This window comes from Indicator indicator, chromosome Z (assembly GCF_027791375.1).
Source record: "Indicator indicator isolate 239-I01 chromosome Z, UM_Iind_1.1, whole genome shotgun sequence".
Classification (NCBI taxonomy): domain Eukaryota; kingdom Metazoa; phylum Chordata; class Aves; order Piciformes; family Indicatoridae; genus Indicator; species Indicator indicator.
In genome coordinates this window covers 55084002-55156090 of record NC_072053.1, presented here as the reverse complement: position 1 = coordinate 55156090, position 72089 = coordinate 55084002, and the positions used below count along the sequence as shown (strand labels likewise).

The window sequence follows — 72089 nt, the reverse complement described above, 5'->3', positions numbered from 1 at the left end:
AGTATCAGTGGTGTTGCCACATGATGACTGAAGGGTCGTCATCCAGGCAACATGACCAGCTTTTTAGTGTTTGCTAGTGAAAACAGAAGAGTTATTTCAGTCTTCTGTTTTGAAAAATAACATCAGATTCCGATATTCAAGCTCTACATTATATTTGTGGATAAAAACATCAGAGTAGTGCATGTTGTATTCCTGTGAATATGAACTCCCTCTGTTTCTCTCCTGAAAGTTGTTCAGAAAATACATTTAAAGGTTTTAGTTATATGTATGTTTGATGTCATTTTTCAAGGGCCTGCTATTAAATTCAGAATCTCTTGAGTGTCTCTGTTAAGTTCTGTCTTGACAGGTGTCCATATTGCTGCTTAGAGCTGGTGCTCTTTGTCGAAAAGATTGTACAATCCCCACTACCCAGCTTCAGTGTTTAAAATCTTCAAGAGTTTTAATGAATTCTGTGGTCATTGAGAAGGTAAAGGGTGAAATCCTGAACTCATTGAATGTAGTGGCAGAACTTGGAATGACTTCAGCATAGCCAGGCCGTTACCCATGTACAAAGCCCCAACAGACTAACAGCCATTCTGCGTCTTCTGGGCAGGACAAGAGGAGGATCTCCTCCTGTAGAACTGGCATCTCTTAAGCTGTAAGTGCATGGTTGCATAGTTTCTCCTGCCTTTCAGTCTTAGAGGCATTTAATGTAATAAAAGCTAGAGAAAATTAATTTTTGCTATTATTTCCAAACTTTGCACGTTGTCATCAACATTCTTGCCGGAATGTGTCCTACAGATCCTTGTTTGGAAGGATCTTCTTTCATTGTTGAAAGGTGTATTTAAACAAGACAGTGCCTAGGCTGCACCAGTCCGGTTTTCTCTCTGAGCTTTAAGTGTCATCTTGTACTTTAAGGAATCTGCTGCTTATGAACGAGCTGTGAAGGCATTTCTGTAGTTCTGGAGAGCTTGGAGATTTCATTACAGAAGTCTTGGAGTTAAATAGAACAGTGGAAAGCAATACTGTTTTGTTGTTAGTCCCCATTGCACTCCTATTGAGCAGGAATGGGGTGGAGGGTGAGTAATACAGGTAAGCAGAAGACCTAGCTTAGCTGTAGGACTGGCTGTTGTTGGAGTTGTGGTGCTATGTGGAAGGTACTGATGAATGGTTTGAGGTCTACTACTAGCTCCTGTTACCTCTGCTTTACCTGCTAAGTGACTGAGTTACTTTTTTTTTTTCCCTTTCACATTATTCCTTAGCAAACACTGGGTTCAGGCAAGAATGAACTCTAAAAGCCATGGGTACTCAAATTTTCTTTTGACAGAGGATTCATTAAGGAAAACTCTAGCTCCTCGCCCTGACTCCATTCATTTTCATGATGCATTTTTTTCTGGGGGAAGAGATGGTCCAATCCTTAGCTTGAATAGTGTTTGTGGTGGTTACTCAGAAAGAGTAATACTACACAGTGTATACCTGTAACAGTTCTTGACTGCTCAACACATTTAAAGGCTGTGGCATGCAAGTGGATGTTTCAGTCACACATAACTGTTAAGAGGCTCCAAAATATGACAGCTTCCAGATGTATGAACCGAGTGATCCCTTTGTTTAGATTATGCATCACAGCTGATGCCTAGATTAGTGCTGGCTGGACAAAGCTATGGGAGATTTGTCTGGTTTTCCACAATGCCATGTCTATATTTCATTTGGATTTCTCTTTCAAAGCTGACCTCCCTATGACCTGTTGGAGTAGTGTCCACTAGGATGCTAGTTTTAATGTGTCTGCAACTGCTTTCCTTTTGGTGTCTAATGGAACATGTTCTCATTTTGACACTCATAGACTCTTATGTGTGATTCTTTTAACAGGGAATTACATGCTTCAACCTGTGAGCACTGAGGTAAAGCTGTGCTTATAATGTTTTCTGCCTACAGCTAGCTTTTAAAGAATATTCTAATTAGTTAAAACATTGTTTTGTTTATAGACCTTATGGGGCTGTTCTGTCAGGCATTTTCTCTTGTATGTAGAATAGAGTTCAGGCTTTCAGCATTTGCACAGTGCTTTCTCTCTCTACAGATGCTGGTGTGGATAAACACAGTTCTGGCTGCACATTTTGGAGCCAGCAGGAGCTGAAGTGTAGAATGTTACCAAGAAGTTCATTCTTCTTTGTGTCTACTGTACAGTTATATGTTTTTTTTCTCAATCATCCCTATTTATCTTCAGCATGATTTTGGTTCTTTTAATTTCTCTGATCTCTCTTGCCTTGTACATGCAGGAGATCTTTCTTCATTTTTGCTTGTGGGTTACTTTACCCAGGAAAACCTGAAGAAATCAGTGAAAGTCTGTAAGAGCTAAATGACAGTTCTACAAAAGTGTAGTCTCCTGTCATAGTTCAACAAGAACTATGTTGTTACTTAGAGAACATGCATGGTTTTCTACGGATGATGCTTTACTGCGGCAGCAGATGTCAAAGATGTTTGCTCGTGACAGAAAACTCTGTGCTTTCAAGTATAATTTCTGCACTGAAAATGCATGCTACCTTATAATGGGTGCTTTTAGTTCTGTGCCCATGATTCAACAGAAACTGGAGAACAGGAACATTTTTTGCTTTTTTTTTTTTTTTTGCGTGATCTGTGCCGTTATATTAGCGCTTACATTGTGCTATATGAGACTGAGGAATACAGGATACAGTATGTTTTATTCATCCTTATGTTAACTGAGTGACTTTGGAATAATTTGTCGTTCTGCATTGTGCTAGAAATAGATGGAATGAAGTTGCAAAGAGTAACTTGAATTCAGAATTTTAAAATAAATGTTTTTCTTAATTCCCCCCCCTTTTTTTTTTCTGTGTAAACTTGATTTAACATCTGTGAATACCATTTACTTGCTTGTGTTTTTTCTATTTTCCTTGAGTATCATCTGAGTCACAAACATCCTGAGTTTGGCAGAGGTAGTAGTTTTATCGGTAAAAGCCCTATATGAAAACTGCTGACCATATAGCTGTTTCAATGTATACAGAACTTTAATTTTGGCTTTTAGAAAGAATGTGTTGGCTTTAACTTCTGCGTGGTTTTGGAAAAAACTGTTATTTCAGTGCTTGAGCAAAATGTATATGAGGCAAGAGAATAAGTAGAACCATAACCTGAATCTTTCTTCAAAAGTGCTGATCCTTTAGAGAATTCTACTGAATTGAATTCCAAATTCAAATATACAAGTAATCATTGTATATTTAAAATATCTGTATTTTGCTCATGTGCAGAAAGATGGTATTTTTAAGGTGCATGTGCAGTGTTGTACACTTTTATACTTGAAGCTGGAACCGAGCCCTTAAATTGTAAATGCAATCTTCATTTACTAACAGTGAGATAAATTAAAAGAAACAGGCTTTGCTTGTTTACCAGTGAAAAGTATTTCTGCTTTTCAGTCAATAACCAAAAGCAAAGTGCAGCAAACTAGAAATGAGCACTGTTGAGTCAAGTTGTATGATTTTTTCCCTCCTTAAATCATTGCTTAAGGGCTTCTGGCCCCTAGCTCAGGAATCCTGCCCAAAAATGCCAGATGTATTACACAGTCAAGTATTGCAATGTAAATAGTGTTCTGTGCCATGAGAGCAGGGTGGTCCATCTTCTAATTCAAAAAAAAAAGGGGGGGGGGGGAATGGGGAGGAATCCACATGCTCTGAAATAAGCACAGTAGTTGTAGTGTTATTTGGGGTTTTGGCTGCACAACCAGTAATATTTTGGAGCTGAAAGAACACAGATACACTGTGCTTTGAACTGGCAGATAAAATAACTGAAACTGAGATGCTAGAAAGCAAGACAAGTCTTGGCTGAGGCTGCTTTACTTGCTTATTACATGTCAAACAGACATGTAATAAGTAAAATATTAAAGTAAAGGCTTTTGTCGACAGGCAAAACCTTTTCCTTTACCTTGTGAACAGCAGTCTTGTGCACATGGAAGTACAGTGGACAAAGGACAGGAAGTAGAGAAGACAGAGGCATAGGATTCTTCTTGACCTCATGCTGTGTAAGGGAAGACTGGATATGCCACTGCACCTTCTGATTTGGTTTTAATTAATTACCCTTTGCTATGTATTAATGGTGATGTACCTTCCAGTGTGCTTATCTTCTTCAGATATGGTAGTGGATTCATGAGGTTTATTTGTGCATTTTTCCGTTTTGTGTATGAACATGTAAATGTATAACATTTAAAATTAGTTGAAAGGAGATTCGACAAATCTCACCTGAAATGAAATTAAATGAAATTGCCAAGGGTGATGCAGTAATCAGATTTACACTTGGTCTGTCTGACAAATCTGTAAATTACCATAGCTTCATTGGGTGTTTGCAGAGGGGAAAGGGGTTGTAGGAACTTAGTTGTTTGTGACAAACTGTATTTAAATGGCTACAGGAATGCAACCCCAATGCAGATCTCATTGTAATCTCCTCAGGAAGACATCCAGAAGAAAAATAACGTTTAGGAACTTATTTAAACCCCTCCCTTCATGCTGTCAGTATGATAACATTAAAAAAACCCTACCTTATCCATTACAACTTTAAATTTTTCTTCCTAAGATACCTTTAACGGTAAAAAAAGTATGCAGGTATTTAAAATGCTTTCTTGCACCATTTTCCTGGTATTTCCTGTGTGTTTATCTTACTTGTCTCTCAATATGAGCCTGATTCTGATTTAATTTACACCAGTCTTACCCCACTGACTTCTTGAGGGTTTCCCCACACTCAGAAGCCCTTGCCGTTTAGAAATGGATTCTGTTTCCATGGTAGATAATAGAAATTATGATATTTTAGTGCAAATTACTAAAATCAAGAAACAACTAAAATATGTTGAGTGTGACTTCCAACTGTAGATAAAAGCTTGCGACTTGAGAGAATTGTGGTCAGGCATAAACATCTATTAACAGTTTTCTAGAGATTTGGGGAAATAGGATGACCTTTTTCCTTTTTTTTTTTTCTTTTCTTTTTTTTTTTTTTAATAGGCTACAGTTTCACATGGGTTGCAAAGGAAATCTTTCTACCTTTTTGTTTCCCACACCAATTGATTTATCATTTTGCTTGCAAGCAGACTTAGAATGTTAGGGCAGGAACACACTCACTTTTTTCTCGTAACTTTTTTGTTGCAGACCGAAACCAGTTGACTTGAATAAATTTTTCTGTGGTCTGAATGAAGCCAGCAACGTGGAAAAATCTTGCCATTCAGAGCCGTCTGAATGTACATTTCAGCCACACAGTAAGCTGTATTGGTAGGCAGTGGACTGCTAAATACAACCATTTTTCGCAGCAGAGAGTTAGACAGGTGATTAGCATAATTAGCACAGAGTAGGCTATACATATGGTAATGTTAAGTGTGTAAATGCCAGCTGCGGTGTAAAATTTATGTCAGGGGTCGACAGGGCTGTGCGAAAGTATTGTGTTACAGCTGCAGGTCAAAGCCTCCATTGCTTTACCCCCTTTTCTCTTGTTGGTGAATGCGCTAAACAGAAGAGAAAGACCGACAGAAATATAACAGATAAGGCTTTGATTGAACAGCCTGGTTCTCTGCAAGAGGGACTGCTCTTAAAAAACAAAACAAAACAAAAAAAACCCAAAAAACCAAAAAAACCACCCCAAAAAAACCAGAAAAACAAACAAAAAAACACAACACCGAAAAAAAATCCCCAAAATCCCAAACCCAAACCAAAAAAAAGCCCCCAAAACTACACACATGCACACACAAGCAAAGCAAGGCAAAAGAAAAACAAACAAAACCCCCACAAAAAAACCCAACAACCCACCCTCTTTCACTATGGATTTTATTTTGCATCATTCTGACTACAAAAGTGTTGCTGGCTCTTGCGTGATGGCATTGTGATGGGGTGAGGGGAATCTTGGTGGGGGGGATGCACAAGGTTGGTAATTACGCTTTAAGGTGCAAAACCAAAAAACCTTAATTTACCTTCTCCTTTATGCATTCCAAAGCATAAAAAAGAAAAAAAAAAAGAAAAAAAAAAGCCAAAGTCTGTACTGCACTTAGGGGGCTGGGAATTAAGTACTCTTGAAGGTAACAGCATTATATGTAATAACAACTCAACAGTGCAACAATCTTCAAGCTGCATGACTGGTTTTAGACTACGTGCCAAAAGTTCCTCTGCGGTTTTGTGTGTGGGTTGCTACACTTATTCCCCAGGTTCTTCCCACCTCCTAAACCACTAAATTCTTTATAAATTAAAAATGACTAATACAAGTTTCTTGTTTTAAGGGAGCACAGCGTTGAAGAGTACACATCTTTTTAAGCAGCTGATGAGGAAATCTGTAAATCTCTTTGTTGCTGTAAATTGTTCATTCATGTATTTCACTTTTTTCCCCCTCCCTTTTGTATTTTTTGTAGTCGGCTATATGGAGTAGTGGTGTTGACAGAATATAGTTCACACCACACTGACCTTGTGATGAAACTTCCTCACAGCCGCAGGGGGTCCTTATGAATCAGCCCCTAATCCAGCTAATCCCGCTAGCAACAAAATCATGAAAGTGGCTCCCAGCGATGCGTGTTTCCCTGCACAGATGCGGCGGGAAGGAGCGGCGTTGGGAACACATCAGAGTGTCGTTCCTGGGGGCGCGGGTCTGCCGCGGGGCCCGGCCCTGCCGAGAGGCCGGTGCAGGGAGGGTCTGGGCGGCGGTGCTGCGCCGTGCCCCGAGAGGGAAACGATGAATGATGGAAGGAAAGGAAAGGAGTTACCGTTGAGCCTGAGGCGGGAGGCGCTGCAGGCGTCCCATGGCGTGTTTGCGGAGGTGTCGCCTTAAGTCACCTCCCGTGTGCTGGCCTGCCCGCGGTGGCGGCAGGAGCGCATGTCTGCCGTTCCGGGAACTTTCAGTAATGGCTCGTTCCAAACGGAGAGTAGACCACTGTTGCAGTCGTGCACTTGGCAGTGAACTGAAATTACCTGTGCGATCGGAGCAGCCAGAGGTAGAGCATAAAGGCTGTGTTGTGGGAAGCGTTTGGTTATTTGTGCAGCTTTTTTCCCCTCCCTTTCTGCTGTAGAACATACTTGGCCACATGGTCATGCTTTTGGAGTATCTGATGGGAGTTTCTGATTGTACCCTGCACAAAGTGAAGTGCGCATCGTGTGAATAGCAAGCATACGATGAAAAATGGTCTTCCTGACAGATGCAGCACTGTCTTGGGAGCTGGTGGCAAGTAAGAAATATCGAAGTGGGGGGAGCTGTGACAGGCAGCGGGTGTGGTGCTGGGGGGAATGCTGACCTGACCTGATTGTGTCCAACAGTGAGAGCAGTTCTGCTTCAGTGCAAAGCCATTCAGAAGGAAGCTTCTTAGGCAACAACAGATGGTACAGCAAGCAGCTGCTAGGGAATACTTGAAAGAAACTGTACCCTGTTTCATAACATGTTAATTCCTTTCATTTTTCTTTATGTTACTTTTGCAGTCTGCAGAAAGCACTACTTAGGAAATGGTAACCCCTTAAAGGTTAATGGTGAAAGTTTTTTAATTGCTGTTTGCTGCTGCTTAAAAAAATTTCCTTCAAATTTTGTGCTACTCAATGTACAGATGAAATGTGTGCTGTCCCAGGAGTACAGATGAATAGACTTAAAAATGCTGGTTTTAACCACACAGGAAAACAATTACATATTTGAGAAAAGGGCGCTGAGAGCTTAAATGAAAAGTCGAGCCTAGAGGAAAGCTGTCTGCTGTGAAGCAATACAGCAAAATGTTTTTAACACAGTACCCAGCACAAGCTCTTATGCAAGTTAAAGTAACTTAAAACAATTGTATTCATCTGGTTTGAAATCCTTAGGTTTAGACCTTGAAGCCCCATGCATACTCCTCTCAGCAGAACTCCTGAAAACTTAGTCACTTTCATGTACAGTTGAGGATTTAGGCCTGTTACAGAGTGAGGTCAAGTGTTTTCTTAAATTACAAAAAAAAAATTCAGCTTTGCTCCTCAGCAGGTATAAACTGCTACATGACCATAAAATGTTGGAGAGTTGCAATAGTCTGTATTAGCTGCCTATCCTCACTGCAGGCCGTCTCCTTGAGTTGCTAGGAAAAAGCAGTCTAGAGTTCTTTATTCCTTTGCTACTTCAGCCAGAAAATTCAGTAGTCGTACTTCTCTACCAGAAGAAGTGGCTTAGTTCTGACCTGAAGATACCAGACCTTTGGGAGAAAGGATAGTTAGCTCTCCATGCCCATTCATTCCTTAGTCTCTTTGTTGGGATAGGCAACAAGGATGACAATTGTGAGGGTGTTTTTTTTATAGTAGGGACACCTGCCCACTAGGAAATGGACTGAGACCACCAAGTCCTTTCACATAAGCTAGCAAACAGCTGTCAGATGGTAAACAACTTGTGATCACTATTGTTCCTGGCTGGATTAGAACCAGTGACCCAGAGGTGAACAGCTCATATCCTGTTACCAAGGACATGTGTTGCAGCTCAGTAAGTGGCTACTGCATTTTATGTTTAATTGGAAAGTTTGAATCGTGTATACCAGCTTTGTATATTATTGTACATTTTGAAGCTGCTCTCATGGAGATTTTTTTTCAGTTTGTACTGTTCAATTTGTTCCATCCTGTTTGTTTTGTTGTTGGTTTTGGTTTTGTTTATTTATTTAGTTTTGTTTTGTTTTTCCTGGACCTTTCAAGTTTCTCAGTCCAGAGCAGCACCAAGCAAGAAATGGGTTTCAAAATAGCTAAATTTTTTTTGGTTGCAATCTTGTCTATTGTACTCAATCAGAAATATGGGCAATACATGGAAAATCAGCTTTTATTTACTTCTTTAGAAAGAAAAGTTTTAGCTTCCAAAATTACAGGGAAGATTGCCTTCTACAAAGAGAGACAGCTGTTGTTGGGCTGTCTTCCTGAGTGTGCAGACAGCTTTGTGTCCTTGTCGTAGCTCTAAACTTTGTCAAACTGTGATAGAATGAAAAGCCATCTTTGATGTGTTTTTATTTTTGCTATTCATAATCATGTCAGTGTTAATGAAATTTGTAATAGCAGCACTGAAGTCATCCCCAGCATGTGTGATGAGTAACTTAACTCCTATCATATGATGACTTGGGACATAAAAAGCAGTCTTTTGAAGTGCTTTGTTATTGTTGGAGTTTTTTCTAACTTTTTTTTTTTGCATTTGTAGGCTACAGTCTTTATCTTTGCTTTTTGTTTTTCTTTTTTTTTTTCTTTTCCTATTAAGCAAAAATTATGAACCTCATGTTACAGAATTCTCAGTGTGACAAGAATGGTTGAGATGCTCACATTGCTTCTAGATTTTCCTAGGATTGAGTGGTGCTGGAGAGAGATTGAAGTTACATTGGGATGCAATGATATTCTAGACAAACTGTATTCTTTTGTGGGACATTATAATGGGAGAGAAGTGTGGAGTGTCCACCTGCATGTTGGGAAGGAAGATGGTAGGGCACAGACTGTCTTAACCTGGGCAGGTGGAACCAGATGTGAGCTTTACCAACACAGGTATGTGTATTCAACAGAGTAAGTGCTGTGAGAAAACCTACGTGCAGCATGGCATTTCTGAGTGCTTATAGTCCAGTGCTAGCATAGATCATGTCTAATTACGTGATAAAGATGATAATTTTTTGTTGAGCTGTTGCACAGCTCGTTGAATGACCGTGTAATCTCTTTAAAACAGCTTACCACTGTGTTCTAGCACTTGTAAGATCATAATTTCGCAATGGAGGGAGTCGCCCTCTATGAAGGCTTTATTTTGCACAGTAATATAAACAAGCAGCAAAAAAGTCATTGCAGGTAGCCAAAACCTTTTCATAATGTAATCCTATTTAGTCTTATGAGACTTATCCGTAGCATCCCTAGAACATCAGATGCATCAATTACATGATAGTGTCTTACAATCAGTAGTTAATAAACCCAGAGTAGACAGCATTTAAAAACTTCAAAGTGGACATGCCATCAAATTCCATTTATTACGCTGACCAAACTTAAATTTTGGTGAAAGTCTTTTGCGTTTCCTCCCAGCAAACAAGTTTTATCCTTGTACACTGCCAGTGAGGCCTAGAGAATGACAATTCTGAGGAAGGTGCTGTCTTCCTTGCTCTTCTGTCAGAGATGCTAAGTAATACTATCTATGTGGAGAAAAATTATATTCTGTCAGTGACAAAGAGCAGTGCAGACTAGCACGAAGATCGAAGAGAACACAAAGGTAGAAGTCCCTAGAGAGGAAGCTTTGTATCTAAAGGCCATTTTTTTCTGTGCTCAGTAAGTAGCAGGATAATCTTTATATCTGCGAGAGAACTTCAACTCTTTAGCTCCATTTCGTTATAGGATGTTTCAGTCCTGAGTGAGCAGTACTTGACTGCTATGGTTTGTTCTCATGAGGTCTGTGCTCTTTCTTCAGTAAAAATGGGAGTTGTCATTGGTGTCATTAGGTACTTCTTTCTGCTCTGTGGCAGGTTTGAGCACTTAAATCCCAGCATGCAATTACGACAAGGGAGACAAAGCTTTAGCTGGCTGGCATCATAATGGACTGAAACTGGTTTCATTGTGTAGTTTTTGAGTAACACCTGTACATGCATGTGATAGATAATACATATGGGAACAGTGCGAGGAGAGACTAGGTGAGGAAGCGGAGCACAAGGAAGCTCTTAGCAGCAACCAAAATTGAGAGAGATAGGCTGTCTCCCTCAGGATGGGATCCTGGTTGGTAGTAAAGGTTGAGACTTAAGTGAACACATTGGGATATTAGTCTTTGTTTTTATATGTTTACTGAGTCATGAAGTGTTTTTACTTTTTGGCTTCCAACGGTTGCCTGCTTAGGCAATTGCTCAGACCTTAATGTAAGGATTTAAGGGGTGCTGATCTACATGTCTGATATAGCAGAAAAGGTCAGTGTATTTTGGATGGATGTTTGTATGAGGTGTCAATGACTTTTAGGGTTATGATTTCTTAGCTTTGAGTTGTCACTGTCAAAAGACTGGCCATGAATTGCTCTAATGCTATGTATTCACAGTTACAGAAAAATAATGGAAACAACTTAAGGCCCAAGACTTCAGAAGGGAGATTTTCCAGAAAATTTTACTCCATTTATGTGCCTCAAGTTTATGACAGAAGAACTTAGGCTCCAAAACCAGTAGGCATTTCTGGGAATCTTGGCTTTGGTTTCTTGAAGTCTGTTCTGCACATTGATAAGCAAGCATTTCTAGCCCAAGTGTTTGACTCTCAGCAATGTTCTCTTTTAGGGAGAGCTTGCTCTCAACTAAGCTACTTGTTGGACAGTTGTACACAAGGTAACTATTGAATTGTTACTAGATGTAGTACACAGTCAAAAAAACTAATAAAACCTCAGGCTGTGTAATGCAACTCCAGTAACTTGAAATGGAACATTGTAGGATATTCTGAAAAGGAAGTATTTCATGCGTTTTGAGCCACTGGACAGTAAATTAACAGGCAGTGAGTTTTGGCTGTCACTCACTGCTTGATTTAGGATCAATCTCTTAGTGTAGCAGAGATCAAACTTAGTCTTGAGATTACTCAATGTGGAAAGGATTGCAGTTCCCACTGGTGGATTCCACGGTATGTCAGTGTAATGCTACGTAAATTTTGGATTCTAATTGGTGAGAAAGGTGTAGCTAAGGCTGTGGCATTCACAGTGGAAATGAGCTGAATGAATCAGTAACTTTGAAATTGTTAGTCAGTGGAAGGAAATCTCTCAGATAATGTGCTGATGCAAACAACTATGGTTTCACTCTTGTAACATTGGAAGGTGCACTAGTGATGTTGCTATGTATAGTAAAGGCAAGCAGTTTTGTTTCTCTCAGTGCTTCTCACTTAAGGTGCACCAAAGCATTTTAACACGTCCTGACTGAAACACTGTGACTGTGAACCCAGTGCCTTTCACCATAGGTCATGGGTTCAGGTCTGCCTCAAGTGAAGGATGACTAAAACTTGTTATCACTTGACAGCTGTTGACTGATGTCAAGGGAGGGAAACATGGTGGTTCTTACATAGTTCTGAGCAACACACCATCCATACTGACAATTATGACTCTCTTTGGCCACTTCAGAAGGGCACAGAATTTAGTACCTTAACCAGCTTCTGCTCAAGTCAATGAAGAAGTTGAGGATAAGCAGCAGTGTCTGTCATGGTATGGGATATTGACTTGCATAAGGCAGATCTCGCGTGTTCTGGCAAAGAACTGTGAGGGAAGCCTGTAGATACCAGGGAGGAAGGAAAGAAGAAAGCACTTTCTCTGGAAAAACCAGCTTTTTAGCAGGAACTAATACTCCGCAGCAAAGATGCTGTGAGTTAAACTGTCTCATGTTAAACACTGGCCTTCAAACACATTCTTGAGAATTAGAAATTGATACATTAAGTAAGAAATTATGCCAGGACACTGTGGTTTTATTACTGTGGGTGTTTGTTGTGATTTTGTTGGTGGTGGTTTTTTCACTTTGTTATCTATATTTTGCAGATGGCATAGTGTCTCATTTCTAGTAGACAGAAACACAGAATCTGATGACACTGCTGGAAGTATAGTATACAACTGCTGCGTGGTGTTACCACCATCCATGAGGCAATGTACCAATCTGTTGTTTACATCAGTGTTTTGGCCTGTGGACACTTGTTCCACCAATTAAAGCTATCTAGGCATTAAATTGTAAGGAATTGTGTAATAAAGGACTCAAATGCCATCAAATGGCTTTTCATGTATCGAAAAAGGAGAGCATTGTGTGGATTTTTTCACCAAAATATTAAAGTGAAAGGGTTCTTATATGTGGAATATGCTATGCATGTAATTTAAGATGGTACCATTTTGAGTGTAACATATTGTCACCAAATAGAAGAAAATGGAGTCCATGAAGAAAAACACAGAACCACTGGCATTTTATTCATTGGTCATGTTTTCTATTACATAATTTGTCCTATAGTGTGGAAATCCTATGATGACTGTAATGCTTTTTCTTTGTTTTTTCCTTAAAAGTATAAGGAATGACTTTCTGCAGTGTGCATAGTGTTGCATATCTTCAGCACAATGAGATCAGAGACTTCGTTTCAGTACATTTCAGTGATGTTTTTAGTTTCTCTCCTAGTTTTTCACAACAGCTGTGGATTGCTGGGGAGGGGAAAACAGCAACAGCACTGGATTTTTAAAAAGTGAATATTTAGCTGATTGTGGTGGTAGTGGAGGCATAAGATCTCTGGGTATAGCAGCCTTCAGTGATCTTTGAAAACTTCTAATTAAAATAAATGAAAACATAACTGTAGAAACTTTTTTTTTAAACTTTTTGTCCTTTATTGCTTCTGAAAGGCTGCTAAGGTATTTACTTCCTTCTGGTTTGTCTGTATGTTTTCACATAGCCTGACTTTGGCAGTCAGAATTTTCCTCTACAGTCTATATTTGCAGTTTCTTTATATTTGTATATTATGTTTTATAAAATATCTACATTTGCCTGTGGAGTTACCTTTATTTAGCTGGGGAAACATACATAATGGAGTCAACAAATAAATAATTAAATTGTGTAGTGCCTTAAGAAGAACTCAGAGCAGATCTGTGGCTGAGTTCTGGGACATGTTCCTGCCTTCTTGGGTGGTTTTGCTTTGCTATTCCTGTTTGAATGTTAAAAGGGAAAAAATCCAGCTTCTCTTTTGATGACTGACTTGTGTGATGCAGTTTTGATTAGCTAAATCTGCCTTGTTCAATGAATTTAATGTGGTTTGACAGGGCCTTGATGAGGAAGCATTCGTTTCTGTTGATAGTAAGCAGTTGGTCACTTTCAGCAGAGATAGGAATGCTGCCCTTTGTCTTGCATGGAGTATGATTTGTTGATTGAAGTTGGGTTTAAATTCAAAAAAAGAAAGTGTGGGCCACATGGGAGTGGATATAGTGCCAGGAGAAGTTTATGGTAGACTCCACAGTCCTCTTAAAGTTGGGCTTTTATCGTCTTGACTGTTGTTAAGACACAAAAAGGGGGAGAGAAAGATTTTATCTTTGGAAGCACTTGCAGTGTGAAGGACTGTAAAAGAAAGTTCTGGTTCCAAGACATACACATTAGGATAGCTGATCGCATATCCCCCCCCTCCCGCCCCCCCCGTATTCCTGTAAAATGAAGCAAAATTTATTAATGTAGCATAGCTTATTGGTTGGTGGAGAAAGACAGCAGTGAGCATGAACGCAAGCCTGATGAATTAAAGTATTTTCAGGGTTTAACTATTGATAAAAATTAACAATAGCTTTTTGTAACCATGCTTATGCAGTCTCACTGATTGTGTCTTCTCTCACTGCACTAAGAGAGATATTAAGTTATAAAGGAGCTCTAGGTCAGGAAATTGTACTTTAATTTTTATTTTTTTTTTCTTACTGCAAGCTGGCCTTACTTGATGTGAAAGGGGGTAATGCCACAAGAGATGGACTGGAAAAAAATGGAGTGTGTTGAGGAAACACTTACTTCTTCAAAGAGTTCTTGAACTAGAAAATAAGCAATGCTTTGTGCCAGAATGACTGTATGGTTTAGTTGCTGAGGGTCTCGTTCTGACATCTTTATCCCTGCAGGGGCCCAGCTTCTTGCCTGGTGGTCCTTTTAGCCTCAGGGGGTTATGGGTGGGTTGAGGACCCAAGTGATTGAAAAAGTATGTCACTGTTACAGCTTTACACTGTCATCTCCCACAGTCCCAACTGGCTATAGCTCAGTCTTACATTACGTGGCCTAGAAGAGATGGATGTACATGCCTAATTTCTGTTCACACTGTTGCAGAACTAAACTTTGGCAGGAATTCAGATCACCAGTGCCAAGCTAACTAGGACTGACAGTGTAACAAATTAGACCAGGTCTCTAGCTTGGACTGAACAGAGCAATAAAGGTAATAAATTGTAAGAGATGGTGGTATTTTTGTCCTCCTCATCTGGATGTGGTCTTGATTCAGCTAATGGTCTGACTTAATTGACCCCGCCTCCTACACGCATTTGTTAGAGACACTACAAGGGAGGTTATGCAAAGTATATGAACTCTAGCTGAATGCTTTTTTGTAATGGGGAAGGTAATTTTCCATTCTTATGTAATGTTTTCTGGCAAGGCAGATTGAATATGGCTCCCTCTAGAGCCTGCCGACTTTGCAGTCTCCCTTTGCTTTTGTTTTTATTTATATTTTTTCCCTCCCACCATGTTTTAATGTGGAGCACACTGCTCAGCTCATATGGGTCTGGAAACGTTGCACATGAGTGATCTGCTCTGTCACCACATGTTGTGCAGGTACAGGACCACTAGGGTAGATTAGCTGCTGACAGTCCTTTCTGCTATATTCAAAACTGGATCTCTTTATGTGAACTTGGTATTCTTTTCTTTTTTTTTAATGTAAGGCTAAAAGAAGTACTCATGTTCACTTTTTTTCTCATCCCTTTTTTTCAGATAAAGAGAAACATTCTGCTGCTGCCTTTGCCAAATTGTTTAGAAGAGTGTAAATTAAAGTCGTTTAGCTTTAAATATGCTATTGAAGCAGACTGTTTATACAAGTGTAAGAAATTGTAACATAGTATTTGGTCTGGTCTGCAAGGAAAAGTTTTTTTTTTTCTTCATTCTTAAAAAAAATTACATACAGGATATTTGCGATAATGTAGAAAATGCTGTTCGAGGCTCCAGTTAAAGCACCAGTACTTTAGGGCAGTAGAGGCAGTGGTATTTTAATGAGGAACGTGTGATGAGTTTGAGACAGAACAGTTCATGCACATGGTTAAGTTTTTCTTACTGAAAACTACTCAGCAAGTGAATCCAGAATAAGCAGTTACTGGCTAATACAAAGCTGTTGATATTTTTTCACCAGTTGGTGGACGAGTGAGTCGGGAGTTAAATTATACACGGCAGAAGATTGGAGAAGAGGCCATGTTTAACCCCCAGCTCATGATCCAGACTCCACAGGAAGATGGTGCTAACGTACTTACAACAGAAGCACTCCGACAGCACCTTGACTCTGCACTTCAGGCCAGCAGAGTACATGTCTATATGTACAACAGGTAAGGAGAAAAGCAAGTCTTCTTCACCTGGAACAGCTAAAAAGTGGGCAGATGCTTCCCTTCATGTATTTTTGAATGATTAGTGCTTCAGAGCCTTTCTCTTAGAACTGTGTTTTGATTTGAATGTCACTGGTTTCTGGTATTTGACACCACAGCATGACAGCAGTGACAGTTTGGCTTTTAACAAACAAGATGAGGTAAATGGTGCTAAGAGTGATTCTGAGAGTGTTGTCTCAGAATAAACATAAAAATGATGATTGTGCGCTTTCAGAAGGTACCTACTTTGGGCTAGTGAGATGTCTTTCTGAAAAGTGATTCCTCCAGGCTTACTACTTACACGATCATGTATCTAGGAGTGCTGCCTTCTAGGTATGAAGACCTCTGTCTTTCAGTACCCCTTTTCAGCACATCCAATGGATACCTCAGAGAACTAATGCAAAGGCTCACATTTTCTGTGTTCAGCTCCTGCCTTGTTCAAGGTGTTAGAAATCATGGCAGTGGAAGTTGTAATATAGCTGAAAAATAAATGCAGAATTCCTAAAGACTTCATTTCTTCGGTACTAGTGAACATTCTAGTCCCCTGAGCTGGAGCTGTCTTCTCTCTCATTTGTGTCACTGAGTGATATCTTAAACCACAAGTGATCTCATTTGTACAAAGGTGGATTACTATCCCTTTAGCATGTGTTGACTAGCCTGTGCATCAAAAATCAATTCCATTTTTTAATGAGTTTTGCAGAGGATGTGAGAATCAGTGAAACAAATTCTGTATAACTACATGAAATTAATTCTAGTCTGTAACTACAAAAGAGAAAGGCCTTTGATTTTTTTTGGTGAGATGTAGTGTATCTATGCTGAATAATATTTGCCTTTCTGTAATGGGCTATGCCAGTATATGTATATGAGTGACAACTACAAATGTCTGCTACTTTTTAAGAATAAGTTTGGTAGCTGTACAAGAAAAAAAGATTGTTCTTTATATTCCTTGCAGACAATGGAAATTGGAACATTTGTGCTATAAATCAGGAGAACTCATCACAGAAGCAGGTTACATGGACCAGGTATTTGTAGCAGGCATTTAGTTATAAAGATTTTTGTATTCCCATTATTCAGCTTGTACTGTTGTGGTTATATTCTAGTATAACTGTGTTTTTTCCCTTTCTGATTTTGACAGATCATAGAATATCTCTATCCTTGCTTAATTATTACCCCTTTGGACTGCTTTTGGGAGGGAGCAAAGCTACAGTCAGGAACTGCATATCTATTGTAAGCATATTTTTTTGTAACTTTCTGGTCTGAGTCAGTTATAAAACTGCATGATTATCAGTTACACTCCCATTGTTTATTCAGGTTATAGTTCAGCAAAAAAATAAAAGACAAAGTGTAGTGTCTTTACAGAAAATATGCATGGATTTTTTTTCATTGAACAAAATTTTTCCTGTTTCTAAGAGATGAATTGTAGGCATTGATTTAAATCCTGTGTTATTTTTCCTGTTCTGATAGCATGCAGAATGAATTGTAAATTCTGAGTTTAAGCTTCAAAAATTGGTGTTTTGGGTTTTTTTTTCACTTTTTTCTGATGTGTAGTGTGTGTTCATTTGTTTTTTTACCATTAAAAAAAAAAGCAACAAACCACCAAAAACTCCAACAAAACAACAATAACAAAAAAAACACCAAAGGAAAAAAAACCAAACAACCAAAACGCATTTCTTGGAATTATACTCCTAAGAAAATATGTTGGGTTAAATCTCAAACTTTCCTAAGGAATTAAGAACAAATCATCTGCTTATGAGATCATTAAAGAACCCATGTAATATCTTTTATGAGTGGTTTCTCACAGTGATACTACATGCCCTGAATCCTTTAAAGAGTTAATTGTTAATCTGTGCAGGCATTTTCTATTAATTATGCAAGAGTTAGCATTTGAGTTATTGTTTCTGTCCTGGTTTGCATCTCTTTGTAAAAGCAACTTGCAATGGCCATCTCCTAACCTTTAGTGTACAGTTTTAGATGGGGAAATAAGGGGGTTGTGTTTTCTGGCTGGGAGATTTGGAAGAACGACTTAAGCCTAGTTAAGCAGATACACTGTGGTTTGAACCACAGAATAAGGCAGCCAAAAGCCTTTCTATTCTGTTAAGATCACAAATTCAGAAGTGGGGAGTAGGAGACATAACAGTGATAGTGATGACAGCCATGGTATCAGGAAAGCTTGATGGTTGGTACTCAAGCTGCCAGAACATTTGAAGAAGCCCAGTATTGTTATAGGTAAGCAAAGATCAACTACATTGATTGACTACATTTGCAAGGTGATTATTAGACCAGCAAGAAGTGATCTGGTACTATGAGAAAAGCTTTCTTTCGTCAGCCCCCTCTCTTTTTTCCCCTCCCCACCCCAATGCTTTGAAGCAGCAGTTGTTTGCTTTTTTGTTGTTTGGGTGCATGATTTGTTTCGATTTTCTTATAAATAGGAAGTATTTTTAACCTGTTTTATACAGTAATTTTGTAAGAAATGAATAATTTTCTTAGAATTACAGCTGAGCTGCAAGAAAAGTACATTAAAAAACTAATTAAAACATACACTACGTTTTGTGAAGCAATCTTACCAGAGTGTGTTTTAACTTGTAGCAGAGAACAATTCTATTATTTGTACAAATATGAATTTTAAAAGTATGTTTCTTTCAGTACTTCTTTTCTCTTTTGTGTGTGTGTCATTTTCTCTTGGTTTCTCTTGCAGAGGGAAGCCTCCTTTGCAGTGGATCAACTTTGACCCTTTAGAATTCTTGGAAGAGTTAAAGAAAATAAACTACCAAGTGGAGAGCTGGGAAGAAATGCTGAATAAAGCAGAGGTTGGTCATGGTTATATGGATCGACCCTGCCTGAATCCTGCTGATGCTGATTGCCCAATCACAGCTCCTAATAAAAATTCCACCAAAGTAAGTTTGCTTGCCCCTGTGGGTGTCATTCCAAGGAGGGGAAGGGTAGGAAGGGAGGTCAGAGAGAAGAAGGTATCATTTTCTTCCAAGCAGTAGTTCATATTCTTGAGTGATGTAATTTTTCTTTTGCTGTTATATGGTGTTAGCCCACAGCGACAAACTTTCCCTCTCATTCATGCAATGCTTAGTCCAACGTATTTGGAGTAAGAATATGGCTGTCAGCTGCTGGCTGGGTGTGACGGAGTGGTTGATGTTCAGTTTCAGCAAACCTGATGCCTCAGACAGACGTAACCACTGCCGTAATACAGCTGCTGCTGTATATTCCACACAGCACAGCAGAGCATTCCCTCAGGTAGTGCCAGTTCTGCCTATGTTTGTGAAGGTTTGAAGTAATGGGCCTCAGTTTTATATGTCCTTTTATCAGCCAGAGCAGGCTTTGGACAAATCGTCTGCTCATCAAGTATCTGTCTGAATTATTCAAAGGGATTTGTTGGAACACATTCCTCTTTTTCTAGATGTCCTAGATTGTCTTTAATATCTGTTATTCTAGTATAGCCCATGTTGAACTAGGATATGAGTTTGTCTGAAGTTATGAAGCTGATTAATGGCTTTTTTATAACTTTTTCTAGCCTCTTGATGTAGCCCTTGTTTTGAGTGGTGGATGCTATGGACTGTCAAAAAAATACATGCATTGGCAGGAGGAGTTGATTATAGGTGGTACAGTCAAGAACGGCTCTGGTAAACTTGTCAGGTAAAAAAATGTGCAAAGAAAATTTTGAAGATTATTGTTGTTAGAGTTTGGGTTTTGAGGCACAGGAATCATGCAAAATTGTCCTTCGATTGTGCAAAATATGCTGCCTTCCATGTGTATTGTGAATCTCTGGAGTACATGTCTCAGGAGAACAGAATTTAAAAGAGTGATTGGACAATTGTTTAAATTAGAGGAGGTGTCATTGCTTTATGCTTCTAACTTCAGAATGGTAGTATGCATTGCTCAGCAAGAAGGCTTTTCCTGGAAACTTTGTTGTTTAGAATGTACATATAAAGCATTAAACAGTTCTTAAAGCACTGAACACCTTTGATCATGTTTTGAAATATGAGGAAAGGAAAAAGGAGACAAAATAATTTACATAATGTGCTCCCTCATTTGACTTCTCTCAGAATTCCAAAATATCAACTATTGAACTTTTTATTCAGGATCAGTATAGAGGAAAATCTTTATTTTCATGTCCCTACATCTTGAGTACAGTTGTGAGTGATGAACAAACCCCTTTGTGTTAGGCTTCTTGAAGAATTCATGAAATGTTGGAATTCAGTGGAGGAAAAAACTCACGGAATAGAGCTCCTTCTGGAAAACGGAGGCTATGCTAAGCTAAATCATGGTTCTTCCATATTTAATATAGATACCTTTCACTAGAACCTTTAATACTAATTTTGACATTTTTCACATTCACTCTAAACATTGGCAAGTCTTTCAACAACAAGCCAAATAATATCTTTTTACTGAAAATGAAAATAGCTCATTAAGTTTCTAAAACTGTTGAATACAGTTGCATGCTGTGGAAATTCAGGATGGATAGTTATTAACATTGTGTACTCCTCACAGCTTGTGAGGCATCAGCAGTTCAATCTGGCATTTCTCTACAATTGATGAAAAAGAGCAAGGTCTTCAAATGACAAATGTTCAACAGCATTTACAAAATCTTGTAGAAACAACTATTCCTGTGCCATCCTTACGGTAATGTTATCTGTCAGTCACAACCTTTATAACTGATTTGTAGGGTTACATTCTTCGCTTCTGAAACCAATCCTGTTGAAACTAATGGCAAAACTCTTAACTTCAGTGAAACCAGATTTTGCCCTAATGCTGCATAGACTAGTACAGCTGCACCAGATACACAGCAGAATAATTCTGCTCTGTTCAATTTTAATACAAACATGTGCCTTATAAAATCAAGAATTCTTGCAAGCTCCTATTAAGGTCTCATTTGGGACTTGATACCATGAAAATAATTTCCTGAAAATGCTCATTTTATGCCTCTTCCTGCTCTCTTTCTCTTCATCTTACAGTGCCCAGGCTTTGCAAACCATGTTTCAGTTAATGACTCCTAAACAAATGTATGAGCACTTCAAGGGGTATGAATATGTTTCACATATCAACTGGAACGAAGATAAGGCAGCAGCAATTCTGGAAGCCTGGCAGAGGATGTATGTTGAGGTAAAATTGAAAATAACCTAGGTATACTACAAAGTCCTGTTAAGATCCACTGCTTTCTATTATTACTTTTTACAGTATTTCTTCAAGGAAGATGCTTAAACCAGAACCTACTTGGTTTTTCACTTATGGGAAGCCATGAAGGTTTTGCTCTTTGCTGTCTGGAACGTTTCTGCTTTGCTGGGGCTGAGAAGGAACCAAAGAACTAGCTGGAATTTAAAAGCTTTTGATTAGTATGGTTATTCTACAGGTATCTGGAAAGCATTAGCAAGCCCTTGGCTGCTCTCCTAGTGGCAGCCTGGGTGGGGGGAGGCTATGTGACAATACTTGGCCTCCATGTCCCAAGCTCTGACCTCTGTGGCACTGCTTCTGATCTCTTCAAATGGCCAAACAGGGGAAATGAGGAGCACACTGCAGAGATTGCTGGCCTTAAATGCAAAACTAGTACTACAGTAAATCCAAAGTGGAGTTACGGGAAGAGGCTTCAAGTTAAATGTTTAGAATAGGCTGAGAATGCATCAGCCTTTTCTGAAGGATGCAAGTTCTTGTCTGGTAATAAGTGACTTGCAAGAAATCATTAACCAAAGGCATATGTGTAGCATCAGCATAATCTTTGTGTAGGATGTAGGCTTACATAGGCACACCAAAGCAAAAATAGTTGATTTCAGATGTGTGTTGTAGAAGATGGTAGTAAGTTTTTTCGTTAGTCACTCCAAGTTTTATTTTTCTTTTTGTAGGTTGTTCACCAAAGCGTTGCAAAAAATTCTACTCAGAAGGTGCTCTCCTTTACTACAACAACCCTGGATGACATCCTAAAATCATTTTCTGATGTCAGTGCTATCAGAGTAGCTAGTGGCTACTTACTAATGGTAATAAAATAAAAGAAATTTGATTTTCTCTGGCCGTAGAGCAAGACTTACATACCTGCTTTACTGTTACCTGTCAGTATTCCAGAACATTTTAGGCATATTTAAAATAAATACATCAGTTTGTAAACTTTTGCCTTGGCCTTGTCAACTTGTTCCTGTGTATAACAGCTGTGATGTGTCTGTTCTGTTGACAAGTGTTTGTAAGGATGTATATTTTTGGGTGGGGAGAAGTAGCTGTTAGTGAAGGATCCATCATAATATTTTGCCTTTTTTACCTCCCAATTCCTTCTTCCCCTCCCCTGCTTTAGCTTGCCTACGCCTGTTTAACAATGCTGCGATGGGACTGTGCCAAGTCTCAGGGTGCTGTGGGGCTGGCAGGAGTGTTGTTGGTTGCACTCTCAGTGGCTGCAGGATTGGGGCTGTGTTCATTGATTGGAATTTCCTTTAATGCTGCCACAACTCAGGTAATTTCAGAGACACAAGTCTGCTGTTAAAAATACAAGTACTTTGTTAGTCAGTGGACACAATTGAACGTTTGATGGGAAAAAAAACGCAAAATTCTTTTGGCTCTAGATTTTTATCTGTGCCTTTTTGCTGTCTCACACCTTATGCTATTAGAAATTAAGGGATCATGCTACCAAATGATACTGAAGAAAAAAGGCAGGTACTGTGTGGTATGTATAATTACTAGATTTTGGATTCTTTGATTTTTCTATGTCCCAATACAAGTGAAGGCATACAGTTTTATATAAGAAGCTGCAGATTTCGTCTTTATGTCTGAATATATATTCTGAAAATATTTTGAGTATAACTTGAGTTATTAGCAGATGTTCTCTGTCTACCAAAAACTTGAATTGCTTACGGTGAGTTTTTTGTACCTGCAAATTGTATACTGAAGTTCCTCAGCAGTACTCCAGAATAAAAGTTAATAGCTGTATTGCATCCTTTTGATTTTCATTTTACCCTTGGATTTGTGTACAGTATAATGTAATAGTTGCTTTAATTAGCTATTTAATGGCTAGCTGCATGGCAGATCATAAAACAACCTTCTTGTTTTTCCTTTGTTTTGTTTCTCCCCTAAGGTTTTGCCTTTTCTTGCTCTTGGAGTTGGTGTGGATGATGTTTTCCTTCTGGCACATGCATTTAGTGAAACAGGGCAGAATAAGAGAATTCCATTTGAGGTAATGACTCAAGTGGGGTTTTGGGGGAAGATAAAACAAAAGGCTTCGTATAGGAAAACACGACTGTATCCAGAATTTTAAAAACCTTTTGTTTTTTTCTCAGAAGTTTTTTCTTGGGTCTGGAAATTCTTATTTTTGTCAAAACAGGAAATTACATCAATACTTGTGATCCTGGAAAGTTTTGGAATTTTCACTTTTCATCATTGGGGTTTTTGTTGTTATTGTTTTGCTTGGTTGGTTGGTTGGCTGGTTTGGGTTTTTTTTTTTTATTTATATATTTTTCATTGACTAGTGTTTCAGGTTCATTTTGTCTTGAAGTTTTAATTTATAGTTGTCATATAAAGGCTGGTTTATGTAATCCAGATTCTACCTCAGAATTTCAAGGAAATTAGGAACAAACTCAAGTACAAGTCTCACAATTATAGAATGCTGTTAATGGAAGAACACAAACATTTTAACGTGAAAAGAAAGAAAAGCAGGACAGCTTAGAAAACAAACATTTCTTTTTATTTGTATCAAGTGTTAACTTTATTTGCTATGTCCTTAAATTTGAATTATTTTGTATATTTTTTTCTCTGGGTTTTTCTTTTCTCATGTTTATAATTTACGTGACATTTTAAAGTGTGTTTGCTATTGTTATGAAATCAGAGGTGTTGTCACTTCTATGAGCCTTTCTTTGTATCTACCTTTTTACCTTCAGTCCAAAGTTTCATATCCAAAGTACAAACTATTTAAAAAGAAACGTGTATTTGCCCATACTGTTTTGTACAAGTGATATTTTCCATGTGCTCTATGCAGCTGGCTTCACATGCAGGCACTACAGCTTCACTCTGCTATAACCTCCATATGTTTCAAAATAGCCTCTTGGGTTGGGAAAGGGTCGTGTTATTGTCTTGATATTTCTGAAATTTTTGTGTGTGGTCCCCAGGTTTGGGGTTTTTTTCTTCTGTTACATAGTGCTTCAAGATGTATAGCTACCTTATGCCCCTGTGCTGTTAATACATGTTTGTTTGTTTGTTTGTTTTTTGTCTGAGAACACCAATTGACTCCACTGTAGAAAATACATCCTACTCAATTACAGATGTATTTGATATAATGTCAGTACCCATTTAGTACTGTGTTCTGAAGCTGAAATCAGCTTTGTTACTTGTTTTCTACCCTCAGAGAAGATGTGTCATCTGCTTTTATCCTTGAACCGTATATGTAATATATTGTTTATTCTGACATACTCTGAAATGCACATTTGTTTTCAGAATTTAACCATAAAAAAATTTTCTCTCTTACTGTGTTACATCTGTAGGATATCAGGACATCAGCTTATTCACTTGACTGTTACGGGATGTCGTTTGTTTTGCAGGACAGAACAGGTGAATGTTTGAAGCGAACAGGAGCAAGTGTAGCCCTTACATCTATCAGCAATGTCACTGCTTTCTTTATGGCTGCCTTAATCCCTATTCCTGCTTTACGAGCATTTTCACTCCAGGTAGGTTTGTACGCTGTTCCGTTAGCTCTTATGCATGGTCCCATCATGGAAGGCCAATATTGATACCTTCCTGTGGCGGTGTTGAATATGTTAAGTGCTGCTGCGGTTCATTGAACCCGTATGTGATCACTGCTTACCATAGGCCTAGGTAGTAACTGCTGCCTTCAATTGATTCTGCTCCTCCCATTTCTCATGCCTGGGATTTCTTGCATCCTCTTAGCAAGTGAAAGAATACCCTGCCCTGTCACAGATAAGTTGAGTGTAAAAGCCAAGATGTATGCAACTAAGCAGAAACAAGTTTCCAGAAATCAAGAGGGTTAGACCACACTGTATGTAGTGTGTAGTAGGACGAGTTTAATCCTTTCATTCATGTTTGTCTGATTTGCTCCTCTTAAAAACTATAACCAAAGCAGCAAATATACATGTGCTATATTAATTATCACTACAGCAGTTTGTACTCCCTTACTCCCACTGTAATTTTAGCAAGCTTTGAGAAACATTAAGAATTTTACATTCCAACTGCTTTGAGAGAAAATGTGGATTATTTGTGCTGAACCATGTATCTTCCTCTCCATTTCTCTCATTGTCTTGTATTTCTGTATGATAATATACCTTCAGGAATATGAAATATTAAGGGTGCTGGAGAAAGCTTTCTTCTAAAAGCAAGAGCTCTCTGAAGAAAGCTTTCAAAGTTTCTCCCCTGACAGAAGCAATTTATAGTACTGCCTGACCTTGGTGCAGAGCAAACAAACTGTACGTTTTCAGTAGTTATTTTTCTTCTGCTGTAGCCTGATTCTCCAGCCATTTTTCATTCTCCTTGAGCCTTTGGCTGCCCAGAGGAAGCAAATGCTGCAATCTTTCTTAATTCATGTGGCAATTACTGATGTTTCCAGAGATTTAGGTATGCTTGCATTAAGCTGTAAAATTGCAGGTAAACCATTTACAAGTGCAGTTACTCTACCAATAAGAATTAATAATTTGTTTACCGTTGTCTTCTAAGTAGAGGAATTAAAGATGTCATTGGTTTTCTTCATTGTTTAACAGATGTCTTTGGCAACTAAAACTAGATCCTTAGTCCTGAACGTTTAGTAGTGTTTAGCTCTGCTGATTTGCCAAAACGTAGATGTGATGTGACAGGGAATTTTTTTCCTTATGGCAAAGACCAGTGTCAATGTGTGAAATATTTTTGGAAGAAGTCATTTATGTTTGCTGAATTTGTGGCCCAGTTTCAGACATTCAATCGGTAGCTTAAGCAGCGAACAGGATACTGGAGATCTTCACGAGAAATCAGAGGATAAGACTTTTGTGTTACGATTTTGTCCCAGTGATGCTACTGAGCTACCAAAATTAATTTTTGTCCCAATGATGCTACTGAGCTACCAAAATTAATTTTTATCTGTTCAGATTTTGTACAGCCTTTCTCTTTTCTCACTTTTCACATCAGGACATGACTGGTTAACTTTGGGATGTAGGTGGAGACAACAGCTGTAATTGTTACTGTAGTTTAGGTGTAAGTTAAATACGCCTTTCCTAAAGTCTCTTTTTTTTGCTTTTTTTCTTTTTTTGCTTGCTGCCATGCTTAGACTGAGTCACTGAAAATTCAGAAAACGAAGTCTGCATAGCAAAATGACAAACAAAATGCTTCCAATAAGATTTCAACATAATCATGTATGAACAAGTTAACATTATTCATAATAAAACATCATAATCAAAGTGCTTTTTAAGGCAGTGATTAATATGTAATCTATGTGAACATTTGGCCGTCCAGAAATCAACCTTTGAGTTACTCAGTCTTTTCTCACGTGCATCTGTAATTGTCTTTGCTTGCACATAATCCTACTTACAGGTATATAAAAAGTGATGCAAACGTGCAGAAAAAGGGCATTTGGAGACCTGTAATGAGGGTTTATTGATGCAAGAGTAATATATATAACTTATTTGTCTATGTTGGGAACCAATTAAATAACATTCCTTGCTATTACAAAGGAACATCTATTACTTGCTTTGCCTATCGTCGCCAATAAATAAAATAAAATAAAAATCAGGTGATTTTTTTACACAAGATTCAGAATCAGAAATCCATGGCAGATTTTGGTGGGTGGTCTGTTTTTATATATGGGTGTCTTTATTTACGGTCTTCTTGCACCTTTTCCCTCTCACTCGGGCTTGTTTAGACAAGAAGTGCTTGCCATCTGTGATAGCTTCCTAGCAAGACTTAGAAAAGCCAGTGAAATACCATATTACTTTTCACAGGTGCTGCTGCCTTCTCATCTAGATAGTGAATTTTTAACAGATGAGCTTAAAAAAATGATTGCTCTTGGCCTTGTTTTGCTCTTCGTTAACTTTTCTTAAGAGATTGTGAGGTAATTGTCAAAGTTTCCGTAACTTTTGAGGTCCAGTATCTGTATAATACTGATACAGCTGCTGAGGGAGAATAAATGCTTTCCTGCATCTGGAAGTCCAACTTTAGTTAGCAGCTCAGGTTTTGCATATAAATGTTTCCTTCTTTCTCAGGTTCTGTTCTATTCTGCCAGCTAAATCTGTTCATTGATATCTCGGAGTTCATTTACCTTATGGAACTCAAACACAGCAGCAAGTCTGGTGCTATCTTAGGAATTTCCTAGGATTAGCTCTTGCAGAGTTTCAACAATGGAAGTGAGTCCTTTTGAAAGTGAGGTTTTAAAAATGAATAGGTACTATTTTAGCCTTTTCACAGTGGTTGGTTGTTTTTTGTTTTGTTTTGTTTCATTTGTTGATCTTATTAAGCCCCTTGTTTAAGTAGTTTTTGGGCTTTGGGATTCTGAACATGTCCCCCCATACTCAGTCACAAGAATTACCTGTAAGAGTGCTTAGGACTTTGAGGAGTAGGTCCTGAGTGTTCAGGTGCAGTTTATTCCTTAAAATTGTGGCAGAGGAGGGGGTTAACAGAGAAATCCACTGGAAGTTTTTGAAGCTTGCAGTATAAATGTCATAAACAGAGCGCTTTGTTTGGAGTATAACTGAAGGAAGGCAAGGCAGAATGCAACTACTGCTGGGCTGAATTCTTTCCTCTGACTATTCGGACGTTATTATGGAATAAATCCTGCCCAGGGAAGAGGAGGTACAGCTTTACAAAAATTAATCTAATTCTTCTTGCTTGCATCAGAAATTTCCTGCCCTAACAGCAGAAGAGTGGGTGTAGTTTCACTAATGAGTGGGAAGGGAACTTTTCCCAGTAATACTTAGCAGTAACTATTTCCTTCACCTTAAGAATGACTTTTTTTTTGCCCTAAATGTAAAAGCGCATTACCAGGTGGATTTGTGGAGAGAAAGAATGTAAGTTTTTAAGCTCGTTCAGTTATCTTGCTCTGCTGAAATTATTTGTCCCCCTCTTTTTACCTACTTCATCTACCTTTTTCTGCTACTGACGAGAATTTAACAAGCAAAATTAAAGCCTAAGGAAAAAGGGGAGGACAAGATGGGGATCCTAGTCTGTACACTGCCAGGAGGGAGTTCCAGGTAGGCAGTAACAGGGTGGAAGTTTCGCTGACAGACCTCCTCAGCTCTTCATCACCTCTGGCTATACAGCACACCCGTTCTCTGTGGGTGGGCTGCCAGGAATGGCACATAGCTGCACATACCTTTAGAGGGGCCCCAGCCTACCAGCCTGGCTTGCGTCTCTCTTGCTGCCTTCAGCACAGACTGCCATTCTTCTGTCTTCGTTAACTGTTGCAGCAGTAATAATATTTGTAGGCTGTGCATTATGAAAAGATGCAAAAAGCAAAGTATGTTTCTCAGGAAGTAAGCAGCATTTTTTTCTGATTAATGGAATTTTTTTACTACTCTCTGATGTCATTTCACTGAATGCCTTCATTTTACACCCTTAAGTAGGCCCCATTTTATCCCTTTTAGCACTAAACTTACCTTTCTCAAGGAAAAGGTCTGAGGCCCTTTCCTCTCCCATTTGACCATTCATCTCTAAAGGGGTGAGAGAAGATGCCCTGTCCCCAAAAATCCTAAGCATGCTCTCAGCTTGGATGCTGCTAACAGATTGCCTGTAGTCTGGAAGCTCTGGTGCCACAAGGTTTTGGTGGTGCTTTTCCAATCAATGTAATTGTTAACATTGTGATTTCTCATACATTCCCACTCCAGACTGCCAGGTGTCTAATGGTATTGGTAGGGGAAGCAGTGGTGGATGTGTCTGAGTTACCCCTCAACATTTTTTCTTTTTCTCACCTTATCAAGTCACAGGGTGGGTTTTTTCATGTATCAGTTCTCATTTTTGTCCCAAGAACAATCTTCTCTGTATTTAATTGTGACAATTGAGAAGTGTTACTTCCTTGAAATGCTGGGGACGTGGATGAAGGAAAAACAGTGTGCAATATAGAGGAAGTGTGGTGTTAACCTCTAGGAATCTCTTTAAATACAAGCCAGAACAGGGGCCTATTTAAAAATACTTAACTTGCAGGGTTAGAACATCAACACTGGGATGGCGCAATGGAAAATCTAGTTCTTATAAAGAGATGCCATGTCCATAGGCAGATTTACTATATGTTGTTAGATTAGTCTTGAGAGTTTTTAAGCATCAAACGTGCCTATAACTAATTTTAAGGGCATTTCTCCCGTACACTTAAGTAATAGCTTTCAGGTTGAGTGGCATTTCAGATTCAAAGATACTGTAGTCTACAAAGGGAATAGATAAGGCATAAGGTATTTGCAGTTCCTGGAGCCCAGAGGACTTATGTTAATTTTTCAGCCATGCTGGGAAGAGTAAAAATTACTGCGTCAGGTCCTAGCTGCTTTTTCAAATCTCAATAAATCTTAACTGACCTTAATAGAAGATCTCAGCCTTGTCTGGTTTAGCAGCAACGAAACAAGCAGTCGTATGAAACAGGTCCAACAAACACCTAGCTTGCAACAGCAGATGGTGGTTTTTCTGCCAGATTCAATTAATTCTAGAGAGGATCAAACAGAAATTAGTTAAAGTCTTGTCTATGACCATATGTACCTTCTGGTGTGAATATTTATAAATCCTAAAGTAGTCGCTTCATCTTTTCTCTCAAAGATGGCTAAATAGTAATTTGGCTCTAAGTACTAGATAAATTCTGTTTTAGTAGTTATGCCTACAGGAAACCAGCAGGACCAAAATCTTAGGCAGGCTGGAGAGAATTAGAAGAGAAACACCAATAGTAAACGCTTTGGTATGCAGTAAATTTATGATTGAAATTATGAGAAAGTACTGACATACCTAGTTGCAATTCTCAGGAAAGTAAAAAGAATATCTAATCTTTTTTTGTTATAATTTGGCAGCTTCAAAACTGTAAAAGTCATTCAGTGTGTTAGCACTTCTATTTTCACGTATAGAGAGACATAAAAAGAAAAATTACATTAGTTAGTTGATTTATATTTATTATACAAAAGAGTAAAAATTTTTAAACCAGATTTTGCATACTGCGTTTTTTTGAGCTGCCAGTCTTCAGACCTGATTTTTTCAACGTCAAAATCAGCCATTTGTTAAATTTTGGAAAAAAGGGACTCTACTTACATCAGGTCAGCAATTTCATTTTTGTAGCCCAGCTTCTGTTCTTTTTGATGACAGTTCTGACCCAAGTGGTTGTTTGTTCGCAAGTTAGAGGAGGAGGCACTGGATAGTTTGTGATGTCCTTAATGTGCAACTAGGTGGCCACTGTTAATCTCATGGGGAAGACAGAAGGATTTCAAGGTTTTGTTCACCTTGTTCATGGCTTAACCATTCTTCTTCTAGTGTCTCTCCTAATCTTTTAACTATCTTCCAGTCCTATCTTTGCCCAGGCTTTCATTTTGTGATGAGTACTGCTCCTAACAATTTTGCCTTACAAATAAATGCTCTTAATAATAACAATAGATGCTGCATCACAGATGTTTGTGGAGTTTCTCTGGGAATCTCAATATGGGAAAGGGTTTGAAGTACAGTTTGAAAGGGAGTGGGTGGAGAGGTTGGTTTTTTTCATTACATAATGTTCGCTTTACAAATTAAACCAAGTATTCTTGTTCCAATTTAAGACTAATTTTGGAAGACTGGCTCATTAATCAAGTTCAAGTTAAACACAAACATATTAATGTGTAGGTTTAATGAATGTGTGATTAATGTTGAATCTTCTTTAGAAATAATCCCTGATAAACCCAAAATATTGCTCTTTTTAACTAGTCTTTTATGGAAGTGTACCAAGTGCATTATATTTTACTAAATAGAATAGTTTTATTAAAATTTACTTAAACCTTTGTTTAATTTCTGATTTAATAATGTGGTTTAATGTTACTATGATACTTAAATAGCTTCAAATCTCTTAAATGTGACAAGTTCAGCTCTAGTTCCAGGTTTGCTTTTACTTTCATCTTTTTTTAAAGTGAGGATGTAAATGTGGCAGAATCTCATGCAAAAGTATAATTTGTTGACTGTTTTTCCACTTCAAGAGTCATTACCACATTTCCAGGCACAGATGTATTAAAATAGTACGAATTTTCCTGTTAGAAGATTAATTAACTACAACAGGCCTAACAAACTGAAACGAGAATGTAAAAGTATATCTCCTAGTTTTCAGGGAGGAGCTTAAAAGAATCTGATGGATTGACATGAGAAATGGGTGAATGGATGAGAATTGCAAGGAAGTTTTATCCTTCTTAAAGCTGATGCTCTATGTGAAGCTTAGTTGTGACTTCACTTCTGTGACTGATTTCACCTTTCCTATGGTTGGTCTCTTAGGCAGCAGTCGTGGTAGTATTCAACTTCGCGATGGTTCTGCTGATTTTTCCTGCTATTCTGAGCATGGACCTTTATCGTCGGGAAGACAGGAGATTAGATATATTCTGCTGTTTCACAAGGTGAGAACGTGTGATAGATTGATTTATAAGGTGTCCTTGTTGTGGTCACCGATCGGTGCTACCATTCCTTACCAGGAGTGGGAGTGCTTCCTTGCAGTGGGGTCAGTATGCTACTGTTACGATTTCATTGCCAGTGGTTGACTTATATTCACTACCATGATTTCTACCAAGATAAGAGGAAAACTTAGAATACATCTGTCTGTCTCACACACTTTTCCCTTCATTTGTACATACATGTTCATTTTGAGCATTGGAGGACAACTTTTGAAAAACAGATAAAAGATCCATGCTTTAGGAATATCTTCAAGTATTATTAGAATGTTACGGGGTATTGCAAGGTGCCCAGAGCCAGTACTGGGTAATCCTGGAAGTCTGTACATAACTCAGTGTACTGAGAAGCCTTGTTTACAGTTAATCATAGAATGGCTTGAAGATTATCTAGGCCCATGGGCAGAGACACCTCCCAGTAGACCAGGTTGCTCAAAGCTTCATCCAGCCTGGGCATAAACACTTTCAGCGATGAGGAGTCCACAACTTCTATGGGCAACCCGTTCCAGCATCTCACCACTCTAATAGTAAAGAACTTCTTCCTAATGTCTAATCTAAATCCACCCTGCTCAAGTTTGAAACCATTGCCCCTTGTCCTGTCACTACATGCCCTTATAAACAGCCCCTCTCCAGCTTTCCTGTATGCCACCTTCAGGTACTGAAAGGCTGCTATAAGGTCTCCCTATAGCCTTCTCTTCTCCAACTGAACAGGCCCAATGCCCTTAGCCTGTCCTCCTAGGAGAGGTGCTCCAGCCCTCTGATGGTCTTTGTGGCCTTATCGGCACCTTCTCCAAGAGATCCATATCCTTCTTGTGTTGGGTGCTCCAGAGCTGGATGCAGTACCCCAGATGGGGTCTCACAAGAGCAGAGTAGAGGGGCAAAATCACCTCCCTTGACCTGCTGGCCACATTTGTTTTGATGCAGCCTAGGATGCAGCTGGCTTTTTGGGCTGCCAGTGCGCACTGCCAGCTTATGTCAAGTGCCTCATCAACCAGCACCCTCAAGTCCTTCTCTGCACAGCTGCTCTTAATCCACTTTGTCACCCAGCCTGTATTTGTGACCTAGGTGCAGGACCTTGCACTTTGCCTTGTTGAACCTCATGAGGTCGCCTTGGGCCCACTTCTCCAGCCTGCCAAGGTCCCTCTGGATGGTGTCCTTTCCTTCCAGCATGTTGACTGCACCATACAGCTTGGAGTCATCAGCAGACGTGCTGAGGGTGCACTCAATCCCACAGTCCATGTCACTGACAAAGTAGTGCCAGTCCCAGTCCCAAGCCTTGAGGGACTCCACTTAGCATAGGCCTCCATTTGGACATTGAGCCTTGACTGCAACTCCTTGAATACAGCCACTCAGCCAATCCCTTATTCACCAAGTGATCCATCCATCAAATCATGCCCTTCCAATTTAGACACTGGGATGTCACGTGGGACATCCACTTTGCACAAGTGCAGGAAGGTGGGATCAGTAGCTATTTTCTTACCCACTTATGCTGTGACCTAATCATAAAATACCACCACCATATTTTTCAAATATGATGGAAAGTGACTTTGCAACTTCATCCACTAGTTTCCTCAGGACCCGAGAAAGGATCTTGTCGGGTCCCATGGACCTGTGCACCTTCAGGTTCATGTTTATTCTTCATGGCCTCACACCTGGCCTTCTCTCACAGTAAGTGGATCTTCCTTTTCCCCATCGCTATCCTTGCTTTTTGCAACTTGAATGGTTTATTTACAGCCCTTGCCATTGAAGACCAGGGCAAAAAAAAAACATTGAGTACCACAGCCTTCTCCATATCCTGTGTGACCAGCTCCCCCATTCCCTTCTGGAGAGGGCCCATATTTTCTCTTTTCTTCATTCTCTCACTGACGCATTTACAAAAACTTTACTTGTTCCCCTTAATGACCCTAGCCAGATTGAATTCCATTTGCTATGCTGCTTCCAGACCTTGCTGCTTGGACAGCGTCTCTGTATTTCTCCCAGGTTAGCTGTACCTGTTTTCACCCTTTGTAGGCTTTATTTTTGCAACTAATAGTGTCCAGGAGCTCCTTGTTCATCCATGCAGACCTCCTGGCATTTTTGCCTACCGTGCTTTTTGTTGGGATGCATTGTTACTGGGCTTGGGGGAGGTGATCCTTGAATACTAACCATCTTTCTTGGGCCCCTCTCCCCTCCAGGGCTTTATCCCAGGGTACCTTACTAAACAGGTCCTTGAGGAGCTCAAAGTGTGCTCTCCCGAAGTCTAGGCTAGTGAGCTTGCTATGCCCCCTTCATGTTGTCCTAAGAATCATAAATTCAACCATTTCATGGTCACTGCATATAAAATTGCCCTTGAGCTTCATGTTGCCCACCAGCCCCTCCTCATTGCTGAGAAAAGGTCCAGCATGTCACCTTTCCTCCTTGGCTCCTCTACCACTTGGAGGAGGAAATTATTACAGTGGATTCCAGGAACCTTACCGACTGCCAATGCCTCGTTGTTGTTCCTCCAAGAGATACCAGGGTGGTTAAAGTTCTTCATGAGATCTGGGGCTTATGAATGTGAAGCTGTTCCTTCTGTCTATAGAGGGCCTACCTGGTCTTCTTGATCAGGTGGTCTGTAGCAGACCCCCACTATGATATCACCTGTCCCTGCCCTCCCTTTAATCCTAACCCGTAAGCTCAGAGGGTTCCTCATCCTTCCGCAGATGGAGTTCCATGGACATCATAATTACTATGTGCTAATTCTTGTGGTTTTCATGCCTTTATTTAAAAACATAAAGTTTAAACTGTGAAATCACTTTCCCTTACCTGTGTTTTTTATAGAACTATGAGGAATGCAGGATTATCAGTGCCATTACAGAATAATGCTTGATGAAGTTTGTGTTACAGATGCAACAGTAATTTGGAGTGATGATACTATCATTCTAAAGAGTGTATAAAATCACAGAATGGTTTGGGTTGGAGGGGATTTCCAAAGGTCGTCTAGTCCAAACCCCCTGAGAGCAGAGACATCTTTGGGGAGACCTCATAGCCATAAAGAACAGCTATCACTTCCTTTTCACAAAGAGTCACACGGTAAAGACAGTGGATACAAGTTGATACTGGGGACATTCCAACTGGATGCCAGAAATTCTTTTTCACCAATAAACTCCCAAGGGAGGTGGCAGATTCCCCTACATTAGACAGTGTCAAGGCCCAGCTTGACAGGGTGATGGGTCATCTCTTTTAAGCTATATTCTTACCCTGAAAGGTTGGACTAGATAATCCTTGAAGTCCCCTCCAACCTGGTATTCTGTGAATCTATGAATTTCCAGGGATGCAGACCCTCACCTGATTCATGGCCAGCTCAGTGTGTAGGGTGGGCCTAGGAGTCTACTGCCATCAGCAGTTCCACTTCTTAGAAATTAAGCATGTTTTCTACTTCAGTTTTTGCTTTTGCCTTCAGTGAAATGGATCAGCTGAACTTTTGCACATGCACTCTTACTCTCACAGCCAGGATGTGAGGAATCTATCTTGTGTCATCTTAGCCTTTTACACGCACCTAGGAGCTGACATAGTTTGACATTTTAATTTTAATGTCAGAAAGAGAAAGCACTTTACTAAATTTGGTTTTGAGGCAGTGGTTGGAACAGGGACTTGATTCCAAACCAAGACTCCTACTTCCTATTTTTGATTCAGTAATAGCTTCAGTGGGTGGCCTAACACTTTGGAATTTTGGAGCCCTAATTCTCACAGAAATACAGGGCAATAAGACTTTCCCTTTATTTCCCTGTGTAAAGTTGCACCAATTGAGTGTCAGAAATGCAGTTAATTAAAATATTTTGCTTAGCTAGGCAGCATTCTGAGTTCCTGTTGTTTTTGTAGGATTTGTATCAGAGATTTGTCATCAAGTGGACTGTTTTTCTGTAATTAGTTGGTCATTTCTCATTTCCAGGAAGTGGTTTGCCTCTGATAATTTTTTAATAAGCTAGATGTCTGTTAGACTAAAATAAAGGGAATGCTTCCATTATTTCTGTAATTTTGTCTCTTTATGTTGCCCATCCTTCCTATGAATTCATCCTTGCATATGTTTACTTAATTTTTAAAACAGTCAGTCACTATATGGCATGTGATTTCAATCTGCTTCCCAAAAGTCTTGAGATCTTACCAAGAATGCCCAACTATTATTTAACAGTTATTCTAAGAGTACTAAACAGAAGAACTCAGTGTGTCATGTGTTCGCATTTTGGTAAATAGCTTATTTCTCAGCATGGGCGTGTAGATGCAAACTCACACACGCTTGTGCATTCAGACTGTGTGCAGCTACCTGGGTGTTGACATGATTAGCATGTGTAATTCATGGAGTGGTGTGGACAGATGTCAGTGTCTTTAGGCAGATGCAGGTTCCTTCTTCCTTAACACAAGAAACCTGCACATTTTCTTAGAGGCCAACACTTCAAACCATGAGAAATGTTTCCTAAAGATGCAGAGTAAAATTCACATCAAAGTGTTAGACTTAGTTCATAAAACCCATCTAATAGTAATAGAAGCAATCTCAGATGGAATGAAGTTACCTTGTCTAGTCTGAGTAATACGAAGATCTACCTCAATGGAAAGAAATGTTTTTCTTTTCTCTTACAGTCCGTGCGTCACTAGAGTGATCCAGATTGAGCCTCAAGCATATGCAGAGAATGACAATACTTGCTACAGTCCTCCACCACCGTATAGTAGTCACAGTTTTGCACATGAAACTCAGATTACAATGCAGTCTACAGTGCAGCTGCGTACAGAATATGATCCTCATACACAGGTGTACTACACTACAGCGGAGCCTCGCTCAGAAATATCTGTGCAGCCAGTGACAGTGACACAGGATAATCTTAGCTGCCAGAGCCCAGAAAGCACAAGCTCAACAAGGGATTTGCTTTCCCAGTTCTCAGACTCCAATATGCATTGCCTGGAGCCACCCTGTACAAAGTGGACACTCTCATCTTTTGCAGAAAAGCATTATGCTCCTTTCCTCCTAAAACCAAAAGCTAAGGTAAGGGGAAATATTTACCTGTTTTTCAAAAATCGACTTTTGTCTTGCCCAGTAACAAAATTATCATGGCAGTGATAGTAAATGTAAGGAATAAGTGGAATTATTTGAAATAACAATTCTTCACAATTTTACAGATGATTTCATACCTTAAAAGTCATGTTTTGTGATTGCTGTAGACATACTTTACAAACAAAAGTTATGAGTGAGGGTTTTGATGACTTTCAGTAACACAAGCTTATGAATAGTGAAAGTAAAGCTGCTTTTAAGCCTTATTATGATACAAATTTATCTTCCATGATGCAAAGCTTTTTCTGTAAAACACAAATCAGCTAAGCTGTGTTTTGTGTATGAAAAATAGAAAGGAGAAATAAAAAAAGAAAAAGAAATAAAAGCTTTAAACTAGGCTGATGGGTTGAACGTGGCTTTGCAGTGTGCCTTTACGAATTGTTAAATTCTTTAGAAACAAAAACCAAACACATTTCCGTTTTCTATTGCAGATTGTAGTTATTTTTCTTTTTCTGGGTTTGCTTGGGCTCAGCCTTTATGGAACTACCCGGGTGAGAGATGGACTAGATCTCACAGACATTGTACCACGGGAAACAAGGGAATATGACTTCATTGCTGCACAGTTCAAGTACTTCTCATTCTACAACATGTATATTGTGACACAGAAAGCAGACTACCCAAATGTCCAGCACTTACTTTATGAACTTCACAGAAGTTTCAGCAACGTGACATATGTTTTGTTGGAAGAGGATAAACAGCTTCCCAAAATGTGGTTGCACTACTTTAGAGACTGGCTACAAGGTAAGAGAGAGCTGCATGATGTTTTCTTACTTCTACAGTAGTAACCACTTACAGTAGTACTGATCCCCTCTTTGAAAAGAATCACACAGTTTAAGACTGCAAGCAGGCAAGAGAACACCTGCCTAGGTGCTGATCTGACCTCTCACGTTGACTCATTCTTTTTCCAGTGGGTCACTTAAATTCTTTGTGGCTAAGTTTGCTCCTCAATAGGACAGTTTCAAAGCTTTAAGACGTTATCTCCATGAGAGGCCACCTCACACCGTTAATTTCTAAGCAGCTAATGAGGAATTCTGCTTTATAACCAACGACCAAATGTGGCCCACTATCTTGGGAAAATAAATGTCTGCTGATTATTTTGGGCTGTCCAGGGAGGTGGTGGGGTCAAAGTCCCTGGAGGTGTTTAAGAAAAGACTGGATGAAGCACTTAGTGCCATGGTCTAGTTGATTAGTTAGGGTTGGGTGATCAGTTGGACTTGATGATCTTGGAGGTCTCTTCCAACCTGGTTGATTCTGTGATTGTATCTGTTCTGTCGGGAGAATCCCCACAAAGTGTTTACCATGGAAAATGTGCTGACCTTGTGAGACTGTAAATTTTAACCATAACTGTTTACAGATGACCAGTGCAGGCAGACCCTGATTCTTAGAGAACATGTGGATAACTGCCAGTATTTGGGGTATTTCATTCTTTCTGAAAATATGTGAAGCAGTATTATGAAAGTAGATGCATCTAAGTGATGTATCTTAACAAAATGATCAAGTTTCTTCTGTATTCAGTACATTGCTAAATCATGCAAAGCAGTCTTTCAGGTATTACCTTCAGTTTTTTTAATGGTTTTAAAATATAGTGGATCTGTTCATTTACAGTCTACTTACTGGAAATTTTACTTTAAATATTTTGCTCACATAAGCATATTGAACTGTAAGGAAAGGTATTACTGGCAGGAAGAAAATTCAACATAGTTTAGATATTTTGCTGAGTTGAATTCTTACTGTATAGATCTCCAAGCAAGCATCTTTATTCCAAATCCTCTTGTCCCTCTGGTGTTTCTTTCTTTTGTGGGTATTTTTTGTTGCTGTTCTGAAACAGTAGTATAAAAGGTGTCTGGTGTGTCCCCTTCCACCTTTCTCCCCCAAACCTGTCAGGGAGACTGAAATCTGAGATTGTATTCAGGATTTTCACATCCTGGTGCTGAACTTCAGCACAGTCTGCCAGCAGTAAAGTCGGGAAGAGGTGCCCTTGGATCTGCTCCCTTGCTGGCTTCTCAGAGTGAAATGCTGGAGGCTTGACCAGTTGATGTTGCTCTCAGGGGTGCTCACATTCCTGCTGCCCCTCACTCAGGGCTACCTCATACTCTCCCAATCTCTTTCACTTCAGATGCCTTGTGCAAAGAACTGTTTGTGTGACCCTGGCCTAGTGCTAAAGGCCTTCATGTTTCCTTTTCTGTGCTGGTTGTCCACACTAATACGTGACCTATCCAGATCTGCTCTTCTCTTAGGGTATTCCTATTCTTTTCTTTTTGCAAATTCGTGGTGCTTCAAGTGGATGTGCCAGCACTCTGATGAGGGGTGCATTGCCTGGTCCATTGATCATCAACAGTTTTATAATTAGTCTTTATAATTACTAATTAACATTTAGGTCTGTGTACTTTTACTTCATCCCTACCTTCCCCAAGAGGGGCACAGTTAATACAAAGCAGCTTCTTTCATAAAGATGCAGGGCTATCTTAGAATCATAGAACCACAGAATTGTTAGGGTTGGAAGGGACCTCAAGGATCATCTAGTTCCAACTCCCCTGCCATGGGCAGGGACGCCTCAAGCTAGATCGGGTTGCTCAGAGCCACATCCAGCCTGGCCTTAAACACCTCCAGGGGTGAGGCTTCTACCACCTCCCTGGGCAACCTGTTCCAGTGTCTCACTACCCTCATGGTGAAGAATTTCTTCCTAACATCCAATCTGAATCTACCCATTTCTATTTTGTTTCCATTCCCCCTAGTCCTATCATTACCTGACACCCTAGAAAGTCCCTCACCAGCTTTCTTGTAGGCCCTTTTAAAATACTGGAAGGCCACACACAGAGTGGAATGCCACTCTTTTCACAGTATCACAGTATATCAGGAAGTTGGAAGGGACCTCAAGAGATCATCAGGTCCAACCCCCCTGCCAGAGCAGGATCACTTAGGATAGTCCACACAGGACACATCCAGGTGGGTTTTGAAATTCTCCAGAGAAGGAGACTCCACAACCCTCCTGGGGAGCCTGTTCCAGTGCTCTGTCACCCTCACTGTACAGAAGTTTCTCCTCGTGCTGAGGTGAAATCTTCTATGTTCAAGTTTGAACCCATTGTTCCTTGTCTTATCACTGTGAACCACTGAAAAGAGTCTGGCCCACTCCACCTGACACCCACCCCTATATATAGACATTGATCAGATCCCCTCTCAGTCTTCTCAAGACTAAACATCCCCAGGGATCTCAGTCTCTCTTCATAGGGGAGATGCTCAAGTTCCCTAATCATCCTCGTGGCTCTTAGCTGGATTCTCCCCAGCAGTACAGAGTGTGATACTCCACTCATAGAACTATAAAGACAAGAGATACTGAGATGTATCAACAGAAGTAAGTTACGTTCTGAAATAGTACAGGGCATTGATGTAACACAGGGACCTAAAGTATTATACTAACAGCCACCACACTGGTGACAGGGAATTATCTGAAGGTACAGACGCTAATAGAAGAATGCCTGATCATTACTAACTGGGGCTGATGCTGAGGTGGTTAATGGGAGGGGAAGGTGAAAACAGAATTTACAAATAAGGTGCAGTTTTAGGCTGGATTCAGGGAGGATTGTCCATGAAGTAAGAAAAAAACAGTTCTGCTGCTTCATTTCTACATGCTGGAGGAGCAGGATAATCAAAGTAGGGACAACTTTGTGGATAATTACTGCTGACTTGACTGGGAATTCAATGCTAGAGATTAATGGCTCAAGATGGCCTTCTGACACACACTCATTTGTCTAGCAGAATGAGGGAAGCAACAGCATGTGAACAAAAGCATTTTTTCTCAAGAAGGCTTCCTTGGTCTAAGCCATATACCAGCAGTGGAATGTCTTCTAACATTCTTGTTTTTTCAAAGATTCCCTTGTATTTTGCTTTCTGGTAGCATATCATGTTAGGATATTATCTGTTCTGAAAATACAACATTTCTGTACATGACTGAGTGTAAATGAGGTAGCTTGAATCCCCTGATGGTTTGTAACAAGCCCTTGTTTTTGCAAAGGGTAATCTTATCTGCTGTTTGATTGTGATAGCTGTTCACATGAGTCAGTAGGAATTCCTTCCTCATGCCTGTTCCTACATCCCACATAATTTTGAGGATTTCACTTTCTTCTGAAGCATTAGGCAAAAATGACTGCTGCTATGAAAAAAATCCCATATCCAAGATTTTTTAAATTCCCGTAGTTTTGTAACTTTCCTGCAGAAAGAGGTTAACAAGTTAATTTATCTCTCTGACCCAGAAATACTTAATTAATCCATTTATAAAAGACTGAATGTCTTTTAAAATCATTGATATGAAAAATTTGTAATGGAATTACTGTTGCCTTTGAAGGCTCCAACTCTGCTATTAGTTTCAGAGTGTTACAGGAAAAAATTAGTGTTACTGATATTTTTAAATTAATTCAAAATCAGGCACAGCTCATAGTGGTTTCTTGGTATTTTTTTCTGTAGACTTTTATTTTCATCAAGATCTGTGATAAATGAACCCAGAGTGTAAAGTAGTTAAACCAGTCGAGGAACAGAGATAAAACATAGAGCAGAGTTTGAGGGATGACCAAACTTGTGAGAACAGGGGAGGGGCCGGGAGATGCAAGAGAGCTGAGTTTTCACCTGCTGAAGTGATGTGAAATGTACACGCCCTTTTTTGACATACTTTGCAACCACAAATTGGTAATGTCACATACTAATGAATATGTTTGTTATCGTGTGCCTGTGATGCCCTCTGATAGGAGTTCATGTTAGTTTGAAAGCTCAACCCCCACATGCTTGTCTGTTGTAGCAATTAGTGTCCTGCTGAAAGGAGACATTTTTACCCTAAGTTAAGCTGGTTTTTGGTGATCTCCATTCCTGTGTGCTTTTTTAATGGCCTCCTCCTAACCTCCTGGAGCTCTTTCACATGATAGCCCAAATGTTCTCGCCTGGATACTTAATGAGAGGCTGACGTGGAGCTGAACTTGGTGCAGAAGGGACCGATTGATATGATTGAATGACCTAGAAGGTGTTTTGCCCTCTCCAAGGGCACCAGCAAACAATGCTTTTAAACAGGGGGCGCTGAAGTCCTTTGGTGGTGCCAGAAAACCTGATGGCAAAATGTCCTCCTGAGCAGGTGCTAGAGGGCTGTGTGCTGAGATCTGGCAGGCTTCCATCACTGCTTGATTCTCAGCCTGTTGGGTTTCACAAGTGTGTGCAAGATGCAAGACGACATGGGAGGTAACTTTTCTAGGGAGAAGCAATGAATTTGTGAATGGGAGTGGGTACTCTAGCCCAGAGGTGGTGCTGGCCAGGTGCATTTTCTCTTCCAGTGCTCTTATCTCTGTACAGCTGTAGCTAACCAGTCTGTAATGAGGGTTTTCCTTACAGCTCCTCAGCACAGCTGAGAGGTAGGTCAGCGATTTCCTCTATCACCACTCCCCCAGCCTTTTCCTTCCCTTTCCTGGACAAGCAGTTTGTCATCTGCTTGCACAAAGCCTCCTTGTACTGGGCTGTGGCTTCCTGTACTAAATCTGATCCAAATTTGTGCTGTGAGGTATTCCCTCCCCCTTGAAGGGTGGCAAGGAGGAAAATAACAGTTGAGAGTGAATAGGTGTTGGCTGTGATCTTTACATGTGCTGGCAGCAGATCCCACGACTTGTATTAGCTGCACAAGTTGAACAGATGGAACAAATTGACAAAATCGTGTTCACTCATGCTGTGCTCAAGGAGCAGCTGAGTTGCTGTTTGAAGTTGAAAGTATGAGTGTGTTTTTTCTTTTTTTTTTCCCATGTAGTGGAATTTCTGGTTATATTGTAGAAGCTATTGCCTTGGTGCTCTGCAGTAGCCCAAAACAGTTAATGAGAGCAGTGTGTGTCATCCTGTATGGCTCATTGTACTTGGCCAGGGTTTTGGTGAGGCAGAGAGAAGTATAGAGGATGTTTCGCTTCCAGATACTGGATTAAATGCCTCCTCTAATTTTTGAGTCAACAATGAGCAGTGAAGTTGGATCAGGGCTGAAGCCAAGCCATTTCTGTTCTGTCACCATCCAGGTCATGGCAAGACTTCAGCTTTGTTTTGAGGAGAGTACGAAAGAAGTGATAAATACAAAATGGAGTTTTGAGTGTGATGATTCTGGAATTGTGGTTCACAAGGAAAACCACTTCTTATTCTAGACAAGCTTAACTGTTCCCCGTATGTTTCTCCCAAGTGGAGTGCTAGATTGCTCTCAAAGGGTCTGAGAAGGACACAGGACCAAAGTGAGCTGATTCTGTTTGAGATCTCTTTTGCCTTGAGAGGAAGCTGCTTTACACCAGTGTGCACATCTGCAGTTTACTAGCTTAGCGTTACTGGTTTGCATGACATGGGAAGACTGTTGAGGCTTCTTCCTTGCACCTTCTTGTTTACCCTGTCTTTCTTTGGGCAAAATACAGGATATGCAACTGGTGCTTTCATCTTCCTGCATGCTAAAAGTGAATGAGGACCCCAGATTTAGGAGGCAGCAGGTGGATAATTTTCTTCCTGATTCAGATATGAAAAAGAGTCACTATTCTTTCTTCCTACTGACATTAGTTCTAAGAACTATTGCTTACCTGCTTGTTTTGTTTTCTCCTTGCCTCCCTTAACGCTTCAGGACTTCAGGATGCATTTGACAGTGACTGGGAAACTGGGAAGATCACTTACAACAATTACAAAAATGGATCTGATGATGCTGTTTTGGCTTACAAACTCTTGGTACAAACAGGCAACCGTGCAAAGCCCATTGACATCAGCCAGGTACTGTATGAGAATCCGTACAGGTTTGTACAGAAATGCCTAAGCTATACCTCACTGACATTGCTGAAGCTACTTGTTAGCTGCAGTCTGGCCTGTGTTGCAATGTTCAGAATCAACACTGGGAATGCCTGCCCTTGATTATTACCAGTTGGTGTGTGTTTGGTTCTGCTCCTGTGTCAGACACACTTGATTTCCACTGAAGTTGTGAAAAGTGTTTTGCTGCATCCATAGGTAGATGGAATCTGGTGTTATACCAGACAGAGCCAGTGTTAACATTGTTGCCCTAAGTGGCGTTGTTTCTGATTTGAATCAGATTGCCTTACAGGACTGACCTTTGCCCAGCTTTCTGCTGTGGCTTTGAGTCTAGCATTTGCAATCATTTCATTGGTTCCTACTGATTTATGCAAAACATAAATTTTTTAGTAGTGAAAGGAACTGAAATTGTTACATGCTGTTTCGTATTCTTCTATCACCATCACTGAATACAACTGTACTGTTGTAGAAATAAGAATGCCCTGAGTATGTCTGGTGTTCTTTTGCAAGGTTACTGTAGCATGTGACTGCGTTTGCTGCAGCCATTGGTAAGTGGAAGTACATTGGGTTTGACACCTCTGAGAAAAAATTCTTCAGTAACCTAACATCTCCTCTCTTAGAGTCATCAACTCACTGTGCTTTCAGGCAGAAAAATAGTCTCTAATGAGTTTCTTGGCAGATCTGCTTTTTGTGTTTCTTTTTTTCCTGGCGTAAAAGATGACAGATTTACCAAGTACATTGTTCAAAGTTACTATGGTGTGTAAAACATACTGCTCTATAGCAACATGCAATGTGCCATCAGGTCTGAATGAAACTTCAGCTATGAATTAAGCCAAGAAAGGGAACTGAAGAGAAAACCTTCACTGAGGTTTTGTTTAGCAGAGTGTACCAGGTACACTGTGGAACAAATGCAATTGGACTGCAGCTGCCGATACAATTTCCTGTGCCTGGGAGGGAGAAAAGTGCGGTGCACCCACAGGGGCTGCGTGCTGTACTGTGCAGTTCCAGAGACAGCTTGAAGACATACAGTTGTTGCATATCCTGTGGACTAATTGAATCCAGATCCTTGGAATCCAGCTTTTTTTTTTAAACTGCTGTCACTGTTGTTTTTCATTTGATTAAAAAGACCTGAAACTGGAGCTGAGCCAGAATTTTAAATAAACAAAACAAAAAAACCCAGTAATACTTTTCACCCCCAGAGTCCTCTGTCAGAGCTCTAGCTGTGCAGGATTTGGCTACAGAACCTTAGAAGTGTACCACTGCTGTTTATCCCACAGATGCATTTGCCCATGGTGACCCAAATAACGCAGGGCACTCATCTGCTTTCTTGACGCTGGGCATTTTCTGAATACATAGGTCATAGGAGGCAAGTGTTAGCAAAATTTATACAGATGTTGTTTTATTTTTATAGCTCTCCTCCATTTACTGGGTGGCATTTCCTTCAGTGTTAACAACAGAGGTTAACTGCACACAGACGTGTACAGGGACTCTTGCCAGGTTTTCTTTCCCTGTCTTTAAATATGTTTCTCCAACTTGGTTGTTTTTCACTCTCAGCTGTGGGCTTTCAGAATTTAGATTTAATTGGTTCAGTCTATTCTGGAATCATCTGCTGATTTGGTAGCTATTGTAAATACTGTACAAGTACTAGTTTATACATAGCCATTTTCTCTTGTCATAGTAGGTTTTTAGATTTTTGGTTTTGTTCTTCTTACCAAACGATAGTTTACTGATCAGTCACTTAAAGTGAAGATTCACTCTTTTGCTTTTCCCCTCCTGTATATGTGCTGCATCTGTCTCCAGGCCCTCTGATGAAAGATTACAGCAAGAGTCCCCAAACTCCGTTCTCAAAGCCTTATAATTGTTTCCATTTTGCAGTTGACTAAACAACGTCTGGTGGATGCAGATGGAATCATTAACCCAAATGCCTTCTACATCTACCTGACAGCCTGGGTTAGCAATGACCCTGTGGCCTATGCTGCCTCACAAGCAAACATCCGTCCTCACCGCCCAGAGTGGGTCCATGACAAAGCAGACTATATGCCAGAAACAAGGCTGAGAAGTAAGTCACATTTCATCTTACTGTCTTACAGTTTATATAAGCCCCCCCACTTCTTCCTTCACAACCAATAACTCTGTAGTTGGCTGATGTTGCAGAGGGCTCAGAAGTATAAACAGGACAATGTATTGTGTTACTCTGCAGTCTTAGGGGACCCATGCACCACTGCAAATGTGGCATCACCACAGAGTTTTTATCATGTTGAGAAACGAGTTTTACAACAGTTTAAAGCTCTAAAAGCTCTTAGTAAGCTTTGAGTGTCACAGGATATATTTTTCTGGAGAAACTTGGAGACTGCATGCAGTTCCTGTCTATGTCATCATAAAACTTCATGGCAGAGATTATGTCATGTTTATCCTTAATACCTAACAAATTTTTATCAAGTTAGCTCATATTCTGAAGCTACCAACACTGATACGGCACAAAAGCTACTGGGTAGGGAAGCTGTCCTAGTCTGTGCCATTCACTGATTCCTGAGCACCAGTGCCAGTTCATGCTATTTTGCTTTTAGCTTTCAGTTTCTTGGGAGGATTGCTAGTTGGACACCAGTGGAGAAGAGGAGAGGGCATATAGAGGGGGACTGGTACACTTGGAAATGTGATTGGGTAACCAGCTAGCTGTGCTGTGGTGTATCAGCACAGGGGAGCTTTTGGCCAGGTGCTGGTGAAAAGCTGCTTTAACACTGATGAGGAATAAACACAAGTATTGAAATAGATGTGTTAAATTACATAGAATTGTTTCGGGGCTTGATGTAGACTGTGTTCATCCCATTACACTGCATGACAGAATACAGTAGTCTCCTGTACTGCTCCAGCTTTCAGTTTATTGGGGAGTTTTTAAAATATCACTTCTTCTAAAGAAGTGAAATTTAGATTCAACACTTTTAAGCATGTTACTGTGGAGAACAGTGTTTTGCAAGTTGTGCTCTCTATGTATCTTCTTTCCAGATACATGTTTTAACACTGCTATCCTTTTCCTAGTTCCAGCAGCTGAGCCCATAGAATATGCTCAGTTTCCTTTCTACCTCAACGGATTGCGTGAAACTTCTGACTTTGTGGAGGCTATTGAGAAAGTTAGAGCTATCTGCAGCAACTACACCAACCTGGGCATCGCCAGTTACCCAAACGGTTACCCGTTTCTGTTTTGGGAGCAATACATTGGGCTTCGTCACTGGCTTCTCTTATCCATTAGTGTGGTTTTGGCTTGCACATTTCTTGTGTGTGCCCTCTTCCTTTTAAACCCCTGGACTGCTGGGATCATTGTAAGTTTATTATAAGGGTCTTTGTTGAAGTCAAATTCCTTTCAGCATAGCTCTTGCTGTAGTCGGGAAGGTTTTGTTTATGTCTGGGCTTCTGGTGGAGTATATATATTGCATCATTCATTATATATTTATTCAACTTGAGGGGGTAGGGTTCATGCTAATGGTACAAATCTTAATAACCTTAATCTTTTGGCCACCTCTTCTGCAGTTGCAAAGATTCCTTAGAAAGGTACATAAACTTTTGCTCTTGCTCAGGTGCGCACTAACACAAAAAATAAAGACACAGAGGAAAATTAAGAGCTTTATTAAATATTAAAATTATTTCTAATTACGTATTCCTTCCCCTCTTTTTTCAGACATAGTTATTTTTCAAGGCAGTTGCTTGTGATTCACTTGCCTGTAAATTTTCCCACTGATTTCTGAATGAAGTCTTTCTGCAAAAATTGAAATGGTTGGGTAGTGTGGTACCCACTGTGGAAAGAGTGTATCTGAGAGCTATTGAGAAAGAACCATAAGATTATAAAGTGAAGAGTCTACTCCTCCATGCTTTCTGCAAGGCACCATAAGCCTCTCAGTAAACATTCAAGTTAAATTGAAAGATGATGTTCCTATGTTTAAATTCCATAAACTGTCTTATGGTTTATGAAATGCCAGAAGTGGAAAAGCATAAAACAGTTACTAGTTTCTGTAACATATGTTTATATGACAGGTATGTTAAAAAGTAAATATTTAGTCTAGAATATTTTTCATAGCACTTAATCAAGCAATTTATGTTATTACTCTTGATTCATTACCTTATAAAATCATTTATTGTGGTGCATACTTTTTTCCCTTGGAAAAGGCCTTTATTTTCAGAGTCCACCATCACTTTTGTGTCTTTTTTTTTTCCACTCAGCTCTGGCAACTTTTAAAGTTAATTCTGCAGATTTTCTTCCCCTCCCTTTTAGTCAAGTTTTTTTCTCCAAGGTAGATAAAAGGAAAATAAAAACTTTCTCCTAGGTTTACCTGTTCACTTTCTCCATGTCAGTGCCTCCAAGTATCTGAATTTAAAAGCTCAGAGCCCCTCTGTAACTGAGACTTATCAACTGATGATGGCATTTGGTTTATTCTGGGCTTTAAACCTACTCAGAAGTCATCCACACTTATATTTGCAGTTCTACAAAAGAAAAATCCAGTACATATATTTGAAGGTTAATTTTCTGGAAAGATTGTCCAAGGTGAAGAACAGAAAATGTATGCTCTGGAGGGTATACTTGATAAGGAAGAAACTGCTTTTCAGATCACTGATAAATTGTAACCAAAACAAAACTGATGTTTCATCTGTTAATTGGGTTTTAGGAATGTAGTTTTAATTGGCTCTTTAGCAAGACATTGCCATTGAGCACAATGAAAAGCAGCTTGTCTTTGGGTGTGTAAAATGGCTTTGAGGAGTGTGTTTTATAGTCACCACACTGTTTTGAAATATCTTTTTCTTCATTTGTCTGACGTATAAGTTACTAACAGCTGTTTGAAATCATCTAGGTGGTAGTGCTGGCTCTGATGACTGTGGAGCTCTTTGGCATGATGGGTCTAATCGGAATAAAGCTGAGTGCAGTGCCTGTGGTTATCCTCATTGCTTCTGTTGGCATTGGTGTGGAATTCACTGTTCACGTTGCTTTGGTATGTAAAATCAGGAAGCGTTTTCAAAATACTTCAAAATAAAGTATTGGCAATGTTAAGATCTTGACTTAGTCTCCTAGGTCAGTGACATGATGCTTAGAAGGAAATTAGATATGAACAGTTTTGTGTTCTGTTCATTTTGTCTTGATAGAATGGAGTTGATCCTGATTAGTTCTTAATTGCGGAGTCAGTCTCAGGGGAGATAAGAGCAGATACATTACCAGTGATATGTAGCTGACTGGTACGTAGTTGACTGGTGCAAATAATAGAGACAAAGCAAAGCTCTTACTGCACCTTGCTTCAGCCCAGACCCTCCTGGTCCTCGTCTGCAGCCTCTTGGTTGTTGCCTTAGTGCTGCGTGGCTGTTTGTTCCCTCTTGGATGCACATTCTGTATCTTGTGGAAGAGAAACCTTTAGAGAACATTTTCAAAATGATACACAGTGTAATCCTATCTCTCTGGAACACTTATACTTGAATGCGTTAGGATTGATTTCCCACTTGAAAAATCTGCATCTCTTTCAGAACCCATCAGCTATTAATAGTGAGCAAAGACATAGACTATAGGAAAATAGTTTTCCAATATGATGAGGAAGAGCAGAAAAGGGGAAAAAATCTTTCATATAAAGATTTTCAACATTTTCATACTTAAATGTCCAAATCTAGAGTGCACCTACTCACTTAGCTTAGCCAAAGTGATGTGTAAAAATGCGTAGAAATGACTGTCTGCTTGCGGCGGGGGAGGTGTGTCATATTTGAGTGTTCAAGAGATGCAAAAATGATCTTGCTTTATTTGGTGACAAGAGAATAGAGGAAAGGGCTATTTTCTGTGTTCTTATTTGTTAATGTTAGCACTGATGTTTACAATATTTTGCACTCAGCATAAGTAATTGTCCTATTTTTACTGTTTTCATTGGAATTTCAGAATAGTTTAAGAATATAATTGCCTTCATGGGTTTGAGCTTTATTGTATTAAACAGTAGCAAAGGACGACTGACCAATATAATACCATTTCAGGGTCCTGGGAGGGGCTTACAATCTCTAGTACTATACTCTAGCAGTCCAAAAAGAGTGAAGAGAGGGGGCTGGAAAGTGGTAGTAATATTGGATGGGAATGCAGCAGGCCTTTTAGACTCAGAAGGAGGACTGATAACAGGATCTGGTGACAGTGAAAAAGAGAGGAGAACTAACAGGAAACTTAGCACGCTGGAGATGGCCCAATAGAAACGGAAAAAATGGAATAAAAAGACAACACACTTAGTTGTTTCCAAATGGGAAGAAACTAATCTAAATTTCCAGGATTTCATATATGTAAAAAAGGATGTAATTTGTGGCTAAAGGTAAAATGGCAAGCAAACTGAAAATTGCTTTTTTTTCCACATTGAGTCTGCAGTCAAAAACTTCCAAACGTAGGCCTTAAATTAAAAAATGCCTCATATACCTTGGGCAATAGCAGCGATACTGACCTTCATAGAACTTCCTGCATGTAAACAGTCAATCTGATGTTGAATAAACAAAAAAGGCAATGTTGGAGCTGTTGGTACAGAACTTAATTGACCTTGTTTGAGAGTGACTCACAATGCAATTGCAGCTCATTTCTCTGCTATCGCTTCTGAATTATGATCTCATTTTTTTAATTCTGCAAGTGGGTTCTGAACAGCAGACTCTTGTATAACACATCCTTTAATTACACACACATGTATATGTTCCATAACTCCTGAATATGTATACACCACATATTGTAGCTCCTTTTCATATAAGTTGTCTCATTGACAGCTGCCTTTACCCTGAGGAGGATTCTTTATCCATTTAGTTTATGGGCATGTATAATGTCCTGGATACATTCATTTTCCACAGACCATTATTATTCTAGTAATAAAGATTAATAATACATGGGTTTGCTACCTATGGAAGTGAGGGTTGGGAATCGCACCCTACATCCATCCATTTTTGTCTGCTTGTCCCACCAAGTAGCTTTTTAATCTGCTAACTGATTTCACCCCAGAGTTGTCTGATAAGTGCAGATAAGCCACTAGAGAAGAGAGACTTAAATTCTAGGACCAGGAGGGTGATAACTGCTTGGACTCCAATCTTAATAGGCAGTAGGGCATTTGCTGAAGAAAGAGCCCTTATAATTCATGGGAAGAAGATCAACCAGGATCTTAAACCATGAAGTCACACACAGAAAAACCAGATTCATACAAAACATCATGTAAGCTTTCTTGGTACAGCTTGTTCACTAAGGATTTGGAAGGGACATTTCACTACTCTTCTTGCTGCTCAGGCTCTACTGTATTCAGCACTATTCCTAAGGCAATTTTATACATACGGGTTTGCTAGCTTTGAAGTAACAGAAGCTGCAAAAATGTTTATTTTGAGTGAAACAAAAGTGTTCAAAAAAAGTCACGGAAGCTGTGGCCCCATGTGAGTGAAAGGAGTCACCCTGTAATTTTGACACCTGAAGTGCTTTCACCATGAAATGAATTCTTTGGAGATGGAAATAAGCAAAGCTGGAGACAAAAGCCTACTGATGCAAGCAGGCATTGTTACCAAAATTATTACTAAGGTCTAACTTTCACTGGTCATGTGAGCTCTGCAGCAATGTGACATGTGGTATGATTGCAGAATCAGGCCTTCTCTTTATGCTTTCCCAGCTATAGAGAGACTTTCATAAGATGTAGCTTGAAGTAATTAACCAGTGAAAAAGTGCATGCTATGAGAGAGGCTGTTTGGAAGGTTGTGTCCATCTTTCTAACTTCATTTCTAATGAAATGAATTTCATTGTTTTACAGGCGTTTTTAACTGCCATAGGGGACAGGAACCACAGGGCTGTCCTTGCACTGGAACACATGTTTGCACCAGTGTTGGATGGAGCCGTGTCCACCCTGCTTGGAGTGTTAATGCTTGCAGGATCAGAGTTTGATTTTATTGTCAGGTAAAACATTTGTGCGTATCTTGACTTCCTTTTGAAAATGAAAATCAGCATGCTTTTAGTCACTTCAGCATATCTGTCATTTTACTCCTCTGCATGGTGTGTCAAGCATGCTTACATCATGGTCCTGCTTTTCCTGTATGTTATTAACTCCTTGTTACTTGTTAGCCATGGTAGTGTTTCCATTACTGGTATTAAAATCTGTTCCACGAAAATGTGACACCCAGTATGAAAGAACACAAAATGGACCTCTTCAGCAGTTTGCTAATTCTGGGTTTGAGTCAGTTCAAAGCATCTAGTTTTATTCTGTATTAGCTGGGTTTGACCTTTGGCCTTCAGGTCCTCTTTGTATGCACAGCAGCGTGTGTGCAAAGAACATGTGAGTCTACAAACATGCTGCAACTGAGCTGCAAGTGACTCTGGGCCTTCTTGTATCATTACGTGAGGCTTACAGTTATGTATAACAGAGAGAGGAAAAAAGCCCCATTTGGGAGCTGCAGAACCATGACTATGAACACAGAACGTCATGTTAAAATTTTGTAAAGCAAAGCCTGAAGGCCCTTCAGTTTAGAAGTACAAGCAGACTGTTTCTTGTGAATTTAATTAACAATGTGAATTCGTCAAGGATGAGAGGAATGTGGGTTTTTGTGGAGGGGAATTTGAGAAGTACAATGAAATAGATCCTGTGCTATTGCAAACAACTTGTGGAGGTCTGTAAAATGGCTAGTCTTAGAAGTAACACAGGTTCTTTGTGGCAAACTATAGCATGAAAAAAAATTAAAATAAGCCAAGCCCTAAAATATAACTGAATATAACTGAGGTAGAACTGGACCAAATAAAAATGCTCTGAAAGATGACTTAACTACTTAAGTAGACATAAGATGACTAGGCATGTTACTGTGTGGAAGCAAATGGAAGATTGTAATAGCCCTTCACACCAAATTTGGATTGGATGTTCTCTCAATTTACAGAATGAGCCCTTCAACTTTTCAACCTCAGTTATTTTACTTTTTTTGGCCATCAGTTTCTCATTTTCTAGCACAATCTGACTTTAGTTTGCCTTGCTCAAAAATTAAAATAAAATAAACTGTGGAAGCCTGAGCACTGTTACAAGAGGGCAAAGAAGATTCCAAGCTTCCGGAAAGCAATAGATTAGTCAAACAATGTGGAAGATTAAGTAAATTAACAGGCATTGTATACAGCAAGTGGTCAGAGCCATAATCCCCCTGTTTATCCTAGCATTAGATGGATGAGATGCAAATGTTTTTAATACCTGTTGTTGATCTCTGTCCTAATACACAGTTCTGGTGGTTTATGTTAGTAGAGTAAATGGGCTTGCTGAATTTTTTGCTAATGTAGATCAGAAATTCCCAAATGTTTATAATAGCAGGATATTTGTAGTTTTACAGGAGCCTGATATACTTGATCAGATGTGGAAACAGGGAGGCGGTAAAGTTTGTTGCCAGCTAGACAATGTAATCATCAGACCCATCAGTAGCAAACTTCCCCTCTGTTCTTCTCCCTTGCCTTCTCCAGGATTTGACCAAGGCTGAGTCCTTGAAATCATTAGTTACAATGCAGCCTTAAGTTTAGTCTGAGCCCCAGCTGTGCCGAATACCAACTAGCAAGGCTTTCCATTCACTGACAGGTTTACCTTGGTATTCATGAAGGATCCCAGACCTTAGCCCTCAGTGGTGGGAAAGGACAACCACTTGTGCACTTTCCTCTTCTGCCATAGTACTTCAGCCTTTATATTTGAATTGGCTGACGCAAAACAAGAGCATTCAGAGATGCTAAATTGTTCAACAAAAGATTAGCCTGCAATGCAGCTCTGCCATTGTGGAGTGCTCTTACTCAGTACAATGCTGAAGCTTACCATAGAATAGGCAGCATTTTCTTTGCAGAAAGCGGGTTCCTGTGTAATAAAAAGGTTGCAGTTCGAGCTATTTGGTAAAACTGGAACTCACAGAATTCTAGGCAGAAAGTTGTGATTAATGAACAGCAAGGGAAACCCTTACCTGGTACACTGGAGTTTTAATTAGACATTCTTCTGTAAGATGCAGAAGCATTTCACAGTGGATTAGCTGCTGGGAGAAGAGAGCTTCTTTTCCTTCTAGACTAAATTGTTTAAATTCTACACCCTTCACTTCATTTGTTTGCTTCTGCTGGGTTTTCACTAATGGGGGCCCCTTTTCATTGTATTTGTGCTTTCAGTCCATTCAGCTATTCACTGCACATTCCATATTTTTGTGTTTGTGTAACAAATTCATAAATAACATTACGTGCTTTCACATTCTGAGAAACTAACAAATGTAATTTTTTTCTTTCCTTTAACCCAACTAACACTTTGGGTTGCGGAATGTAGCTTCTCTAAGGTAAAAATCCGTATATATATATGTGTGTGTGTGTGTGTATATATATATATAAAGTGTTATAATTATATATTACCATCTTAGTTGTATTTGAGATTTTATTTAGTATATGTTTTATTTTAACATATGTAGGGGTAATTTGTTATCCCATGTTTCTAACAGTGTTTGTGGCTATTCTCTCTCCTAAACCTCTTAATGCCTACTTCAGGTATTTCTTTGCTGTTTTGGCAATCTTAACCATTCTGGGAGTTCTCAATGGATTGGTGCTGCTTCCTGTTCTTCTCTCATTCTTTGGACCATACCCTGAGGTCAGTAAAATTAATGATGAACATTTGAAGTAAAACTGCACCCCTGCCCTCACCAGATGATCACTCTCTTCTTAAGGAAACTTCTATTTTCTGAATTATCCTCTTTATTTCTTGTTGTAGTTTGTGTGGGTTTTTTATCTTTGAAAGTGCTGGTTGTTATTTAGTTGGTATTCTTATACTTACATATTTTAAGGTTTTTTAATAAGTATTGTTTTGGAGGCTGAGTATTTTCCCCAATATTTTTGCACACATACCTTCTTTCCTACCTCACTGCCTCTGTTGCTAACCTCAAAATATTTTACTTAGCAGACCACCAGGAAGGCCTGTGTGGACCAGCACACAGTGGCGGTGGTCCACAGACCACACCCTGATACCCATGACTGGTCTGCCAGGAGGTTCACCCTGTCCAGTCATCCCTCCCTGCAGTATGCTCTTAGCTCAAATGTAGCAAAAAAGGATTCATAGATACCAAATTTACATTTGATTGTTGATTATTCAATGCCTGCAGTATAATTAACATGATTACTGCATTACATAGGGCTAACTTTAACTACATACTAATAATAAATACACGTGCTCTGCTTTATATGTATGTGTGTGTACAAGAATAGAACACAAGGCATATACACAGCACCAGTAATATTTTGGAAGCATTTAGCTTTTTAGTATTATTAGAACAATTTTTTGACAACAGTGTGTAATCTTTTACATTCCTAACATATATATATATGTATATGTCCCTTGCTGAAGCAATATATATATGCATATGTTACTACCACATGCATTGCTATTATGTGTGTGCCCATCTCTCTTCACAAACAGACACTGAGCTATACATAGACATTTGAGGTGATTTTATTAAATCACTGTTAACGTATGCTGAAGGAGGGGATAAGTCCACATAGGATTTTCATGTTTGTAAGTGTAAGTGCATACATGCATGCACATGCATGCACTTCCTGAGACACTGATACCCAGAAGAATCTCTGTAACACTGTTTACGTGCATGCAGATGAAGATCATGTCTCTTCTTTGCTTTCATTAGTTTTTTTTCAATTCATTATAACTGTTCATGAGAATACTGGTGCTGAGGTTCTCGTGGCATGGGAAGGTGTATCTGGCAGAACGCTTGTCAGGCCCTACTGATCAAAAGGGTGAGCTAACTGAATGTTACTGAACATGCTGTTGTTTTCAGGTTTCTCCAGCCAATGGACAAAATAGATTGCCCACACCATCTCCTGAGCCACCCCCGAGCATCGTGAGGTTTGCACTGCCACCTGGGCACACGAATGGGTCAGATTCCTCTGACTCAGAGTACAGCTCTCAAACTACAGTGTCTGGCATCAGTGAAGAGCTTCATCAATACGAGGCCACCCAAGGCCCTGGGGCACCAGTCCATCAAGTAGTAGTGGAAGCCACTGAGAGTCCTTCCTTAGTGAGATCCAGTGTAAGCAGCTTGCATATTGCATATTGCTTGTCAAGAGGGCAACAATAGTGTTTAAGGTTTTTTTATTTAAGTCTATTTGGTTTTGTGGAAAGCTTTTTCATATTTTTGGCTGATTATGGTATGGAACTTTGTGCCAAAACTTGTAAGCAGGGAATGAGCACTTCCCTCAGCCTCTCCTTCGAAATGGGGTTGAAATGATGGTATAAAAGCGAAACGTCTTTGACGTGTAATTGCTGTTACATCATATTGGCATCAGCCACAAGAGAGAGCTCTCAGTCTCTTCAATGACTGTTTTCAGAGAGGAAGTGGGGATAAACTGAAAGATCGAGACCTCTTCCACACAGCTACATAAGAATCACCATCTGATATACCTCTTTCTGACAGCACATTTTGGGGAGGAAGATTTGGTGGAGCCATAAGAAAAGAGTGTCAGGCTTATATGAAACCTTGGGCCTCTTGCATCTTGCTACTCGGTTGGCATAGCTGCAATTTCAAAGGAAAGTGGAAAGCTGTGTCTCTTACCCCTGCTGATGCTGCATGCTGAGCTGTGATGCGTATCTGGTTTTGTTCAACAGAGGCCTAGAAATAGGTACAAGCACAGCCACATTTGAAGTTGGTCACGGTTTATTGACTGATGTGGCCGCTGTGCTTCACGCCTTTTACAGAAATCAGAAAACAGATTCCTACAGTCTATACAAACTACCCCACTGACATCCTGTGTGTGTAGCCTGCACGGAATAGAGCCTGTTCCAAATGCCTGTAATTCTGGTTGTTGAACGAGTTAGCATTTAGTGCTTGTCACCCATCCCTTTGAAAAGATGGACCAGTATGTAGGAAGCTTACAATAATGTTTTCAGCTGTCATCCTGTGTTTTTCTGAAGACACACTTTCCAAAGTTTTCCAGATTTCAGACAAAAACTCTCTGGAAAAATCAACAAATCTCAGACTTGAGAATGTTGCATTTGTAGAGTTAAGTCAGGACAGCATTATTGTAATTGCTCTTGGCGTGAAGTACAAGCAACTGTAGTGTTTGTTTGCCTCGCTTTGCTAGAGGCCTAAATGTGCATCTCTCTTTCAGGTGGTTCAGCCAGAAACAAGGCATCAGTCTAACGCAGAGTCTGGCACGCAGCAGACGTGGCACCAGGGCAGACAACCCAAACGGGACGGGAGGGAAGGGACGCGACCACCCCCTTACCGCCCGCGCAGGGACGCGTTTGAAATTTCTACTGAAGGGCATTCAGGACCTAGCAATAGGGATCGCTTGGGCCACAGGGCTCGTTCTCATAACGTGAGAAGCCCGGCATTCAGCACCGTAGGCGCTGCAGGACCAGCATACTGCCAGCCTATCACTACTGTGACTGCCTCAGCTTCAGTGACTGTTGCTGTCCACCCTGCAGTGCACAGCCACAGCTCTCGAGGAGGGAGCTTTCCATCCTATGAGGGATACCGCGAGGCTGACCATGGGCCGTTTGAGGACCCTCATGTGCCCTTTAATGTGCGGTGTGAAAGAAGAAATTCTAAAGTAGAAGTTATAGAATTGCAAGATGTTGAATGTGAGGAAAGGATACCTGGCAACAGCTCACAGTAAGGTAGGTCTATCTCTTCTAACTGCAAGCTTTGCATATTTCAGGCAATGGTGTGATCGAAAGAAAGGGAAAAATAAAATTCATGAGGTACCATTCTTTCCGGTAGGTTTACTTATTGGTCCATGATGATCTTAAATTTGCTGACCGTGAATAATAGTACATTCTGCACCAGAGGACAGGTTGACTAAGACAGTAATTTCCAACACTGAGAAGTTTTAGTGGGTTCAGACATGAACTAATTCCAAGAAAATTGCAAAGTGGGTAAGTACGTTATACAATCCCAGCTTACCAGATGAGGAAAATGAAGCAGGTTTTGTGTAACGTCTTCAAAGCTGTGTGTGCCCCTGTACTCGGCCCTGGTGAGGCCACACATTGAATACTGTGTTTAGCTTTGGGTCCCTCACTCCAAGAGGGACATTGAATTGCTGGAGCATGTCCAGAGAAGGGCAACAAAGCTGGTGAAGGTTCTGGAGAACATGTCATATGAGGAGAAGCTGAGGCAGCAGGGATTGTTCAGTCTGGAGGAGAGGAGGCTGAAGAGAGGCCTTACTGCTCTTTACAAATGTCTGAAATGAGGTTGTAGTGTGGCTGGTGCTGATCTCTCAGGTAAGTAATGATAGGATGAGAAGAAATGGAGCTTCTTTACTGAAAGAGTGGTCACACATGGGAATAGGCTGCCCAGGGAGGTGGTGGAGTTACTGCCCCTGGAGGTGTTAAAAAAGCTGTAGACATTGCACTTCAGAATGTTGCTTAATGGCCATAGGGGTCTTAGGTCAGTGGTTGGTCTCAGTGATCTTAAAGGTCTTTCCCAACCAAAATAATTCTATGATTCTGTGACTTACTGTTGATCGGTCCTGTCTTCTGATCTGGCATGCTCTAAAACATGATACAGAAAGACACTGCTTAAGAGAACGTAAAATTGCCAGCTATTCTCAAGGTTACCCTCTCCTGAATAAAGCTCTGTGAAAGAATTTGAAGTTCATTGTGAGGAATGAGTTCCTTTCTGGAAGGTGTCAGGAAGGCTGCACCCTGCCTAGTGTGCTGCTGCACAGTGGGGTATTCCCTGCCCTTTGTGGGGTATTCAGAGACCCAACCAGTGAATTTGTATACCCGAAGAGTACTTGAGCTAATCTCTCCCTTGCCAGGGGCAGCCACAGTGGCTGTTGCAGATTTTGGTAGGGTAGAGCTGCCCTAGTACAGAATTTAATGTGTTCGCAGAATGTTAGGAGTTGGAAGGGACCTCGAGAGATCATCTAGTTCAACGCCCCTGCCAGAGCAGGATCACCTATACCAGATCACATGGGAACTCATCCAGGCAGGTCTTGAATATCTCCAGAGAGGGAGACTCCACAACCCCCCTCATGTTTCTGTGGAACTTCTATGGCTCAACTTCCACCCACTGCCCCTTGTCCTGTCATTGGGCATCATCAAGAAGAGCCTGACTCCATCCTCTTGGCACTCACCCTTTACATATTTATAAACATGAATGAGGTCACCTCTAAGTCTCCTCTTCTCCAAGCGAAATAGCCCCAGCACCTTTAGTCTCTCCTCATAAGGAAGATGTTCCACTCCCTTAATCATTTTTGTGTCTCTGTGTCCCTGTGAAACAATAGATACACCCAAGAACTTGTGTCATGGCTGAATCATTGTCTGTCTTTAGTCTGGCAAGAGAAGATTACAGAAGGAAACAGTGCTGCTTAGCACAAGCAGGATATTTTAGCACATGCTTGGGGAAGAATAAAATTATTTGTTTTCTTGAAAATTTTCCATTAATTTTTGTAGTAAATACTTTGAAGGACAGAAAACAATTGAGGTTTTACACTGAAAGCTTTTAGGGGTTTGTGCCTGAAAAAAACATTTCTTACTATTTCAATTCAGGCTTTTTTGAAGGAAAGAGGAAGTTAATCAGCTGTGGCCCCTGATTTTTGCCCTTTGCTTTTCAGAGTTTTTTCAGTGACAGAAGCTAGTTTAATCAGGGCAAACCATTTTATTTTGATTGTAGAACTGTTTCACACACTTGTGTGCATGCACATGCACAGAATGGAGAGTTTGAATGATTTTATGATTTATAAAACGTCTCAAAGTGTAAATAGACTTGAATGCCTTTAGCCTCACAGTCTAGAAATACAGCAAGTAATAGTATCCTCAAAATGAGGAAATACATGGTCATAGCTTATTCAAGGCTGAACTACATGGCAATATGAGGTTCTTAAAACTGTGTGAAGTGTTTGACATAACACGTTTCTCCTTGAAGTGTTCAGTGGGTTTGAATGAATTTGTTGCAGGTATCTAGAGCTGGGAACTCAGAACTTAAAGCATCTGTGTTTTTTTAATTGGCATTGGTATTGCTTTACCAGGAAATTAATGACTAAGATGAAAGCAGGGGTCATGCTTCCTGATTGTTGACTGTAACCACAAGAATTATGAAATGAGTTTTTCATTAGTCTGATTGTTTGTTTTTTCTTGAATTTTAATGAATGTTTGTGTTTTCCTCCTGTCTTTGTTTGTAAAGGGTAATAACAAGCAGAGAAGAGGCCAAAGATGGAAAACTACTTCGGAACTGCTTGAAGAGAAGAACTGCTTGAAGTTGTAGAAAAGGACATGCTGCATCAGGACAACAGTTCACTGTTACTGTAACCTATTGTATTATTATTTTGTTAAATATTTCTTCTAAGTATTTAAAAGATGTACACATATGTAATATACAAAAGAACAATGTAAAGTAGTATAATCTGGAGTCATTTGCCTCTGGGCAATAGAAAGGGGACAATATTGTGTGCATTTTGTACTTTTTGTACATGAATCTCTGTGCCACAACTAAGCTTAATCTAGTTCTAAATCTCAGCCTAAGTTGCTGCTGCTTAAATATTGTATAATTTACTTGTATAATTCTATGCAAATATTGTTTATGTAATAGGATTTTTTTTAAGGTACATGTCTGTTTAAAATATTTTAAATTTGCATATCACAACCCTGTGGTAGCGTGAAACGTTGCTGTTAACTGTCAAACACGCTATGCGTGGTAAGTCTTAAAATAAGCAGAAAGGAAGAAAAGCAAGTTAATATGGGAAGCTTAAATAGATCTAGCTATGTGCAGGTTTTGTTTTGTTGTGTGTATCCACGTGTGCATCTGGAAGTGTGCATGCTTTTGTGTGTATGTTCCTGGTGTACTGTAATTTCTCTTTTACTGTATGGTAACACTTAAGTGGGCTTACAAACCCACTGATGTTGATGTGAGTCTGGCTTTCCCTGTAGGCACTAGTGAAACCTGTGTTGGTTTTTACCAACGTGTACCATAGCCTGGCATCATCAAAGACCCAAGCGAAACAGAAAACAGGGAGTCTAGGTTTGGGTTTGTGGTTCGGTTTCCCACACTCTAATGTTTTGGTTCACATGACTTTGGTCGAGTCACTGAACTGTCCCATGCCTCCATTTCTCATTCTGTAAAATGGGTATAATTACACTTACCTACCTCCCGGGAATGTTGTGAGGCTTAATTAATGTTCTTGCAGTGCTTCGTTGGGTTTTTTTGCAAAAGGTGCCAGGTAAGTGCAAGTACTATAACCATTATATTTTCACCTCCAAAGGTGCTGGATATTGAGAGGTGCTGTGTTACAGAACATCAATGAGCATAAGCCTTATTTTGATATTGATACTGTTAACTAGGTGTGGCATTAGAAGCTGGAAAATTGAGTTGTTTGATGGTAAGCCGCAGCTCAGCTGGTCCCTACAACATCGAAAGCAGTATCTTTGGTCTCCTTATTTTCATGGCACAAAGGAAGTTAATTGTAAGTGATAAAAAACAAATGGAAGGATAAAAAAACCCACCCTGTTTTCACTTTTTAAACATAAATGCCTTTCTGATGGGTCCAGGACTGTAATGACACGTAAGGCCTGAGGTGTTCTTTTCTCTGTTGTTTGTGTTTTCCCAAGCTGCATTGGCACTTTTAATCAAAACAGCTAAATGGGGATTTCTTTGCAAAAATAGTTTAGCTTTTTGTACTGTTATTTTTAAACTAAAGGGGGATTGCTGCAGGTGAAGGGTCTGAAAAAACACTACGTTGAAATCAAACCCTAAGAGTGGAGAACCTTAAGATAATAGAACAAAAATTTTCATTCTCTCTTGTCTTCCTCTTTCTTCTTACTTTTTCTGCCCTTCTCCAAGATGTTCTTTTAGAGCAGGTGGATGTTCAGTTGTCTATTCAGATCCAAACACACACAACCAATATTCAGTTTCTAAACACAGCAGTGGTGGGGATTTTCTTTTAAATACAACACCTGAACAGCAGCAGCCAGTGCTTGGATGGGGAAGTGTTTTTCTTCAGTGGCTTCAGGGAGTCTATCTTTGCCCACAGACCTTGCCAGCATATCAAATGGGGATAATTAGAATGCACAAATTTCCATGCCTTTTTTGCTCACTTGAAAACACTTTGGTAAGAGGCACTTGTTTACATATCTCCAATGTGAACGCTTGAAGAGCAGGTGGTGAGAGCCTGGTCTCATTCCCATGATGCATAAGCTAGTTTCAGTGCACACTGAGGGTTAATGTCACAACTGCCTACTGGTCCAGTTCACTGTCTTAACATGACAACTCTTAGACACAAAAATATGAGGGGCCCCAATTGAGCACTAGCAGCATAGTGACCTTAGATCATACAAACTGCAGCAAAACTGTATGATACGAACTAGAAGCTGCCTTCAACAGCCAAGCGTGTGCGCTCCCATGTCAGTGGTCAGCAGAGTTCCTACTGACACCACCACTGCACCGTGGGCTGCCTTGCTGCCTCCTCTTCCTCGGAAGGGAAGGGAGCCAGGGCGAGCCACAGTGTCTCCCGCCTGCTCCTGCCAGTCCTGTGTGCTTGTGTGTGGGTGAGCTGTCGGCTGCTTTGTGCACAATGTAGACCTTCTCCGATAGTCACATCGGCAAGGGGAGAACTCAGCGGCTGGCAAGGTGTTTTGTTTTGGGTTTGGGTTTTAGGGTTTTTTAACCATGGGTGATATTTATATTTTTGTATCATAAGAATGTTTTCTTACAGTATTTGTCATGCCAGTTTATAACAAACAAGATGCAGGGATTTTATTTCTATTGGAAACACAATTACAGCTATGGTTTTACTGTTTAAGGAATTTTTATTTGTATAGAGTGCTTACTAATAATAAATAGGAAAGAGTATATAACATTTACATTAAGGACTCATCACAGCTTTCAGTGTAAGGAATTAAAAGGAAAAAAAATACTCAAACTGGGTCTCATTGCCTGCCTGTTTTGGTAGGAGTGGGTTTGTGTCATTTCAGTTACAAAGATAAAATTATGCCATATAATTTATTTATATGAAAATTTATTTTTGTAGTGTATATAGTAGTCATCAAGTCTTTTGACAGAAGTATATTTTTAAAGAGTTTATATGTAATGATGATACCATTATGTTTTGGAACACTGCTGAGATATGATTACCATGCACACCTTTCCTTGTAAACCCCCTGCAGAAGAGAAAGTGTTTAACAGTGTTAAGAGAGAAAGAGAGTGTGAATATTCATGCAATTCTGAACTGTGTTTTAGTTACCATTTATGATCTAGTGTGGTTCTCATCCTAAACATTGAATGGAAATTGTACAAACTCTCTAAATATTAATGTTCAAACACTGATAGAAATTCTAACATGAATAAAAAATACTATAACTTATTGGTTAAGGATTTGGTTGTTTATAGAATACTTCTTTATGTAATACTGGTCAGCTGGTCAGGTACAGCCATGCCGTTGCTCTGATGTGGAGCATGAATTTGGGATTTTCCATTATTTGGGATTCTTGGGAGATTTGGATTTGCCCTTTTTAGACCAGGAGCCAACTCTGAAGTCCTGTCTGAATTGTAACACACTGTGCTCATCTGCTGATTCTGAGTTACCTTTGTTACGTCTCAGGGGACAGGTTTAGGACTCGGCTATAACACTGATTGTCACTCAGACTTCAAACACTTGGGTAAAACAGTTTATATACAGATTCTTTCTGCTTAGATGTGAGAGGAATTTTCTGTATTTTTTGATCTCTCTGGTTGCTCCCTGAATTGGATGAGGGCAATAGTCTATTTTGCTCACTTTGTGGAACAAAAAATAAATGTGGAATTCTGAAAACTACAGTGCTTCTTCATAAGTCCAGCTCTTGACAAAACTCTTTCCAGGAAGCACAAGTCAGATGCAGGTACCTGTGGCCTGCATGAGCACTGCTCAGGGAGGAGAGGCTACTGCAGGCAGTAGGGTGAAGGCTCTAAGTAGCAACATCTGTCTGAAGCCACTAGCATCATAAATCTCAGTGTGGTTTGTCCTGTGCAAAAACGCTCTGCTGGGCATCCACCAAAGTGCCCCAGATCCCACGATCATTTATCCTGTAACCCTTAGGTGACTTTTTTCACTAATATTCCAAATTTCTGATAAACAAAACCCAAATGTGTCTTGGGATGATTTATAATGCAGGCTTTACTTTTCATAGTCAGAGGAAATAAAAGTACAGCTTTTTTTATTTTATGTTTTCTTGAAGTTTAACCAAAAAAGAGGGAAATACATTGAAAGGACTTGAACTGCAAAACCCCTACACGTGGTTTTTTGATACTCAAAATACTTCAGATCCTCAGGACTAGCCAGACTGAGCATAGTTGCAGATTTGGCCTTGGTGGATTACCACCTGTGAGACTAGTACCCACTGAAGTCTCACATTAGCTCAACTCACTGAGTTGGCCTTTTGCATCCTAGCTGTTCATGGGAGCAGCTCCGCTCACCAGACTGGAAACCATATGAGCAAATCAGTACATTCTGCCAGTCAGAACACAGGATTTTTCTTTTTTAAATCTCTTTTGCATCAATGACAGCTATTAACCTTACATTACTTGTCATGTTTAGATCTCTTATAAATGGCTCTTCTTGCTGTCAGTCCTGTTAACCCCAGGTAAGACCTTAATCAGATTTTTGTCAGAGATTGGCCATATTTATTCAGGCCTTAAGCAACCATGGCCAAATTTTTGTTGGCATGGTGCGCATATGTAACAGCTTCAGGAATGCTACATGCTGCTAAACTGCAGCCCCACTGATGTATGAACAGGTGTTTCATTTTTTTGTTAACTTTCGCTCCCAATGAGCATCTGAGACACCGACTGTTTATATCTGAAAACCACCATTGCCAAGGTGTAATTACTTTTAATGGCTGCTGCAAGTAATGAGAACAATTACTACTTCCCTACTTCGTTTAATCATTCTTGCCCTTTTTGCTACAGACATGCTCAACCTTCCTGCTAGAACAGGGTGCATGCCAGGAAACTGCTCTGCCCAGGCTGAGTGGCTTAAAAAAATACATGTCCAGTTTAACTTTACATTGTTAATTGCAGCTAATTAAATCCAAAAATGAAGCAGTACTGCTGCTTTGACAAAATTTTAACATATATCCTGGCATATTTGGTACTGCAGAAACTATTCTGGCTTTGTGGATACTACAGAAGCAATGGAAATCTTTACCTCAGGTTTTTGGTTGTCTGCAGTGGCATCCAGGCCACTTACTACCCTACAATTAGCTTTTCTTGGGAACATTTCCACCCTCCTTTTAACAACTGTAACTGCATGTGTCACTGGTGTTTCTGTTGCCATGGCAGCAATACCTGCATGCCACTGCTGTAGGGTCAGGCTGCAATGGAGGCAATTGTATCTGCCTTCCATTAGCGAATGTGCTATAACTCAGCTTGCCTTAGGAAGCATCAAACACAAGGCAGCATGCGTCTGAATTTGTTTTGCTAATCAGAACATCCTTCCAGGCTCTTCTCCAGGCTTAACTCAAGCTGCCAGTTAGGACATGCTGGGTCTTTGTGTCAGCAAATTTGAATTGGGACCTCACATTCATTTGAATTGGGACCTCACATTCACACGGTGGAGAATGTTTGTGTGTCATCTGCACAACAAAGTGTGAACTCCTGTGGCTTTTTTCTCTGGTCTTTCCATCCCTTGAGCTAATACCTCTCGAGTGGGGCTGATTTTGCAGGTCCTCAGCTGCCTACGGACACCACAGTGTTGGAAAACTGCTGGGGAAGCAAAGCTGTACACCAGGGCAGCCAGGAAAGGTTAGAAGCTGGAGGCTGGAAACTGCTTCCCAGGTAAGGTTAGAAGCTGGAGGTTGGAAACTGCTTCCAGGAAAGGGAGGACAGAAAAGCAGGGGCCAGGCTTCGCTCATGAGTGAGTCAGTTAGGTGGGTTTTCCCATCTGTTGAGGAGGAAAGACCTCTGAAGTGTTTGAAAAGTAGTTTGTGGCAGAAGTAACAGACCCTGGGTACTCTGGAAGATGAATAGGTCTACCATCTGATTTAAGAAACTAAAAACAATATTGCAACTGTATTTCAAGGCCTGGGTAATTGTCATTTTTATGTTATAGGTTGTGTTTAGCAACCCTAGATTTTCTGGAGTTTACATTGGGGAATAGACTTGTACAGGGGGAATGTCTGGGAAACCTTTAGAAAGAGAGGAGAAGGGAAAAGAATTAAAAATTACTTGGTTGACTAGAAAGCACTCAAAATATATGTGACTCTGTAATAGTCACCAAACATGGGTGGCATCTTACCTTTGAGATGACTGAATTCAAACAAATAATTTTGAGGTTAAGATGACAGTTTACCATTTCCCAGTTGCCAAACACTTAACCAATCTAATCACAGTCCACCTCTGTTTAGCCCACATCTGAGGCTAAATTAGAGAAGTTGCTCTGTCACCCAATGATCCCTCCATAGCTGGGAAAGATAATCAGGAAAAACAGAGATCATCTGTGGGCTGAAATGAAAACAAGCGTAATGAAACGACAAAAGTGATACTAATGGTAATACAAAGTATATAAAGTTAGACCAGCAAAAGGTACAACATTCACACTAAACAGCAAAGCAGTCCTCAAAAGCATAAGAAGAAGAGCAAGAAGGAAGGAAGGGGAGCCCGAGGACAAGCTGAAGCAGAAGGCCACCTTCTCCTCAGCAAACTTTCTCTGTACTGTAATGCTCATGGTACAGGACATACCTGTGAGCCAACTTAAACCAGCTGTCTTGGCTGACTCAGAACGGTCTGCAGCCTGTGATTCTGTCCTGACAAAACCAGGAGAACCTCTCTGACCTAAATGGGTGTTTTTTCTTTTCACTAAACCAGGGACTAGATATTTTATTAGTTGTTAAGACTAATAGGGATTAACATTTGCTGTAAGAGAACTCAAACTCTGACTTTATTGCTTGCCTGTTATGCAATCATTTTAAGCAGGCTGTTTCTTTTATTTTGGTAGACATTTACTTTGGTAGCCAATATAAAACGCTTAGAATCATACAATACACTGAGTTGGAAGGGATCCCTAGAGGCCATCTAGTCCAACCCCCGTGCAGTGAGCAGGGACACCCCCAACTAGATCAGTTTGCTTAGAGCTCCATCAAGCCTCACCTTGAATGTCTCCAGGTGTGAGGCCTCCACCGCCTCCCTGGACAACCTGTTTCAGTGTTCCACCACCCTCAGTAAAGAACTTCTTCTGAAAGTCCAAGCTAAATCTACCCTTCTGTACCATTTTGCAACCTTTTAGAAAACTAACAATTTCAACTTTAAATTACATTAAAAGCTAAGGGAGAGTGTACAGCGTCACACAGTGTAACACTTATGCATATGGTCAGACTACAGACTACTTTCATTTTGGCATCAGTAGCACAGAGCTTTCTACCTGGCAAAAGGGCATGGAGAGGCTCTTTGTGTTCAGTTTTACCCTCTGAGAATTTGCAAAAAATTGTCAGCAAAGTTCTTGTGAAACTAAAGGAACAGAACAAACATGTCCACGGCATGAGCTCTGTGAATGCCATGCGTGTGTAATTTTCATTCAGTATGGCTCGTACTGAACCAAAGAAGGAAACATAACCATGAATCCAGTTATTTTTAGCCCCTTTCCAGACCTGTGTCTGAACAGAACTAATTACTAAGCATTTAAATGGTGAAAACACCAACTGATGCATAAGCTGTGGTGTACCACCCCCTGTTTAAATTACTTCACATTTTTCTGTTTCGTTAATTTAAATTTCCACTGTGCATTTCTATGCTGTTTTCATGCATTTCCAGAACAGTTTTGAGGACAAGTGTATGTATGAGAGCAAAAAGTGTTCTTAAGCACGTTGTCTGTGAAAGCTTTACTCTCATTCATAAACAGGTTACAAATCCATCAAACAGCAGAAGGATTGAAACCAATCTCAGTAGATGTTCTCTAATGCAATAGACTGTAATGCTCCAAAGTTACTGGTGTAGTCCATTGAATAAGCAGCCCATGAACTAAAGAGGATTTATACATTAGTTGATTATGGTTCCTTAGGAATCCCACAATTTAAGAAGGATGCCAAGGTTCTTGAATGCCTCCAGAGGAGAGCAACAAAACTGGTGAAAGGACTGGAAGCTATGTTCTGTCTAGTTTTAAGAGGAGGAGGGTGTGGGACAACCTCATTGATAGCTTTCTTAGGAGAGGAAGTAGAAAGGAAGTTGCTGATTTCCCTGGGATGCAGTGACAGGACATAAGGGAATGATTCAAAGCTGTGCCAGATAAGTTCAGACTGGACACTGAGAAAACTTTTTTCACCAGGAGGATGGTCAAACTCTCCAGTACAGGCTTCCTAGAGAGGTGGTCACTGCCCCATGCTTGTCAGTTAACAATGCTCTTAATATCATGCTTTAACTTTTAGTCATCCCTGAAGTGGTCAGGCAGTTGGAGTACATGACCATTGTAGGTCCCTTCCAGCTGAAGACATTCTGTTATATTCTGTACATTTAAACGGAGTACTGCTTTTAAATTCTCTTTGGTGGGATTTCTCATAGGTAAATCTGCATTCATATTAATTTTTGAATTGTTTGGTCCACAGAGTGTACAGTGTCCTTGTCATGCCTTTTATCCCCTTTATTTAATCCACATTATGTAATCCGGGCACAGTAAGTCATGCTGTCTGAGGTGCTCCTCTGCTGTTATTACTACAAAAGGTACATGGATTTTTGATCACAGAGACTCCAATCCAGACTTAAGCTGGTTGTCCATAGCTGAGCGTGAGAATGAAATCCAAAAAAATCAGGTTTTTTTCCCCCTTCAGACTAAATCATAATTCAGTCAGTGGTACTCTGGGTCTTCAGGAGCCTTTCTGAGCTGCATCTGAAGTAGAAATTTGCACAAGGAAAACCAAGAAGCAGAGGGGTTTATTTGTGGAAGAAACCTGTTTCGTATCCACATCTGAGATGTGTAGAAGAGCCACACTGAGATATACTCCTGAATCTTAATCCTAGGCCTCCAGGTCACTGCCTGACATCCAGTCTTTCACTCATTATTGTGATATAATTGTTCTCTATTTTGACCATTCTGCATTAAATTAGCACCCTTTTATTTTCCTTTTGTTTAAACCTTAGAAAATCTTCCAAGTCAAGAAAATTGCTGCAGCCTTGTGATGGTTTAAAACTGTCTGTTTAATTTTTCTTCTCAAAGTTCAAGCAGAGAAAGCAAAAGAATGTAAATAAGTCACTATTGGGTGTAAGAAAGCAAAATAACGATTGTTCTAAACACTTCCATTGGATAGATAGAAATGTTTAAGAACTACTACTCAAATCAAGGTTGGGGCAGTCGGAGTCTGGGTTTGCAACTTGCTGGGCTTCTGTCTGGCTGCTTCTTCTTTTCTGGCTGAAGATAACACAGTGACCTTGACACGCTAAGTCTAACAGCCTCTCTGCTTCTTGACTCTCTGCCTTCTGCCAGGGGGGTCTGAGGGGAGTCCTGGCTGGGGGCGAGGCCCCTTGGGGGAAGCAAAGGGAGCTTGGTTGTGCTTTTCTGTTGATTGTACATATTTGTGAATGTTGTGAATAGTGTATATTTGTACATATTTGTTGCATTTCATCACAGATTGTAGATTTGCTTGTAAATACAGCTTTCATTTGCTTCCAGACTGAGCTGGCCTGCTTATTGTCAGTGTTGGGGGGGAAGTTTAGCTCTCACGCTGTTACAATACAATACAAGCCTATATGCAGTGACCGAGACTGACTGCGCTCTGTACCCTTGTTGAACTGAATCTCTGCAGGAAGACAGTTGTTTTGTTTGTTTGGGGGTTTTGGTTGGTTTTGCGTGTTTTGTCTTTTTTTCGGGGGGGAGAGGGGGTGGATTGTTTGGGTTTTCTTTGGGTGTGTTGTGGAGTTTTTTTTTTCCATTTCAATACAGTTTTACTCACAACTGCAACACTTCTTCCTCTCTTTGCTCTTCCTCTTCCTTGCTCTCCCCCTTGCACATCCTCATGAGAATTTCAGTGTGGTCTCCAGCATGGTTCATGGTTAGCTGGTGAATTAGGTTATACCCATACTACATTATGCAGTTTGAATCAAGCTGTTTTAAACAGCCAACGAAAAAAGCTAGTGCAGAAGTACAAGATCTCCTATGTGCCAGTAAGATAGCACAGATTTGGAGCTGAGCAGGCCTCAGGGGACCCACTAGGAAAAATAGGGGGGGGAAAAAAAAAGAATTCTCTGAGAAGCCTCTCGGAGTACGTTTCCCAGGAAATGATTACCTGTGTTTCTCTCACTTTGTTTTCCCTGACTGCTTTGTGCAGGTTTGCAAAGTGTTTTATGATTCAGGTTTTGCATGAGTCTAGTACAAATTTTACATTTGTGAAAGCCTAGTCATGTATATAAGATGTTCAGCAGAAAAAAATGCTATTAGAGAAAACTCAGGATTCTTGTAACAAAAGGTGGCATGGGCTCTGATGCTTTGAACTTTCAAATCCTTTGTTTCACAATCGGAGTGAGTAGCTGGAAAAATTCAGAAAAATTAAGTAAAGTACTAAGGTAGTTTCAGAAATGGCATGTGAGTGCTGCAACTGACAAAAAATACATATAAGAAAGTCTGAGTTTTACTACTAAGTAGGTTGAGATGGTTCTGTTTGCAACATGAGACTTGGATACTCTGCTTGCAGTGGTACACACATGCACATGCACACACACACACACACACGCTTTGGTGCTACTTTGCTTGGCTTCACAGATGCAGTGTGAAGGGATGCTGAGAGACAGAGAGGCTAAAAAGCCAGTAAGCTATACAGTAGAAAGTGACAGGAAACAGCAAAAAAGAAAAGAGAGCCTATATGGGAAGACTCACAGAAGTTTCTTTAAAAAGTCCATTTGAAGTTTGTGTAAAATGACTAGGGGTGTCATTCTGCTGGACAAGGAAGGCTTGGCTGTGCCTGGATGCTGAACATAAGAGCCCAGTGTTCCTACTCATAGGGGAGGTGATAACTTGCTTTGGGGGATATTTTTTATAATGTTGATGCTGGCTTTTTGAATGTTTTTCTATGCAATGTGTGTGTGTCTATGTGTGTGTGAGTGTGTTTGATGGGAAACATGCGAGTGTGTAGTAAGAACTGTGGTTTCAGTATGTGGAATTTGCTACTGGCAAGTTATTCTAGCACTGAGTCCAAGATAAATATCAGGTAGGCTTATATTTTTGCCTGTGCTTTTTTTGTCCTGAAATGTTTTAAAGGTCTTCTAAAATGCAGGAAGTTGCACCTGGGGTTTCACAGCTTTCTTGGGGCTGATGTTCCCAGTGCACATCACTTACTTTTCTGTTTCTGCTTTTATTTGTGTTATTTGGCAAATTCTTGAAGGGAAGCTTAGAAGAAGAGTCTGCAGACAAGTGTTTTTTCTTGGTCTGGGGGCTGGCTTCACTGACTCTTGCTAAAACATTTTCTTCTGCACTGTCCTACACACTATGGGACTCTCTAGATCTCCTTTCCACACTTTGATTCACTTCAGAGCAAAAGTAAGATTAAGCACAATGGAAGGATATTGACTTACTGGAAATGGGTTTTGTTAGCTTCCTTAATGTACATGTAATAGAAGAAAAAGGCATGAATTGAAGACACTCAACTGTGTCATTTAAAATTATTTTCTCTGGCCTCAGAAAAGGGTGCCTTTCTCTTTAAGGTCATTTTTGCCTAGATACTTGGGGCTAACACTTGTTTTTTTCCCACTAACATTGCATGCCAGATCCAGAAGTAAGCTGTGGCCCAGCAGACACTATTTTCCTGTTCCAGAGAACACACATCCCCCTAATAACAACCATATTATCCATCACCTGCCACCTAATGGGCTAAGATGTGAAAATTCAAAAGTTCTGGAAGGTCTCATGAAGCAGCATTGCAGTAGGGGTGTATAGGAAGCCATCACTTACGGGACAGCCAGGAGCCTGACTGTTGCACTGTCTTTTCCAAGCTTTTCTGTGGAGATCTGTGGTAAGGGTGTCTTGGTGTGCACTTGTCAGTCCCTGCACTCTAGTCAAAACTAAGAGGAAATGGACTTGACTAGCCATGAAAACCTACAGGATGATGGCAGATGAGGAGAAAAGTGCCAGCAGCATTGTCTGGGTCTGAATTGTGGACAGCAGCAGCAGTATTCCCTTGAACAGCCACAGGACCTGGGGATGAGAGCCCATTTTTGTGTTCAAGCAATGATAATGAAGATTTGGGAGACATTGGGAAGCTGCAGATTTGGCTGGGGAAGGGTATAAGGGGCTTGAGCCACAAGAGGATGTATTAGAAGGAGGGTGGAACTTATGAGATGGGAGCATTGGCTAGAGACTTGGGGAATGCAGTAAGATGGGATCAGTACAGAATAGTGAATGAAACCAGAGCTGAGGAGTAACAGCAGCTTCTGCACTGATTTAAAATATTCAGAAATTTAAAATACTTGTAGAGCTTTGTGACTGATATGTTGAATTTTCCATAAAACAGATGGAAAACAATGGAATTGTAATTAAAATACAATACATCATCAAAACTGTTATCTTTTAATTGCAAGAAATACTCATTGAATGTATGCAATAGTTATGATCTGTTCAGTCCAAACATTATATTGAAGAGTCTTAATAATAATAATTACTACATAGGATTAGGACAATGTTTGGAGACACCACCATCACAGGGGTCAGTAATAGAGTTCATACAACTGAAAGAAAGGGTCTAGTGTTGGCAAACTAGAGGCTATATCCTGTTATAACTGTGCTTCTGTTGATGCATTGCACATTTTGCTGTCTTTTTTTTCAT

At 40.0% G+C, this 72089-nt stretch overlaps 1 protein-coding gene across 1 annotated transcript; it reads left to right on the top strand.

Moving 5' to 3' along the window:
* The first annotated feature begins 15814 nt into the window (after positions 1-15814).
* On the top strand, positions 15815-59536 carry PTCH1 (patched 1). The gene is made up of 22 exons (XM_054397232.1): positions 15815-15960; positions 16949-17018; positions 17132-17223; positions 18692-18890; positions 19520-19641; positions 20961-21108; positions 21843-21974; positions 22283-22438; positions 23057-23155; positions 24513-24638; positions 31360-31478; positions 36123-36522; positions 37020-37329; positions 43202-43344; positions 45253-45436; positions 46414-46694; positions 48216-48353; positions 51144-51286; positions 53864-53963; positions 55159-55410; positions 56489-56999; positions 59509-59536. Exons 1-21 carry the CDS (start codon positions 15830-15832, stop codon positions 56996-56998), a joined length of 3855 nt encoding a protein of 1284 aa, XP_054253207.1. The 5' UTR covers positions 15815-15829; the 3' UTR covers position 56999; positions 59509-59536.
* Positions 59537-72089: the final 12553 nt, after the last annotated feature.

What these genes read in the sequence shown, in the direction of transcription:
- PTCH1 (XM_054397232.1), top strand. Translation starts at nt 15,830, where the DNA reads ATGTTTAACCCCCAGCTCATGATCCAGACTCCACAGGAAGATGGTGCT. An exon ending in ATAAGAGAATTCCATTTGAG is followed by an intron (nt 23,156 to 24,512) that starts GTAATGACTCAA and finishes TTTGTTTTGCAG; the next exon opens with GACAGAACAGGTGAATGTTT. An exon ending in CCTGGACTGCTGGGATCATT is followed by an intron (nt 46,695 to 48,215) that starts GTAAGTTTATTA and finishes GAAATCATCTAG; the next exon opens with GTGGTAGTGCTGGCTCTGAT.